Below are 72,089 nucleotides of genomic sequence, written 5' to 3' on the forward strand. Positions count from 1 at the left end.
TAATAAAACCATCAAGTAAGAAGACACCTGTGTTGCACCGGCAATTTTTTTTTTTGTTATTTCGTGCTGTTGTGTCCTGCCTTGGCTGCACCGGGTTGTTATGGTCTGCAGAAGCGCAGAGAACTTCCCCATTTTTCCTAACCCTAGTCTGTTTGTCTATCTACGAAGTTCCATTTCAAGAATTGCTCGAGTGCCGTCGAAAATTCCACTGGATTTCCCTCTTTTCGGCCGGATGTCCGTTACCTTTTGCTTTGTTCTTTGTGTTGCCGTTCTAAACTCCGGTGGATTTCTGAGGACTATGGTTAACTGCTCCCCAGATCTCTGCAGGGTAAATCCAGACAGCTAGCTAGACTATCTGTCCAATCTCAGTTTTGTCATGTTCCACCCAAACAAGTTCCTTCCCGAGGCTATTTTGCAGAGGAACTGTTGCTCCATCTGGCGCCTAGCGCACCCTCAAGGCGATTGTGATTGGTTTAAAGAAATGCCAATAAACCAGAGCATGTTTTTCTCCTATCCCGGAATGCTGTGTGGTCTAGCCTGACCCTCCTCCGTGTGGAGAGCAAAAGAGATGCAACACATTGGCCGAAATGCAATTTTGGAACCCATCAGCTATCGTCTGACGACAATTTAGCTGTTCATAGAGAAGTCTGACTCATTTTTGTCAGTATAAAAGTTGTATGTTTTGTTAAGCCAGATTAAGACCGATGTATCCCCAACTTTGAGAAGTTTATAGGAGGCTATGTGAACTGATCCGAACTAAGACTGTTGACTTGTGTTTACTTAGTGTTTGCTACAGTATTGCAAGCTTTACTGAATTTAGCAGAAATGGAACGAACGAAAAATGAGCATCAAGTCAATCATCAAGTGTGTGAATGTCTTCTTAGTCTAAGAGTCATAAGATGCACAGGTGCAACACATACCTGGTTAACATGGGAGTTCTAGGTGGCAGTATATAGATTATTAGATTATATATTTTGTGTAAAACATTTTGTTTAGCAGTGTTACTCTGAATTGGGGAGTCCCTTTGGAGCATAACGTACCAAAACTTAATATGCGAACATACATACAGACACTGGATATCTCAAGGAAACCAGTAACACGGCATTATGTTTCTGAGATTTCTGGGAGATCAATTTGGTTTATTTATGTTTGTGGTGTTCATCTATTTGACTTTCTAGATCATAAATCTCAAAATATGTTGGAATGTGTCTGTCTAGTTTAGTATTAGTGCACTTAGATGTATTTAACTCTGCCTGTGCATGTGTGTGTGTGTGTGTGTGTGTGTGTACAGTGTATATCATAAGACAGACTTTACGAGCCAATCAAGTTTAATGATTGTGTAGTCTCAACATCGCTGCAAGCTTAAAATCAAAATTACAAGAGAATTCTGAGAATGTGTGTCTGTCTGGATACAACCAACTTAACCCCCCTTTTATTTATTTTTTCATAAAAAACCCTCCCTTCAGTCAACATTTTGATTCTAAGTCAGCAGGATGTAAAACAAAATAGTTTTCAAGGTATCCAGACAAAATGTGTGAACAACAAACTCGACAGAGAGTACATCCACACATTACTACTGGCCTGTTAAAAAATGTAGTCAGTGACCTAATCCAGGTATTGCAGTATTAAAATAATGTAACTTGATTACTTTTCATTACTTTTGTATTACCTCAATAATAGTCTCGCTTTGCCAGCCCTTCCTCCACAGCGTTGCGGACGAGGGTCTAGCTACTCCACACAGCATTCTGGGATGGGAGAGAAACATGCTCTGGTTTATTGGCATTTCTTTAAACCAATCACAATCGTCTTGGACGGTGCTAATTGCTTACGGAGCAACGACGCCTCTGCAAAATAGCCTCTGGAAGGAACTTGTTTTGGTGGAACATGTGTACGTTCAAAAGTTGTTTTAGTCGTGCAACAGAGAACTCAGATTGGACAGATAGTCTAGCTAGCTGTCTGGATTTACCCTGCAGAGATCTGAGGAGCAGTTAACCATAGTTTAAAATTACAACACAAAGAAAGCAGAAGCTAATGGACATCCAACCTAAATGAGTGAAATCCGGCAGAATTTCCGTCGGCAACGGAGCAATCCTGGAAGTGGAATGTCATGGATATAGACTACCTCAATACCAAATAATGGAGACATTTCGCCCAGGGAAAGCATTTTTTGTCACTAACGTTAGAGGCCGTGATGAATGAAATGGCAACGGTTAGCTATGTTGTGTGAGACTTGTGAAGTGCTGTAATGTGTGCACATGTACATGGCAGTACATCATTCTTCATTTTCAAATGTATAGTGATGGTAATAATGTACCTTGCACGGAAAAATCATGAGATCACGCAAATCAATCTTGTCAGACTCCAACCTAACACGTTTGTGTCTGAACTACCAGGTTACCGAACCGATCAACCGGTCAGCTGAGGAGCTACTGGCAGCTATGAGCGGGGTTTAGGTGTGTGTGACGGGCGTGGCTCTTTGTTCAAATGATACGAGGAATGATGGTCCTGATAGGTATTTTTTGAAAATGCTTTCCCTTTCCCCAAACAGTTTCCAATGACGGCTTCTCAGACGGTTCTGTGTTAACAAACCATCTGGCACGTCAGATTAGCTAATAATGCCCAAATTTTATTCAAATGTACTTGTAACTTTAATGGAATACTTACCTTTTTTTCCATTTTAATTCTGTAATGCTACTCCATGTATCCCATTACTCCCCAAGCCAGATTATTACACAATAACAATCAAATTGGTCCTGTACAGTGTCGGATTCATGCACTGCTCTGCTCCAGTTGCCACCTGGAAGTTGCTCAACGTCCTCCCAGTTTCATACATTTGCATATGCTGCTGTTTGTGATCTATGTACATGATATTGCCGTCATGATTTTTCTATATTGTAATTTTACTTTTATTATTTTTGTCTGTTCTGTACACACGGCATCTAATGCGTGTCTGTCTGTTGAGGGTCCAAGGATAGAGGGTGTCGGAGGGGGTGATTTTAAAGCCTTCTGAGGCAAATTTGAGAATTGGGATTGGTTATATAAATAAAATTGACACACACACACACACACACTAAACATTTACAAAAATGTACTTACACTTCTTATAAAAACACAACATAGGCCGTGACATGTACACAGACAAATGAGTCTGGTGTCACAGACAAATTCTCAATTATCCACAGAAACCTCAGTCAGATGATTTTCTTCTGTCTGTGAGGAAGCTGAATCACTGTCATACCACCCGCCACTATATGCTGCAGTTTGTTTCCCAGAGCCTGTCACTACATGTCCTTAAATTAACTTTTGTGTGTGTGTGTGTGTGTGTGTGTGTGTGTGTGTGTGTGTGTGTGTGTGTGTGTGTGAAGGAAAGAGGCAAAAAAAGTACATTCACATGCTTCTGTCTGGGCTGTAAATGTCTGCATGTCTTTATCCATGTATTTGTCTTTGCATTGTGTGTGTGTGTGTGTGAGTGTGTTTGCCCCACACCACCACAGCACCAACCACAGGAAGAGTGGGAGAGAGAGGAGAGGTGGACCACGGAGCGGTTAAACTCATGACATCACAAGCTCCAGGCTGATTGGCTGCTGTCTGAGGCTGGAGGGTTTATAAGCCAACCAGGCGCCTCGGTTATAGCAGCAGCAGCATCACTGAGCAGTGAACAACATCCAGGAGATAAACTAAAGGCAAAGCACGTCTGTCTGTTTCTGCTCCACAATCTGCAGCCACTGAACTCCTGAAGCTTCCTCCGCCTGCAAACAAGGTCAGAATCAACATATGACGAAATATTTACGGTGTACAGTGTTTGCCAGAGTTTTTCGGCAACACCGGTAGTGTGATGAGAGGTGGGAGGGCAGGTTAATATTTGTATAAGCTGCAGGAAATAGACTTTATTTAGCCTAAGAATGAAAAATTCTTTCTTTAATGCATTTGAAATACACTATATTGTCTGTGGACATGTTTTTCATGGTTTGGCCCGGGCCTCTTAGTTCCAGTGAAGGGAACTTTTAATGCTACATCATGCAGTGGCATTTTAGACAATAGTGTGATTCAAACTCTGTGACAGTTTGGAGAAGGCCCTTTTGTACAAAGGCAGCTCTTCAAAGAAATGGTTTTCCCAGTTCGGGCAACTGGCCTGCACAGAGCTGTGAGCCAGACCTTATCACTCAACATCAGTGTTGGACTTCACTAATGCGCTTGAATGGGAGCAAATCCCTGCAGCCAGGTTCCAACATCTTGTAGAAAGCCAGCCCAGAAGAGGGCTGGCTGATACAGGAGCAGATTAACGCCTACGGTTTTTGGAATGACATGTTCAACTATCACCTATGGTGAACATGTCGGGCGTCCACATACCTTTGACCATGTAGTCTTTTTTTCGTTATGGATTTCTTCTTCCAACACTGTAAAAATAAGTACTCAAAATGTTCATTTTACAAACACTACAAAAAGACTTACTTTCTTAAGAAAACGAGAAAAAGTGGTTGTTTGACTATCGCAACCTGAATCCAATGCAAATCAACTACTTTTAAATGTTTTTAAAAAGCACTGTAATCTATACAATATGGTTTCCAGGTAATGACAATTTGTGTAACTAGCTCATCAAAGACCAATGGAGAACTCAATAACAGACGGCAATGGCAACATTGTTTTGCAGTTGACTTGGGGTAAAGGGTCATTGCTTTGGAGTCCAACTGCAGCACTGAGGGTTTTCACACACACAAAAAAACTTAATTTTGATTGAATCTGATTTTCATACACACTTGTACAACATTACCAGGAATTAAAAGTCAGTTTAGATCAAACTCACATTAAACTTGTGGAGCCGAATAAGGGTTTAGTTATCCACCATAAAAGCTCTGCAGTTTATTGCAGTTAATTATGAGTTCTTTTTTAAGACTTTACAAGTGGTGGAAGTCGGCCTATGATTGGTCGGAGGCGAAGCTGGGGGGCGGCTGTATTTGATTGGCTGATTAGTATCACAGTGTAGCCAGGAAGGCGAAGATGTGGGTAGCAGGGACGTCATTTCTGGATGTTACATGACCAGGTCCAGCCCCGAATAACCACGCTGAGTAAACACACTGACAACACACGCATCCTGATTAGCTGCCAGCTCACTCAACAGTGCTTTTAACTGAAGAGCTGAAGAGAGAGAGAGAGAGAGAGAGAGAGAGAGAGAGAGAGAGAGAGAGAGAGAGAGAGAGGCATTCTGGTAGCCGATTGGTTGAGTCTAAAAAGTCGCTGATTGACTCGCAACTTCACCACGACAAATAGACTCCACAAAGTCAAAATCAGAACTTGACGTTTTTACACTTTTTAATTTAAAGGCACACTATGCCAGATTTGTACCTTAATATAACAGCTTCATCATTTTGTTGATGGTAAACAAACTCTTAGTAAGGCAAATCATCCCGATAGCAAAGCAGGTTTGAGAGATGGCGCCCTGCCAAATCTCGTGAGAATCATGGCAGAGTCGACGAAGAAAACGCGGTCGGAAGAGTCAAGAAAATGAGAAACTGACCCGCGTGACGAACCGGATAACCGGAGTCCCACTCGGTCAGGCTTTCACTTGTTGGCGAGAGCTAAATAGCAGCAAAGGTGACGTTAAATACAAGTACTCCACAGCGACTCTAGTTCGCTGGTTGACAAAAATGGAAACCACATAGTATGAAAGTTATGACATGTTGATTAGTGAGCTTTGGAATGGCTGGTTGGCGGATTTCATTACTTTTGGACATTTTTCCCCGTGCTTACAGTCTTTATGCTAAGCTAAGCTAATTCCCACGCTAGCTTTAGCTTCATATTTATTGCACTGATATGAGACTTGCATCGATCTTATCATACAACTTTTGGAAAGAAAGTAAATAAGCACATTTCCGAAAATGTCAAACTATTCTCTAACCCTAACCCTACAGCTACGTGTCTAACCCCAACCCCATACCCTAGACCTAAATTCTTATCTCAACCCTGAAACAAAGACTGAACCTTCAAACAGCCCTTAGAAGAAGTGAGGACCAGACAAAAAGTCCATTCTCTCAAGGTCTGGAACGTAAATTGGCTGTCTCAAGGAAAGACGTAAGAAATACACACATACACATACACACACACACACACACACACATAAAAAGGCCTATGGGCGTCTGTCATGTCGCTGCTGCACTGTGGCTTTCCAGTTATAACTGGGTGAATTACACAGTATAGGAAGAGTCCATCATTAAAGATAGACACTCTGACTGCTCCCACAGCATACACAAAAAAAAAGCTTGTACTGTATAAGGGAGGGGAACAGAGAAACATAGACATATGTTTTTAAATCTGCTGTTAACAAGGTTTAATACTAAATGCTACATACTGACATTTTGCAGATATTTCACTCTAAATGTCTCCTTCAGACTGTGACCAAAACCAACAATGAACTCATCCCACTAGCGAAGTATTGTCTCTGTACATAAAAGCCTGACATATCTTATTCCTCTGTTCCATTGAGCTCCATTGTTGTCCGAAAACTATTAAAAACACATTATTGTTCTTTCATTACCATGAACACACAATCTAGTTTATTTTGACTCAATCCCACATACACCGTCCTGCTGCTGGATATACTTACATGTACTAGAGCTGTGGTTCTCAAACTTTTTTAAATAATCCCCCTCCTTTGAAATTTTTCATTTGTGGACCCTCTCAACAACAAAAACACAGGTACAGCCCTGCACCATCAGTGTCTCTGATTTACTAAACAACAACATTGACACTTAAAAAAACCCTAAATGCTATTTCAGATATTTAGAATCCATTACTCTTCTTTCACTAGTATAGTTAGCCTTGTGAGACCGTCCTGATCTGGCGAGCTCCAGTTTTCCAGTTGCATATCAGTCTGGCATCTTGAGAGAGAGAAAGTTTGGAGCCGTTTGCCAAACGACCGACCAATCAGTGTTGGTTCTGAGCCGGGTTTAGGTGTGACGCAACAAGAAGCGACTGTTCAGTCTAAACAACGTGGCGGCTTCCACGGATGAGATGAGCGTAGCTATCGCGCAAGTTTTATCCGAATTAGAAAGTATTCCTTCATTGAAAGAAGAGCAAAAAACGGCTCTGGAGGCTTTTCTCGAAGGAAAAGATGTTTTTGCTCTTCACCCGACTGGTTTCGACAAGAGTTTGATCTGATTGGTTGATTTGGCCTGTCTATCACCAAAATAGGTGGTGATAGATGGACAGATGGTTCATCCAATCAGCTAACCAGTATTTTTGCCCCTTCCCAAAAGTTATCCAACGGAAAGTTCCCAGATGGATATGCCGAGCAAATGCGAAGCGATCCACCTGGCGGAGTCAGGTTATAGTATAGTATAATTATTTTAGGAATTATGCATAAAAAAATCTTACGTACCCCCTGCAGTACTCCAAAGTATTCCTAGGGGTATTAGCACCCCATTTTGGGGGGTGGGGATTCCCAACAAATGCACTATTTCCTCCTGTTTCCTCTAGTGATGCTAGTTTAGCATTTTGCGTTATTTCACTCTGCTTATAGACAAATCTTAAACCATGGCACTGAGCTCATGCAGATTCCTGTCCTAAGGCCTAAAAAGAAGAAGCAATACGTTTGTAGTCTTTGTTTTTTTTGCACTGTACATTGGTGTGTTTATTTCAGGACATCTGCAGGACAATAGCTCATTTTAATCTATTAAAAGAAACCTCCTTAACGAGTGCTCTGCAAAGTGATGATGAAAATTTAAACTAGACTCACACGGAAGTAACTAAATGTTAACTGGATTACTCCCTTAAATCTTTCAAGGCCAAACGCCCCCGTTCATCTCCTTCATACCTGTTATTTTCTCACATCTTCTGGACCCAAATCAGCCAGAAACATCCTGTCTCATAGTTGAATCAACCCCGCACTGAAACGATGTGATTTTCTCTCTCTGATGACAGGATCGTTTTACTGTATTGAAACAGAGTTGTCAAGGACACGCAACCACTGGCTTAGGTCTGTAATTAAAGACTTAATGACTTCCTGTAAACTACCGAGGCCTCAGGAAGTGCCACTGCTAGTTAACGGGCACATGCCCGTGCAGCCTCCATTTTTAGGAAGGAATCTTGGCGAGAGGATTTACCGAGGAGACTAGCAGCTTTGTTTTCAGTTTGACATGTCATTGTGTTTCCTGTGAAGTTATGGCCTCCGGACGAGTATTTTTGGTGCCGTACGACCTCTGTGCATCGTGATTATGTTTTATTGTCGTATTGTGTTGTACGATGATGTTTTATTGTTTGACTTCAACCTGCGTCTTTCTGGTTTTCTCCCCCGTCCAGACACAAAACTGTGACACAATGAAAGTGGCCGTTATTTTCGTTCTGCTCTTCGCCACAGTCCTCTGCCGGCCGGTGAGTCATTTTTCTCTGTCGAGAAGTCAAAACCTCAACACAACTTTTGCAGAATTGAGATGCAGCAGCTTTGTCCTTTTGATGACAATACGTATTTGGCACTAAATTTGGTTTATTTGCTCATTTCGTTGTTTGCTTTTTAGGCAAGAAAAGTTTCTGTCAGCAGTTCAGAGAGCTCTGAGGAAGCGGTGAGTATCTGAAAAGAGACAGAGACAGAGAAAGAGAGAAAGAATTTCCACTTTGACTGATGTTGGTTTTGTCCACAGGTGAGACGACCAGCAGCTCCAGCCCTCAGGAAACAGGCGGCAGAACTTCCTCAGAACCGTGCAGCTCCTGTACAGGTAAAAATATTCAGTTTTTCATGCCGTTGTGTTCGGTTCAATATGTTCTCCTCTTCTCTTATCATTTTCACTGATGATGTCATCATATTGGACGAAATGCTTAACAGAAAATCTGTGTTACAAACTTAAGGTGTGGAGCTCGAAAAAGGTGGGCATTTAGGAGGCAGGGACTGTCGAAAGAGACTTGAGTTGCATGATGGGAAATGTAGGTGACCCAGTGATCCAGTGACCCTTACTAGAGAAGTCAGGATGTCTTGGCCTTTGCTTTTTTTTGTTTTATTTTTCAACCTGTGTCTGATACGGAAGCCCTGAAAGGCAAGGTAATAATAAAAAAAAATGCCAGCATTGTGGCCATAAGTTTATCTCTAGGAGATTTTAGCCTTACCTTCTTAATTAACTGCAAATGTCTACTGTAAACATAATGGAACTGTGCATAGACACCGACTTGGGTTATAAAATGTAGAAATAAGGTCTGATGAAATCATATCGTGAGGAGACTTCTGTTCCAATCTGGTTCGGGCTGTTATAGTTATCGCTTGTAGGTGATTGTAAACTCAGTCGCTTGCTGAGACTACCATCTCTTACGTACAAAATACGTTCTCCTATGTAGGATATATTATTTCCTAGGGGACAAACATATGTTTTCACCTTGCCTATCAGGGCTTCCGTACTCTTGTAAGTCCCCCAACTTTAGGGAAGTACAATCCTAAATCGCTGGAGTACCCCTTTAAGTCTTGCATTGATACGTCATACCGAGGCCCTGTCTGTCGGCGGAGGCCCAACAGCCTGTTTCTGAGACATGTGACATAAATGAAGAAGCACAAAAAGGTAAAAGAGGATTAATCAAATTATTGTGTCTCTCTTATGTTGCAGAACATTGTTGCGGAAGCAGCAGCAGCAGCTGCTAACTCAGACGAGAGCCCAGAAGGCTCAGACGAAGACGAGGTGAGAGATTCATTAGATCAGTGGTCTTCAACCTTTTTTAAGCCAAGGACCCTTTAGCTGAGAGAGAGACTGAGCAGGGACCCCCTACTACATACTGTATATTTTATAAAATGAAGTTGCATGATAAACTGGGCCTACAACAATGTGTAGGGCCCCCTAAAGCCTTTATACCTTTTTGCATAGAATACTAAGGTATTAAAATAGCCTGCTAATTGTTGGCATGATTTTATAAATCATGTTATAATGTTAAACATAAATGTAGCACAGTGAACCATAGGATGAACTGTGTATGTGGATGGCCTTAATGACTATCCTATAGGCTAGTAAATACTGGGGATTTATGTTTGCTAATAATACGTTGAATTAATGTTAACAATTTTAGATCAATCATTGTGTTTGAATGATTTCTACAGCAGGCGGCAGCAGAGGCTCCCATTGAGATCACGTCTGACAGCACAGACACAACTTCATCCCCAGACACAGCCACCGTCAACAGTGAAGACGATGATGATGATGATGACGATGACGCAGAGGAAAGTGTGAGTAAAATACCAATAACACATCTGGCAACATATGGAGCATGGAGATTATTTTGGACAGGGTTGGCTGCTGAAACTGTAAATAAGCCTCAGTTACTAAACATTAAACAGCAAAAAAAACTGAATAGTCTGACCTAAAAGATATATATGAGAGAATATGTTGAAGAAAGCAGTAGGCTACCCACTTTGAGATGACTTTGATGTAACTTAGACAGATGTTAGAGGTTTCTGATCTGTGATGGTTTGTGTTTTGTGTAAGTAATTTAATTTACCATAACCATAGATGCTTTCAAGCTCGCCGGCAGAAACATATTTGCGTGGAAATTTTAGAAAAATCTTCAATTTGGGTTAGGGGTAAGAGGACAACTGTTAACGATTATTACAACTCAACCAAATTAGATACAGTGCACAAAAAACTGTCATAACTGACAATAAAATACAGACATAATAGAATATTATGTGTGCAACCCCTCAAATATTGTAGACCTGCTATAATATTGGTCTCACGTTTTCATATTTTTCATGGTAACTTTCATTTTTGTAACACCTTTTTCAGTCAAATTTTGATTTGACTTTGGACAGAAACAGTAGCTAATGCTACTTAAGCTAACAAGCTCGTAGTTTTGTGCCAAACTAAATCTCGTCGAATATTTGTCAAAAAGCAAAGTCGGCAAATATGATAGGGACTACATGAGCAACACAGATGGTGAAATAAATAGGAAGGTTCAGGCAGGGCATTTCCGCCACCGGCTATCTGCCTGGATGCTCCGAACACCAAATCCGATTTTCACTCACACAGCTCACCTCCCACCCTCTGTGTCTCCAGGAAACCGACGAGGATGAATCTAGTGACAGCTCGGAGTCGGGCGAGGCCTCCACCCCCGCTCCCGCCACCGCCACCCCTGTGGTCGTGACAGAGGAACCCGTGGTTGCAACCACTCCTGAGCCCATCGTGCCTACCATCGTCACCGACACGGACGCAGGCCGCGGCGACAGCTTGGGAGGCTACCCCAGCGACTATAAGTCCATCGTCTACGTGGAGGACAAATCCTACCAAAAGGTTCCTTCTCCTTACAAGTCCTACGAGTTTATCGGCACAGGGAAGAAGATGACCTACGGCATGTCAGAGGGCAACGAGGTGGAGAAGATGGCCTACGACATGACAGAGGGCAATGAGGTGGAGAAGTCACTGACAGTGTACAAGGTAAAGGTATGTTGGAGTTTCCTAACAGTGTAAAGGCCTTTTCACACGGGGAGCAATTGCCGATTTTCCCTATGCGGTGCGCATTGCAAATCAATTAGACTGATTCTGCTGTTTGTAAGTTAAAATATAAAACAGGACATAGACGGCACAGCTTTTGCTTGTCACAGCATCGGCACAAGACTGGATTTATCGGGTAACGTCCGTAATTATGACGTCCGTAATTATGACTTTATATAACTTTAGCTATCAACAATAACAGTCTGTAGTTAGGAAAGACTAGCATCGCCACTATTTGATCGACCTGTGATTAGGGATATATGATACCACAGTCAGCTAATCTCATTCAGTTGTACGGCAGGGACACAGTAGAGCACCGAATCCCCGTGTGAAAAGCCCTTAATGCTACATCTTCACTACTACGTTTTTATTACTTTTTTAAGTTTTACTTTTGCTATGATTTATGCCTCACGTCCACAATACTAAAACAATACTAAAACGGAGACATTTGCATACATACCCGTTTTGGTTTGAAAATTCCAAGGCTGCTTTGTAGTCTGGATGGGCGCAAAGGAGACATTTTGAAACGATGACGCACGTCTTATCGGGGTGGTAGGCTTACATATCTTTCAGTAATGGCTCAACCTTCTCGTCGGTCCAAGAAAATAAATCCCTGGTCTTACTTTTCACCATTATTCTTGCTCCAAAGTATTTTCTGTATTTACAACTTATACATCCAGGATTTATAAACGGCTGAGTAATGTCAGACAATCTACTTCCTGTTTACACCTTCATGCGCATGCCTAGTGTATGTGATTGGTCATGAGATTAGTTCTGCTACTGGAGCGGACAGAGGTGTGTGTGGGCAGAGGTCATTTTTGTTTCAAAACGCTACTTGAAAATGAAAACCTGGTAGTGAGGACGTAGCCTATATTATTATGGATCTAACTGCAGTTCCAGGCAAGACCCGCACTTCAACAGCATTTGCGCGCCACGATTGGCCAGGTGTCCATGCTCACGCGAGAAATGGACCCCAAATGGTTCCTATCCCCTGACCAACAAGCTATCCTAACCTTAACTACTCAAGGACAATGCCTAACCCCAACCAATCGGGCTGCTTCGTAGGGCGGGTCTTGCCTAGAACTGCAGCCTAGAACTGCAGCTGGACCCATAATATCCCACCATTACCATATGTCACTGTTTACAATATACCAAACCAGCGCTAGTGCCTAAAAACGCCACAAAACCTTACGGTATTAATGGATTCTTCTGTTCTCCCGAGAAAAATCATAGACACTAATGCTCAAGTCCCTCCTTTACCTCACCCACAGGCTCTTCAGGTCCACTCCGACCTGATGGAGGAGGACACCAGCACCCCTGAGGTGGAGAGCCAGGGCCTCGACGCCTCCTCTGGCACCTCCCAGGACCAGGAACTCAGTCCCCGCCAGGCCTCCCTCGCAGAGGAGGAGGAGAGCGCTAGCGCCAGCGACGCCACCGCCAGCGAGAGCTCCAGCGCCCCAGAGCAAGAGGAGGAAGAGGAAAGCGCCAGCACCACCAGCGATAGCGCCAGCGCCAGCCAGGAGTCGGAGGACGAGGACAGCCAGAGCAGCGAGGAGGCCACGGCCACACCCGGAGCTGCTGACAGCGACTCCGACGAGAGCACTGAGAGCGATTCAGATGAGGAAGGGGCGGGACCTGACACCACCACTGACATGCCGGTGGTCATCACTGCCAAATAAGCACCGCCCATCCAGGAAATGGACTGGACGGTGGCGTCAGATAAGAGTCACAAGAAGAGCACACGTTGCATCCAGGTGCAACTATTCCACTGTAGGGCCAAACAGGGACAGCCAAGGCTTAATTCGTATTGATTTCAATGTGTTCAAACAATAGTTCTGTGATTATTTGTGCATCTTTTGGGAAGCAGAAATGCTTTTCCTTCTGGATTGTAATTTAAATAAACCAATAACTCCTGCACCCTGTGGTCTGGTTGCCCTGGTAAATCCCATGTTTGACCCCACAGGGGAAAAGTGGTCGTACGTTGAAACTGACGATCGCTACCTGCAACAGGAGGTGGACCTTTGGCCCCTCCCCTCTCCCCTCTGTTTACGGCAGGGTGAGAGTTCATAACTGGAAATGAACAAAGAAACAAAGTCGAGTCCTGATATCTACACTAGCACAACACCGCATTTAACGGCAATATGCAAACCTACATTGTTTTTGTGCTTATAAAATAAGAGAGAAAATTGCACAGTTTGTTTAAATACTTATAATCATTTCAAGCGTAATACAATTTAAACTTGACATTAAGCCATACATTTGCTGCCTGTGTGGCTTAGCTTTGTTGCTCGCTAGTATTAAATCTGCTGGTGTAGATAAAAGGTTGAGAGAAACTCTATTACAGGGTTCAGTCAGGTATAGATGCGATGCAGTACACACACACACACACACACACTTGCACAGTTCCTACCTACACTACATGTTGTTTGTCCCATGTTGTTTACTGTAATGTGTCATATTGTATCATTTCTAAAATATTAATAAAGTTCTTTTTCATAAAAAGAAGACGCTGGTGGTTTACATTTGTTTTAGATGTAAAGACAGGAAGGGTAGAGAGAGATGACAGGCTGAGAAGATAGATATAGAATAAGTAGGGCTGTCAATCAATTAAAATACTTAATCGCTATTAATCGCATGATTGTCCAGTTAACTTGCGATTAATCCCACATTTTTTAAATCTGTTTTACGTGTACTTTTAAAGGGATATTTTTCTTAAACAACAATACACAATTGTTCAAAAATAATTGAATAGCCTAAAGTAGAGACCGTATGGACTGACATTTGTTCAAGAACTTGACCCAGCCAATATTTTGAAGGAATAGTTTGACATTCTGGGAAATATCTCTGTTTGATTGAGATGATGAGATCAATACTACTCTCATGTTGGTGTGTTTCGTATGGAGCAGAAGCCAGGAGGCGCTAAGCTTAGCATAAAGACTGGAATCAGATGGAAACAGCTAGACTGGCTCCGTCCAAAGTTAATAAAAATAATGCTATGATTAGTTTAACAATGGCAGTTTAGGTTTTAGTAGTGGTGTTTATCCGTCCACCATGGCTGTGCAGCGTCTTCACATCCCTGCGACAGTAAGACCCTCAGCGATTGTACCCAAAGACATAGTTACAGCAAGTAACTCCCTGTTTCCCTCTGCTTCCAGTCGTTTTGCTAAGCTAGGCTATTCGCCTCCTGACTCCAGTTCCGTATATAACACACAGACAGTTTGATATCAGTCTTCTCATCTCACTCTCTGCAAGGAAGTAAATACGCTTATTTCCCAAAATGTTGATACATACATGCATAGCATCTAAATTCAGCATTGAAAGCTAAATTATTAATTTGGTGTGTTTTACAAATTGGCAACCAGGCCCAGATTGGCTTTTTCTTGCAGCCCACCGTCCTCTATATTCGTGCCGCCCACTCACTCGCAGACTGCAGCCTGGTTATTATGACGTAGTTATGTCTTAACTCCGATGGGGGCACTTCAGTCAGTGGTGCTGAAGGATATCATTGCGGCATGCTGTTCAAAACACAGCTGAATAGGCGACAGGTAAAAAAGGAAAGTTCTAGAAAGTAACGCGGCCCGAAGTGCTAAACTGAACAACTTTTTAAATAAAACCATCGAGAGTGAAACGCCAAATGAAGAAGATGAGAAGGGTAAGCTAAGCTAGTTACGAGCAGTGCAGGATGCTAGCGGTCGTGCAAAAACATAAGACAACGTTGCCTGCAAACCACGTTTAATGTTTATGAATCACAATTTTTCTTGTAACTCCTCAGCAGCAGCCACTATCCAGTTTGCTGCGAACAATGACAATGAAGAGCCAAGCAGCAGCCATAAAGCTCATTTATCATGTTTTATCGTGTTTTAAGCCCCCAACGTCTCCTTCCAGGCAGGGTCCTAGTGCCTGGAAGGTACTAGGATTAGGCAATGGTTAGGGTTAGGGGGTTAGGGTTAAGGTTAGGGTTAGGTGCCTTGAAAGTGACATTGTGTGCTTAAAACACCATTGAGCCACAAGCTCATATCTCCAGAGTGGACAGTATGGTGTTCATACTTTATATGAAAAATACCCTGAGATATTTAATAATGCCAGATGGTATGGTGCTACATTAATAAAACTGACGTGACTTGATCAGAAAGCTCTGTAAAAAGGGGAGATTTGTGCTGGAACTCCAGGGCTGAAAATAAGTCCCACTCGGCCCTGTTGGCAAAACAACATACTGTAGTGAATCATATGCTGTCCAACATATCGAAGGCTACCTCACACAGCTGAAAATGTTGTCATCCTTTTGGCTCATTTGTGTAGGACCTACATTAACTATGTCACTATGGCAGCTTTTCATTTTGATCCCAGTTTGAGTTTAGTAATGTGTGTCTTTTGCATTTGGTTTTATTGGTAAATGTGTTGCATGTTTTAACAGATATTATTTGCATGGTTTGGTGGATTTGCTGTGTTTTGTTAATTGTTTGTTGGACTGGGAATCATGGTGATGAGAAGCAGCTGTGATTGACTGGACTACACCCACTCCACAGCGCAGGATTGGCCACAGGATAGTATGATGTGCTTGTTAAAGATGTATGTGAGACAGGTGGGGAGGAGAAGGAGGACACACACATGCACTATGCATGTGTAAATGTCCTGAATTTGTCAGGTCAAAGCCTGGGCCTAGTGCAAACCTCTATAGGCAGAAATGTTCAGACAACCAATTGGAAATAAAATCTAAATGAAAGTGAGTTCTGCAGAAATCTCATATTAAAGCACCTCGTTTTTGTCTAGACATCATCTTCTCGGCTGTAAATGTCCTCCCTGCTGTCAAACGCTGTATAGACACATAAACACAGAGAGAGGTCTGACTGATTACAGGCTTCATATCGTCTGTGCCCCCAAACTGCAACAGTGAAGCCCCTGAGGTTGAAAGACGAGACAGGAAAAATATGTTAAGATTGATGTTCCTGTCACAACTCGGGCTGTTTTCATGAATGTTTTGTACATATAGCTACGGAAAGAATGCACTGCAATTTATATGTATTCCACATATTTAGTAGCCTGACAAGCCAGACCCAAATCAAGATGTTGGGTCTGGGAACTCACCATTGGCAGGGCTTAATCCGAGGGCCGGGATAAATGGTTGTCTTTCAAATTCCCTCTGCACTCATAGCCAACCAGAGTTGATAGATTCAACTTTTGCGGTCGGCAAAACTCCGAACACATCTTCCTTTTAAGAATGACTTCAGTGCCGTCCTTTGTTCTTTTCTCAAAGGAAAGCTTAACTCCGAGTCTTCCAGAGTCGCGGCCAAAGCCAATTCGAAAGACCACTGTTCGCCAGCAGTAGCAGCCATCTTCTTTGTTTTCAAGCAGCAGGGAATTCACGCGGAACTGTCGCAACGCCTTATGTTAAGCCCGTCCACCCACTCTATACACAATGTGATTGTTCTGACCAGAATTTGGTTTTTCCAGCTTGCAAGCCAACAGAGAGTTGCTAGACGACCCTGGCTGAAAATTACATTTGCTGCCGCTAGGGTGCGTCTAGATTTCTAGGCTGCATATTTAGAGCAGTATAGCTGCTTTTACCCATGAACGTGTGTTGTGTCCCAGGAGTACTATTTAATAGGACCAGTGTTTTAACCCAAACAACGATGTTTTTTTCGAATCTTAGTTGTTTTGGTGCCTAAATTTAACGGTTGTCGCCGCAACTGCAACGACTCCTGAAAGGACTGTCACTTTCCAGCGCTCTGTACTTTCCTCACAGCAAGTCATCTTGGATAAATTTAACTGTATAGGCTGCTAAACTTAACGGTCATGTGCCTGTGCTTGCCATAATCTCGTAGGATATAATACGAATTGGTGTGCATAGATTTTCCAACGATATAATACGAACTCGTTCATGAGAATGCGTTGAACAACTCAAACTGCATATCTAAGAGGGAATATGTTAATGAACTGAAACTGATGTCGATGTACAGGTACAACTATCCACAGTCTATTGTCCATTATTTCTCTGGTGAATGCAAAGTAAATGGCATTGGGGGCCATTCAGAGTTCAGTGTCTTGCCCAAGGACACTTCGACATGGGACTGCAGGGCCAGGGATAGAACCACCAATTTGTAGGCGACCGTTCTACCACCTGAGCCACAGCTGCCACCTGAAGTGAGTCTGCAGATTCCATGTGGCCCTGGTGATGACCATCTTTAAGGATTCAAATGGAAAAATATGATTTAGGAAATAAAAAAAATCCAAATAAACTTTGTTCAGCATAACAGCTTTGTAGCCCCTCTCGGACTTTTAAAATCTGGTGTTTTTTTTTTTTTAAAGGCGTTTGGTTATTGAATGACGTCCTAATCCTGCAGAGGTTGGCGTCGATCTGCCCTGCCCTCTTTATGCACCTCGGCATCATGCCACTCCTTCGTGGGAGGGCCACTGACAACTCATTCAGCATTGGAAATATGCCTAAGCATAGCTTTTATGTAAAGTACTAAAATAAAACTAACAGGATAATAGGCTAATTATGATTACTATATTTATCCATGAGTCATGAGTGAGAGCCGTGTAATCCTGCAGTGGGATTTGAGACATAAAGAACCAATCGACAAATCAAGTCTTTGGAAACCCAAGTCCCAACCCAGTCCCAATCCTCAAGAAATAGAAAAGAAAAACAACATTTAGGATTTTAATGGACCTACCGCAGTTTCCCTCACTGTATGTAGCGCTGCCCTCAGGGGTACAAAGTCTCTAATTTAAAGCTCTCTGGTTACTGAAACTGAGCTGTCGTCACTGACTTAATGTCAGGGTCTGTGCATGTTTTTAGGGAAAGTATTGTAATTATCGTATTAATCTGATTAATTAAATAAAAAAGAAAAACAGAGGTATTACATTCTGTATTTACACCCTTATGTGAGAAACCCTCGATTGAAGGTTGATATAAATTGTAACAAATGACTTTACCCACTAGATGGGGCCAATTAATTGAAAAAAACAAAAATAACTGACTGAGTGGTCAATATTACTTACAAATACATCAATGTGACTAGGCACAGTATGCTGTCTTTGCTAAGTAGTGTGGTCTGTGTGAATGTATGTATATAATAAGAGAATCTACAGAACTATGACTTCTGGAAAAACCAAAACAATATAGCAGGATAATATCTCTTAGGTGTGTTTTTCTACACTTAAATTGGTTCCTTCTGTTGACTTTGATTTGGGAAAAGTTTTAAGAATATGCTTCATGGAAGTTCAGTCAGGAGGACTCTCATTCATTCGCTGTCTCTCTCTCTATCTCTTACTTCTACTCAATCAGCTGACTATGGGCATTCACTCTTTCAGTTAAACCAATCAGTTTGCCACGATTTCCCTGAGCCAATCAGGGAGATTGTGGACACACCAATGCATGGACAAATAGGGCCCAAAAAAATTTGGTTTGAATAAAATACCGAAATTTAAGTCTCTTCTGATTAAACTGTTGAAGTTACCGAGCTCCAAGATGTTTAACATGTCATACTTTGAAACATTAGGAGCAGTTCAGCTGGAATTTTAAACCTTAAAATAAGGTCACATTTTAGCATATTATACTGTTTCTAGCATCCAATAAATATTGGGACATTTACTAAAACAAATGCTAGGCAGTGGCTGTCGCGAACATGGGGATATCATTCATGGAGCAGTTATTCTAATGAATTTTAAGTAGAACCCTCAATCCATTAAAGTGTCCAGTGTATAACGTGTTTAGTTGTTCATTATCTAAATCTGTGTTGCCCGTTCACAAACTTATCCTTTTTCATGAATATTTAGGTGGACCACCATCAATTCCAAGTATTCATTTTGGCTTGAAATTTTACATTTGCATTCGCATGAACTGGGGTAGACACTCCATATTCATGCGCCATCTTGAAATACGTTAGCCGGTAAGGGACATACAGGACATACTGCTCTGCATTTCGCATTTTCGCTGTCACATGATAAACTCACAGGTGCTGCTAATGCTGCTAATGGGTATCGTAGCTTCCCAGCCCAGGCAAGTTTGAAGAAGGAAAACATGGAGGACCACACGCATTCAAAATCCAAATTTCAGGAACAGGAGTCTTCTTCTTCGCCCAGAAAAAGGATATTGAAAAGAGCAAGAGACCGGCTTTTTGAAGCGCGACGGCTACCATAGCTGTAATACGTACTTTGAACTGCGTGGTGCGAGAGAGTTGATTGCGATATATGATCTCAACGCTAGATGGGAGAAATTCCCACACATTGGACCTTTAAGCAGGACATGAGCCTATATGAGTTGGCAACATAAGAGTTGGAGCGGGGGCATTTACAGTGCAGGACAATCTGTCTCTCACTTGCCCACTCACTGCTACAACGTATAGTATACATTTTGTTGGGACCTTAAAGGGTCAGATCACCCACATTTCATCAACACGTTTTCTCACTTTGAGAGTTTTGGTTGCACGTGCCTGTAGATCATCTATAGCAGGGGTCGGCAACCTTTTTGATATGAAGTGCCCTTTTCAAAATTTCTTGTTTATTAGTGTGCCATGTTAACATACATTTTTTTTATGACATCACATCAAAATGTAATATCCAGGGAATCTGTAATAATCAGGACCTTGTAATTATTATTATTGTATATTATTATTATGGAAACATGGTTTTAGTATGCAGTCCTGATTGGTGGAAAATGGGCTGACAAAAATATCACTGTCAAAAAGCCTGAAGCGAAAAGTTGTGAAAAAGCCCAGCTTTAATGATGAATGGACTGATAAGCAGGTCCTGTATGTCTCATTTTCAATGAAACGATGCTGTGGCAAAATAATAATAACACAACCAGCATCATTATCAAGAATGAAGAACACAACATAGATTGCGTCATTCACGTGCATATTAAGTAGCCACATGTATTTGTTTTGGTCTAATAATGCATCCATATTTACCGCTCCAGCGGAGAGGATGGTTTCTTCAGAAAGCTTAAGTTAAAAGAATTTGTCCAAATTTCACGATTCCCTGCAAACTAAGATAAACAGACTACAAACCGACAGCTTTTCTTTTAGCTTGTTTTGTAAAAATCAGCTATTTGCAGAGTAGAGCTGCGTAAAACAGTGCGGTGGACAAGAGTGCACTGAGCAGACAGAGCAGATTGAAATATGGCTTTCTACATGTTGATACCGGTCTACACAGATGAGTGCATTGATAAGTATTGGCTTTTAACTCACGAAGGTTTAGTTGTAGCCTCCTTACAGTAACAAGACTAGCGTTAGTTCATCTGCCCCAGCGGCCGTTGGTAATCCTCTTTGTATTGTTCCCAGTCAGAGATATGAGTCAATCAAACTACCGTAAATAACAGGTCGCGCACAGGCGCCGATTTATGTTTTCCTCCGTGGGAAAAAAAAGTAGTCAAAAATGTTTGCATTTCAGAACCTTAGGAAATGGACAGCGGCCTTCACGAACACACACGCCGTAAAGTAAGCTCTCTTTCAACTCAGGACAGCGCCACTTCTCACAGATAGGATTGGAGAAGTTTAATCAGCTTCGTGGGAAATTATAAATCAATGCCACCGACCATGACCAATCACACTATGACAGACGCTCCACTTAGCACCATCTGCAATGTTTAATATTAAATTAATATAAAAATGAACTGGCAGTCTGGCACACGTGGGTGCTGAGTATTTTTCGTGGGTGCTCGAGTTCCGGAGCACCCACGGTATCGGCACCTATGAGGTCGGCAACTGTGAACGTTGTAATTTGGCATGCGGATAAGAGAATGCTTCAGCATTTCAACCATGATTTCAACACATCAATAACTCTCTTGCACACATATTGCCAGCGTGCCATTGGTGGCACGCGTGCCTAAGGTTGCCGACCCCTGATCTATAGTAACGGAGGCATTGTTTCCGGGAGAATATGTTGCAGCTGTATGTTTCAATGCTGTGAGCACCACAAATTAATTTCCATTTGCCTTCACTACATTGGAGTTGTGGCAGAAATCACGGATATTGTCAAACCTGGTAAAACCCAAAATTACATGCATGGCTAGCAGTGTTGTAATGTAACAAAATACAAATACTTTGCTACTGTACTTAAGTAGAATTATCACCCATCTGTACTCCATACTCCACTACATTTCCAAAATTAAATGTATACCTTTACTCCACTACATTTACCCTAAGCATTTTACTTGTTACGAGAATATAAAATCAGAAGAAATTTGTTACACTTGAAAAAAGCAGGTTTGGCCAATCATTGCTCCTAAATTGCCAAGATAATGCACCCTCCATTCCAGTTGGTGACCTAATGTTTGTTGCATGGTGCGTGATCACCGAAGGCTTGTGTCATGTGGACGCGCTGACAGTTTTGTTGTCATTACTTAGAATTCCTCATGGGGGAGACAGAACCTACTCACTATAGCTTTAAAGTAAAGTAAAATAAATTGTCAAAATATGACAATTTCATTGTAATGTAGATACTTCCTTATCCTTGATCAGTACTGTTATACAATGTTAATGTTATACAACACGTACAATCATACACATTAGATCCAGTTTAACAAAATGAAGTACAACCCTTAAAACGCACAAAACAAACAACATCCATGTTTTGAGCCTTCAAAGTCATATTTTATTTGGGAAAATTTGAATTCACAACCCATAATTACACCAACACTTGTGGGCAATAACTCAGTTTGTCTTGTAAGGTTTGCTGAATGAGACAAACAAGACACACCCTCCACAGTCTATGAAACCACTGCTGTGGGATAAATACTCTGGATGCTTGACACAGACGGGTGACTTTTTATTCCACTGGAATATAAATATGGACCTGTTTTAACATGCTTGTACAGAAATCTTGCAGAGTATCTTGCCTGTACTTTCCTGATCAGTTAATACTTAGGTAAACATAACTGAGCCACAGATTTGTGTACATAATATTACCATATATTTAAGGCTCTGAACACCCACACATGGGTTTCCAGGTAATCTGGCTGATTAGACCTCTTCCCAGGACTGTCTGGGTGTGTTGACTGTTTCTTTGATTGAAATATTCTCCTGTTAGCTTTGTTGCACCTGTTAGGGCAGGGAAAATGTGTCACCAAATTCATTCCCATCAATGCTCTGGCCCACCTTCAAGCTGAGCAGAGTGTGTAATAAGCCAGGCTAAGTGAAATCACCTGTGTGTGTGTGTGTGTGTGTGTGTGTGTGTGTTCAGAGGCTGCAACGTATATGTGGTCTGGCCTGTGTGAAAGCTGCTCTGTAGCATCGCTATTTGATGGCTAAAACACTATGATAACTCTTCTGACTATGATAAATAATAATACAAAAAATATACATTTAAAACAAATTGCATTTAAAAAATACACTTATTTTTGTTCAAAAATTACCTTAATATAATATTTTTGGGTAAAGCATCTAAAGGTAATTAAAGGACGTGTATCTTGAGGCAGTTAGTGATACTGTTAGTTATTTAGAGGTATTAGTTTCGTTGATTATGAGGAGAGCTTGGATTTGCCGCTGTGCGCTGCACTTAAAGTTGAAATTATTTACCTAGTTGCCGCAGACCTTTCGAAAGCGCAACCAATGAGACAACAGCTGTCTTTACCTAGTAACGGGAAATCGCTTCCTTGCCATCCTCGATGACGAATACCTGCGCTGCGCCCTACCTAGCGGTGCGCAGAGAGCAAATTGCTTATCATGTGTAGACTCCTTAATAGTGAGGAGCACTCACTGTGTTTTTTTTCCAATATTAAATAAATGTCTAGTCAAATTGGCTATTTTGCTGTGTTGTCGGACTTCAGCAATGCAGCCGACCGTTTTGCGACACTGCCTCCAATTTACATCGCAAATGATCAGCGTGACATTTACAGGAAATACGGAGAGATAAAGTTCACGGTTATTGTCAACTGAAAAGATGGATTGATTTCTGTAATGTCTCAGCATACGCAGCATCATTCTTCCTCATTAAGATAGCAACAAAGGCAATCCGTTAGCAAAACTGACATTTCATCGGGCCTATTGTTTTTGGGGATACTTTGGCAGTTAGATGGTCCGGGAATTTTTTTGTATTGAGTAAGTGGTCCTTGGTCTGAAAAAGTTTAAGGAACACTAGTCTAGATGATCTTCTAATTTCAAACTGGCCTCATTAAGTACTCGCATGTTGCCCTTTTTGTTTATGAATTTATAAAGGTTTAACTTTTGCAACTACACACAGAAAACTACACATTTTAAATAGGCATGTGGTTAGCTGTTGTTTGCAGTCGGTTAATGGAATGACGGTTGTTTAGTTGTCTCCTCTGTTTTCTGTGACGGGAGCTGTTGTTGGAATATCCACGGTAACACAATCAGTCACATCGCCAGTTGACGTGGCAACAATGGGTGCGGTCGGTGTTGCTGGTGGGGGCGTTGTTGCTGGTGGGGGCGTTGTCCTTGTCACAGTTGGCTCGTCTGTACTCATCGTGTCTGGCCCAGGGGTGGGTGTACTCCCTGCTACTGTGGTAACGGTTCTCACGGCAGTGGTGGTCACGACTGTAGTGGTCAGATCCCTGACTTCCTCCGAGGACTCTGATGACGAGTCTTCATCGCTAGAAGATTCGCTAGACCCCTGAGACCGCCTGTTACCCCCTTCCCGCCGTCCCTGTATCAAGTCGTTGTCAGCGATGTCAGCGTCGTGATGCCGACGCGAACTAATCTGTAAAGGGAATATCAAATGAAAGAGACGTTCCACTCAGATACTTTCAAATAAAGGCCACAGTTTCCTCTCCAATATCCCAGTCCAGTAGCCCTAGACATCACCTCTACATCTGGTGATACTGCAGTACACGATTTATGTTCATTACCAACCATTGAAAAAAACTGCTTCTCAATTACATTTCAAGGGAAATGCATTTTCCTGCAACCGTTGTGAAACTTGCTGTTCTAAACAAGTGGTTGACATTGTAAATTTAAACAAAACTACTTGATTAGGTTTATTAAAAGATGATGGTTTGGGTTAAATTAAGTATGTTTGTTGTGTAATTTAAGTTACGTACAAAAGTTATGTATGTTACATAAACAAGTCAGTTGACTTTTGGTTTCACACGGGACATGAACAACGGTCTCCTGGGTGAAAGTCCAGTGTTTGTTTGACCCATCCGTTCATCGTGACCTCCTCCCTACGCAGACTTTTATTAGAAATGTATTTGTGATGCCGCAAAGACATTTCCCCACACAAAGATTTCCCTTGAAACATAATGTAAAATACAGTTTTTTTGTATGGGAACTTAAGTTTTAAGGAGACAGAGCTGATGAAGGATGTGCTGTGTCCTATGCAATATGTAGCTGGCCTGGAAATCCAGACCCAAATCCGAAAGATTAAAAGGTCTGGCATTGGGTAATGAAAATGGCCTAACTCGAGGGGCGGCACCAAGCATGCATTTGAAAATCTAACTGCGTGCAAATTGGATAACACTACGACCAATCACAACAATACAACGGGGTGACATATCCAGAGCCCCATATGTTTAGCTACCAGCAGAGCTAACTGGTAGATTAAACTGTCGTCATCTGTTTAGCTCGCCTCTGGCCCGCCTATATCAGATATGTGGGCAATCAGATAGGATACGATACGATGTGATTGGTGCAGCTCGGCTACAAGGGCATAGTTAATGAGCATCGTTACTCAGTGCCAGAGCAAATTCAAATTGTGCTCTCGCGAGAACTCTGGATTTCCAGGGTAATATGTAGAAAGGCAGAAAGTAAATGTTGGTTTAATAGAAAAACACCTTAAACCATACCATAAACCATACTTTACATTATTTTAACAATAGTGTCATTGAAATTTGAAAAACTTCATTGAAAGTAATGACAGTAAGCCAGTCAACTTCTGTTGTGCGCTGCTTAATTGAACACACCACAGTACTATAGTCTATTGAACATCGTTGTCCCCCTTTTTTAACAGGCACCCATATTGTGGTTATGTACCATCAACGATTTGAATAAGTGTCCTTTTTCACAACACTGAGTTACAGAACACAAGTCATGGAGTAACACAGGGAGTGCTCACGTTACACATCGGCTAACGCCATCGGCCCCTCGCTTTGTTAACTTCCTGTGTGGCCATTGGAATTGACGTGCAATCACAAACATTGTCTTTTTTTTGTGGCATGTACGCCCAGATACTTATTTCGACCAAATACGTCCACAAGTCAAAACCAACACCAAGGATATACTGATAAATTAAATTGAATTTTAATCAGTTGATCTCTGTATTATTTGTAAATTAATTGGGATTAAATAACCGGAGGTTTTAAACCATATGTGCAAGGAAATAAAAACTAGAATAAAATATCTAGAAATGAAGCAACTAAACCTAAAGCATAATGTGCCCTCCAAGAGGTTACAATGTTATGACAGGAATGTGTTGGTTGAAACCATAGGTTGAAACAAACAGATACTCATAGTGGAGCAATTTTAGAGGCTTATCACCTATCTATCTATTGGGATGAAAAAAACCTTGCCTTTAGTGTGGAACTAATGTAAAGGTCTTGTGATCGTTAACATCTAAAGGGTTAAGCAGGAAGAGCAGTTTACAGAAATAGGAATAGCAACATCAATAGGGAACATTCTCAATATGTATTGCACATAATAAATAGAGATTTTTTTTTAACCAGAATATCTAAAAAGGATCTGTAAATATTCCTACTAAAAATACTGCAGTTTGACTGTGCTACACAAGTTTGAAAACTTCAGTTGGAGAGCGACTGGAACAAAACACAGTAAGGAAACTGAGAAACATTCAGTGAGAGAGAGAGAGAGAGAGAAAGCACTTAGTGCAGCGCTGTGGTTAGTTTACCGGCTTAGCGGAGGCTGCTGTAGACAGAAGAACGATGACGAGGGCGGTTGTCAGAAGCTTCATCTCTGATTGGTTTTGGTCTGCGAAGGACACAAGCCACAAACAAAAACACATTCACTTACACACAACCAGAAACAAGGCAGTGTCAGAAAGGCCTAAGATAGTACAATGAAGATCTACACTTGAGAATTGCAGTTATCACCACAATAGATAATGCAATTGAAATAACATGTTTTCTGAAGAGATAGATATTCACATACTTGGTGAAAAGTTGCTCATAAACCCATAAAATATCATAAGATATACATTTGAACAAAGATGTAAATCAAAATGAAATTTGAAAAAATTATAAATTAAAAAAACTCACCAATTATCTCCAGCACCAGATCTGTTGTCTCGTTCTTTCTTACTTCTCTTAAATCCTAAATAACATCAATGGGATTCTGTACAGCTGTGATTACTCTCAGTTTCGGCGCAGAAAGACGGCTGACCTCCATGCAAGACTGGCTGCTGCTCATATATGCTGCCTGGACTGAGAGGCCGGGCTGGGCATGGCTGTGACGGGCAAGGGACCTGTGGGGGAGGATTGGGCAGGACTGGGTTGACAGGGGCTCCAATGGAGGGGATGGGTGGGGCAGGAAATTGTATTTACCACACACTTAGAGATTGCATAAATGCATGCATGAATCAGTGGAAAAAAAAAATTGTTTCACAAGTCATTTTATTTTTTATTTGGATAACTGCAGTCTGAATGAGCTGATGGAGAAATTATCCAACGTACAGACTGACTCCAGGAGCATTGAGCAATGAGTGGAATGTTACAGTAGAATCAGAGTGTAACCACACTTTGATCAGACCTGTGTGTGTGTGTGTGTGTGTGTGTGTGTGTGTGTGTGTGTGTGTGTGTGACACCACTGTGTTACTTTAGCACTCCGAAACTTTTCCTGTCCTCTCTACCTCTCTCTTGCGAAAACCCCTCAGGGTAAATCATGAACAAGATGAATCATGAAAAGGTTTCAAAGTAGAAGTTTAAAGACAGAGAAAAGTATTCTGAAAAATACAACAGCCCACCCAAAATTATATGTAAAACTGACAGAGGAACCATGGCAACCGGCGGAATAATCATCGGTAACTGACCCTAAAAATACTTTTCTTATAACTAATGATAGTTGATGAATCGTAAATCTTTTATTTTATTAAACATGAAACAGGTTTTGGGCTCTTGGTCTGACAAAACGAGCCTTTGCCAATGGGAAATTATGATGGCCATTTTCTCGGCCATGTTATGGGCTTGTTTCTAGAGATGGCAATGTCGGTCAGTCACTTTGGTCTAGACCAGTGGTTCACAAACTTTTTCTGCCGTTACCCCCTTGGGAGAATTTTTTTTTTTTATTTTGCCCCTACCTTTCAAATTGATGATTATGTGACAAAAAGGAACATAGCTCACAAAATAACAGACAATATACAAGGTAATGTGTCTAAGTGTCTTCTTAATCGATTGTATATTTTCACACACAATTACGGATCACTTAAATACCTGCATGTAAAAGCAATTTAATTTGTTTTATGAGTCATGAGTTTTTTTTTTTTTTTTTTTTTTGGCAAATGTTATGACGTTCCTGTCAGTCTTTCCATCCAAACACCGGGTAACAAGGTAACAGCTGCACACGTCATCTTATTTTTAAGGCTGGCCTGGAGCTTATTATTACATTATTACAACAGCCTACAAGTAGTCTATGTGTAGCTGTCATGAGCAGCATGATATGTGATCTGTCCCAAGTCCCAGACTATAACTTTTCTCTGAGGTAAACTCGTTACAGGATTCCACAACTGTGAAAGTTATGAATGTGATTCAGCCCGGTCTCATGGCAGTTCGTGTAAATGTGACGTTATTGTAATCTATTGATACGTGTTCACAGAGACGTTTTTACGTGGCGGACAACACGAAAATGTTAAGTAATGTATTTCAATGGGAAGCATATTTTGTGGCCACAGCACGAAAATGGTAGGGAGTAATAGAAAAAGCCGAAAATCCGCGTAGGGAGGTTGGTCGGGGTGGTGGATGGGTCAAACAACACAGGACTTTCATCCGGGCGAGCGGGGATCGCGTCCCGTGTGTGGTGCTTTGTTTGGCGTTTTGTCCCGTGTGTTACTGTGGCGCGTCTCCCGGCATTTAAGGCGCCCTTCCCGGCATTTAAAGTGCCCTTTCCCCGTAATGTTTTTCCTAAACCCAACCTCTACCATCCCGTTTTTGTGGCGCCTCCCCATCGGGCCGCCTCGCGGGTGCCTCCCGGTTTATGGAGCGTCTTTTTCGGCCGCCTCTCGGCGTCCTTTCCCCGTAAAAAAAGGGGAAAAACGTCTCCGTGAACACGTATCAATAGATTAATAATAACGTTGACATTTACACGAACTGCCGTGAGACTTGGTTGTGTGATTAGCCATGATTGCCACAAGCTCAAATGCACCCACCCTGTGCCCAAGTGTGCCACATGTGCGCCAAGGAAGCCTGGCCATGAAATTACCAAAGTGCGTTTGGCACACTCCTGATGCACTTGGCAGGGTGCACCTGATCTGGCTGCGCTGCTGGTTAATAAAGTTATCATATCATAACACCTAAAAGTGGGTGGACAAAAACTCTTGTTGTTCCCCCCTATTCCAGAACTACAATGCAATCGACAGATAGGGTTAGTTTACCGGCTTAGCGGAGGCTGCTGTAGACAGAAGAACGATGACGAGGGCGGTTGTCAGAAGCTTCATCTCTGATTGGGTTTGGTCTGCGAAGGACACAAGCCACAAACAAAAACACATTCACTTACACACAACCAGAAACAAGGCAGTGTCAGAAAGGCCTAAGATAGTACAATGAAGATCTACACTTGAGAATTGCAGTTATCACCACAATAGATAATGCAATTGAAATAACATGTTTTCTGAAGAGATAGATATTCACATACTTGGTGAAAAGTTGCTCATAAACCCATAAAATATCCTAAGATATACATTTGAACAAAGATGTAAATCAAAATGAAATTTCAAAAAATTATGAATTAAAAAAACTCACCAATTATCTCTAGCACCAGATCTGTTGTCTCGTTCTTTCTTACTTCTCTTAAATCCTAAATAACATCAATGGGATTCTGTACAGCTGTGATTACTCTCAGTTTCGGCGCAGAAAGACGGCTGACCTCCATGCAAGACTGGCTGCTGCTCATATATGCTGCCTGGACTGAGAGGCCGGGCTGGGCATGGCTGTGACGGACAATGGACCTGTGGGGGAGGATTGGGCAGGACTGGGTTGACAGGGGCTCCAATGGAGGGGATGGGTGGGGCAGGAAATGGAATTTACCACACACTTAGAGATTGCTTATTCCAGAACTACAATGCAATCGACAGATAGAGATATCGCTGGTTACATCTATCGGCAATTCATAAATTTTTTGTGGTACAGGAGGACATAATACTAAAACACGGCAAGCTGTGGTGGGATGAGGTTGATTCAACCTTGCAAAGTGAAGCCATGTGGTTTCCTGACAACAACAAAAAAACACTATTTCTCTGAGTTTATTTCTGGTAAGACGTGACAATAAGGTACACAAAAATGTAGGTCGTCACTGAGGAGAGATTGAGGAACAACTTGATAATTACAAAGAAGTTCCTGAGTGACTGGGATTCACTAATGCAAGCACTAATGATTAGTTACTGGTAAACAGACTGGGAGTTAACTGTATTAGTGAATCATTAGATAATGGAAAGTTAATTATAAATAAATCAGTTACTCTTTTTTCTGGGATTTCACAATTAGGGGTCAGCCCTATGTTCCCACAGCCCAATGATCCCACAGCCCTATGTTCCCACATTTTCAAAATTAGGGCTTGTGTTCCTACATTTCCCTTCAATTTAATCCCTATCCTCCCACAACATTTTTTAGGGTTAGGGGAATCAAATCTAATACAAATTTATGAAAAAGGAAATGTGGGAACATAGGGCCTAAATTTGGAAAAACACAATCTTAGAAATGTGGGAACTGTGGGAACATAGGGCCTAATTTTCACGCTCCCCCAGAGACGGGATGATTCTCATAATATATTTAAATAATGATATTCACAGTACATATACTTTCACATCATCCCAGGTTTATTCAGTAGCATTAGTAATGTTGAAGGCTTAAAAGCAATTGTCCGCTGCTTGCAGGGCACACTTTAGTTTGGTGGACTTGGTGGTGAAGTTGCAACATTGTTGCTTTTTTCATTTAATTCCTTTCGCTTTCACACTGTACTTAGTCAAACGCACCAAACATTGTAAACACGTCACACGGTCGAAATGCGAAATGCGAAATGTTGGACAGAATAACTTACGAAACTTGCCGACACTTCCTGGTCTCAGAAATAATGGAGCAACATGGTGAATGTGGGCGTGGTCTGCAATCAGCTGCAGTGGAGACAGGTGTGGAGATAGATCATGAGAGCAGTGCCAGGTGAGTTCATTGTCTCAGCTGATTGTTGTTGTATTAATTACACTCCCCCATTTATATGCAGTAGCGTGCTGGACCCTCAGATGACTGCCACACACCACAGAGTCAGGACACCAGACTGTGAGATAGTGCTTTGTTTGTTCTTTGTTTGAAAGTTGTGAGCAATTAATTTGTTTATTTGACAGGGACAATGCTCATGAATCGATGACAAAGTAACTGTAAATGAGCCAAAGTTTGCTCAGCAAGCTAACTTCCATTTTTTGTCCCTTGCCAATTTTAAAAATGGCAACTAACTAAGTAACTAAATAACAATAAATAAATAAATAAATAAATAAATAAATAAATAAATAAATAAATAAATAAATAAAGTCCACGCGTAAAACCAACATACACAGACCAACATTCAAAGAGGCACAATGCACAACAGGTAAAAAAAAAACACCTTATACAGCAAGCAACAAAACAAGAGAAATCTTAAGATTAACCTGCAACTCTTGGCAACCAAGTTAAATATCATCCACTGGGCTTATAGATAACATTTCAATCATAACTGTTTATGGAAACAATGCTGTTTTAAATCTTAAAAATGTATGATATTTTACAATCCATTTCAGAAAACTTGGAATGCAAATAACTGTCTTAATGTAAATTATCAACTGGTGAAATTTCAGAGTTATCTATTAGTTACATTTTTTTACCCTATTCACCTGACGTGTCTACCTTTTTAGCTCATTATGCAAATTACTTTAATTGCCAAAAATGGAAACTTTTGCAACAAAGCCTAATTGTATCCACTAGGCTTTTAGATGACATTTCAATCATAAAAAATTCATATGAAACATTTCTTGATCCAAGAAATTTCCAGTAGACTTCAGAATCAGAATGCGTTACTGCCGTTAATTAAGAAACGGGCAGCTAAATCAGTTTTAGAAGCTAACGTTAACTGTTGGTTGGCCAACAATGTAGAAACTGTCATTTCCATTGGATACTTAAATATAAATATTTAAAAGAAAGCCAAAACCAGCGTTAATTTTATTTCTTTAAAACCGAATTATTTTTAAAGCAAGATCATTTGTCTAAAGCGCTACATGCTAACTGTCGCTGAAGCTAACGTTAAGAAGCCGCCACCGCCGCCACCGCCACCGCCGCCTCCTCCCTTGGACTCAAGACGTTTTTCTCTTCCGCTGGTCTTGCCAAATATGGCTTTTGGTCTCGACCGAGACCAGGTGTTTTTATTAGGTTTATAATATTATTGGAGGGAAAGTGAAACACAGCGTGTTTCGGCTTTTCACAAGTTTAGACAAATAGCTAATGTTATGCCGACATTTTCTAATGTTAGTGCAACAGCGTTAGCCTAGCCTGCTAGGGAAATATTATGACTGTCTTCAGAGTTTCCTATATCTACACCCACGTTGTCAACATAAGATCTGTGGCGTTAGTGCTCCTTTTGTACCATCATTTTATTGAATGAAATATTAAGCTTCGCTCCTACGAGATGGGTGTTACACACAAAGCCAACTGGCCATAGTTAGTCTCTACGTATGCTAGCGGACGTTAACTAACGTTGCCGAGCCAGCCAGCAACTTCGGCAGTAGAGTTTCGGCGAGCTAACCACGACCGCATTTTCGCCCACAATCGACCTCTGCTGCTAAAAGCAGTCAACCTGCAGTGATATTTGAAATGGAGACACGCATATCGTGCCTATTCCCGGAGATTCTGGCCATTATTTCAAGGCATAAACCAACCATAGGGTTACACTCTGGAATACTGGTCAATTCTTTTCTACACTACATCTGGAGTGAAGCTATATTGCCATTTAGTTGCTCAAATGCTCCGTACTAGTACCAAGCAGTGGTAAAAGTAGTGGATTGGTGTTTGTATGAGCTCTAACACTGCTATTATGAGGTATCACCATATCTCATTCCGTTTTCTTTAGATTATATGATATCAATGGGAATGGCTATACTTACAAATCCTGGGTGTTGTGACACTGTTTTTGCTTTTAGATGAATAAATAACACAAAATGATTGTCGTCATACGGTCATGCATAAAACCATTTTATTTTTTTGTCCTGGACTCCGTCTCGACTCGGACTCAAACCGTTTTGAACTCTGTCTTGGACTCGAACCTCTTTAGACTCAGTCTTGACTTTGTCTCAACTAGTCCTGGTCTTGGACTCAACAAAGGTGGTCTTGACTACAGCCCTACCACCATAATGTGCATATAAAATATTGTGAAAGCAGTAGTACAGTTCAGGACACTAATACATTTTACATCTGCACACATGGTAGCTACTACACTGTCTAAACTGGTGGTAAAAAAACAGACCAAAGTATATTCATCATCATCATCATCACAACACAAACTGCAAGAGACATAAACCCACTTCCTACTGTAAACATACACTCATGTACACACATGTTAAAATCAAAGGCAAAAACTGCTCTGGAAATTTTCAACAACAATGATTCATTCCGAGCCATTGAGGGGAAAATCCTAACACTGGTCGATCATTACCGTCATCCAACCACAGTCTTGTCAGGTATGGTTATGCACAGGAAGTGCTCATTTTTTATTTATGGAGGTTGGTTAACTAATCAGTTTAGGCAAGTAAACAGTCTTACTAAAAGTTTTACTTTTTTTGAATAATAAAACTATTACAATAGACACCTTAATTTGATATTAGAACCAAGGTTGTGGATGTTGAAAGTAAGTCTTCCCCCTCTGCCTACTTCCCCCCTGTAAAGGTCAGACTACTTCCTCTCGGTTTTCTGTTTATGAATAGATCCTGTTTAATAATCTCTTTAATCTCTATAATGTATCTTGTATTGTTCTTTAGAGTATGTAAAGCAAAAATAAGTAGATGGGGCTGATTGCTCCTGAGCATCTGTCGTAAGGGCCTTGCTCAAGACAACCTTACATTTCCTGAAGGAGGTTACAGGTTACTCATTTTAAGCAACACGTCTGTCTCATACTGATGTTGATATTACAGGTACCATTTTACCTCATAGTAGGGATGGGGTATTTTATTTTTTTTCTGCCTTGAACCAATACTTTTGAAAAGAGTTTTAAAAAAATAATTTAAAATTGCTGTTAAACAACAAAAAGAACTATTAGATGGCAGAAGGGTACTTTACAACAACAGCTTGAGTTTCTCAAGATGCAATTGGTAGTATTGTTTCTCCTACAATTACGACTCCGGCAGTGTCCATGGTGTCTTGCTGTTATGGGATTCCGAGAATGTCCGACCCAAATGCAGAGACGGCAGGCAGTAGTGAGCATGAGGATTTAATACGATAAAATCCATAGAAACAAAAGGAGTCCTGAATACAGCAGGCAAAGTCATTCAAAACGTAGTGGAAGTCAAAAACAGGAATCGCAGGAAACCGGAACACCGAGAAACTAATACAGAAACAATGATCTGACGCTAGAAAAAGACAACACGCAGACTAAATACAAGAGGTATCAAGGTGAAACAAGGAACAGGTGACACACATCATTGTGCCAGTGTTGGAATCCTCTGGAGTGAAATACAGCAACATGTTTGACAAGTTCAACATTTTAACTGTGTTTAAGCCAGCTAATGTTACCTGCTGCCAAGTGTAATAACTATTGTTGCGTGCACTGATGCTTCTGTTGCCTGTAACGTCAGTTTCAGAGCCCCAGAGGGCAGCGCAGGCATTACAGTGGCACCAAAATTAGGCACCTGCATTGTCATTTGTTCGGTACGTACCAGTCATTTAGGAGCTAGTGCTATATTGGCAATGGGTTTCGGTACCCAACCCTACCTTATCGTGACAAATAGAGTTGCAAAGGGTTGGGACATTTCAGGTTAATTTCCAAGGAGAAGTAAACCTGGGAATTTGCACAATTTTTAAATTTTTAAAATTGTATCTTAAAGTAGCAAGATGTAATACTGACGGCATTTAAAAATGCTTTTTACCCAGGTCACAGTCACCGCTTGTCGGCTAAACTTAACCCTTGTGTTGACTTCGGGTCAAGTTGACCCGTTTTCAATTTTTGTTTCATATCATAAAATATGGGACGTAGAAATAAGCGCTGAAAATGTGTAGAAGAAAAAATTACAATTTTTAAAACGTTGGAAAGTTGGAAAACGTTTTTTTCAAGGTTGACGGGAAGACAACACAAGGGTTAACTGCAACGGCCGCTGAAGAGAAGAGATTTGCCTAAATATACCCATAAAAGTGTGATATTATAAAATGAGTCATGTTACACAGTTATACGTTTAGTAGATAGGCCTACATTTATTGTGAAGATTTTGCAACTTTGCATTACGGTTCAATAGAAATGTTTCCTCATTATGTTGATAGCAAACATAATCCAAAATGTATTTGCTATTGCCGATTGGCAGTAGAGACAATTTCAGGGACAGGGTTAACTTGAATTGTAAAAGTCTACTTTAAAGAATTAACAGATGTCTTGTAGCATAGTTACAAAACAGAGCGTCACAGTGGACTGACTCATTCAGTCAGTAAAATATTACTCACAGTCCATGACATGGACTTATTATTGTACAACACGCTACATTGTAAATTATCTTCAAAACCACAATTGGATTAAAACAGAAAAATGGGTGGGTTGCACAAGGTTACTAGACCCTTGTCATGGCAGGCATGTCACAGCAGGAAAATGATTAACAGCATTAATTCTGTCTATGATGTTTGCATTCCATTTAAATGAGCCTGACCAGTTTCAGGTCCCACGTAGCGATGGCCCGATACAATTTTTTTGCTTCCTGATACAGATTCCGATACCTGAACTTGTGGATAACGGACCCAAATGCAGGGAGAGGCAGGCAGGAGAAGGTTGAACATGACGATTTATTCCCAACAAAAAAAGGCATCCAAAAGGGCAGAGGGAAACACAAGGTGTCCAGAGGAGGCAGGCAAACAAAAGGCAGAGAAATGCTGAGCAGGATGCAAACAGACCGGACGAAGCACAAAACAGTGGGTGTTTCTCAATCTCAAGAATGCAAAGGACGGACTTGTGTTCCTGGGGAGAACGTTCTTGCAGGTTGTTCTTGGAAGAATGAACTCGCAAGTTCACAAGCAACAGTTTGAGACGATGCGTTCTTCCTGTTATTGCTCAACACCCCCAGCACAGAAGCTACCTGCAAGGCTCCAAAATACCAGCTAGATATAATAACCACAACAATATAACCACTTTGTATTAAAACAATCTCCGGACAAGAAAACATCATAATGCTATAACTATTGCAATAATATTGAAAAATAAAACTAATTGAGCTTTCATTTTATTGTTTATGGTTTAGCTCAAACACCCATTATTCAAAAGAGTGGAATGTGATCCCTATTATTATTATTATTATTATTATTATTATTATTAGTGTATAAGTTTAAGTCCGTTTAAATTAAAAAATAAATATGCACTGGTGTGTCCTATGTGTTCCTATTGTTATGTGGAATTATCATTTCTATATTATTGTCGTGCACTGTATATGCCCAGGGAGATAGAAATTAGCAATTCAAATTATAAAGGTTGGTGTCTCCCCTTTAGTCTACATTATGTCATAGCATATTACCACTTTATGTACAACTGTTAATTTATCATACAGACTGAAACTCAACTTCTAATAAATCAGAAAAAAATACACCAAAAATATGAACTAAATACTAAATCTAATGTAGGCTATAGCCTATGACATAATTTAAACAAGTCTCCGGAAAGAAACGGTATATCTCTCTCCTCCTGTGTGTGTGTGTGTGTCTGTCTGTCTGTCTGTCTGTCTGTCTGTCTGTCTGTCTGTCTGTCTGTCTGTCTGTGTGTGTGTGTGTGTGTGTGTGTGTGTGTGTGTGTGTGTGTGTGTGTGTGTGTGGAGTTTAACGCCGAAAAGACAGTTAACCACAGGTTCCCGTTAATCTTATGATGGACATGTGTTGTGATATTTAAACAAACGATCCGTCAACAGTGAAATAAAAGCCTCTTATTTACAGGACTGGTCTAAGAAAACTGACTATCACAATAAAACAGGAAACAGAAATACCCAGCACAGAGAACACAGTCAAAACAGGGTAAACAGAAACCTACACAATGAACCGGGAGATAAATAAACAAAAATATACATAACAGGATACATATAGAAATCTACAAACAAGACAACAGAAATAGAACAAAATACAAGGCAACACACCGAAACCATAACAGTATCGGCCGATAGTACCGATCCGATACCAGTGTGTCAAACATGTTTTAAAAATTGTATACTACTATACTAGTATGGATGTGATATTATTTCTCTCTTTGTTGTCTGTCTGGCTCAGGTTAAACTCTTTGTGAAACATGAACAAATACAAACAATGAATGCCGTAGAACTTTTTTCTTATCCAGTTTGACAGTCAGTTATAAAGGAAAAAGAACAAACTACTTTAACGTAGATTTTCTTTAGGGCTTTATTACGTGGTATCGGATCGGTGCATAAACTCCAGTACTTCCCGATACCAGCGTTTTAGGCAGTATCGGAGCCGATACTGGTATCGGAACATGTTACGTCCATCCATGCTCTGCTGGGCCACGCTACATCCTGTAACGCCCTGCAGCGCCCTGATATGACATGAACTACTACGACTACCATTTGAAGTCACCGTTCCATTATTAATGTGACTATTATCGCCACTGTTCATCATATCCCCAACCGGCCCGTCAGACACCGCCTACCAAGAGCCTGGGTCTGTCCGAGGTTTCTTCCCAAGAGGGAGTTTTTCCTCGCCACTGTCGCACTGCTTGCTCTTGAGGGAATTACTGTAATTACTGTAATTGTTGGAAAAGTTGGGGCTTTGTAAAATCTAGACCTACTCTATCTGTAAAGTGTCTCGAGATAACTATTGTTATGAAATTGAATTGAATTGGAACATCTCTAGTCCCATGTATGGCGCATGCTGGTTTACTTTCATGGTTTACTGGGACAATAGTTGTGTGTTTTTGTGTGTGAAGCATGGAGGGGGCTATAACTGCATTTCAACGTGCAATTGTATTGTACAATGACGTGACATTTTGACCAAAGCCTCTCATATGTTTTAATTGGTATCATGAATTTGTATAATCAATAGTTATACTGTCTTCTTTCCTGAAGATGTACTGATGCATGAACCTCTAACTAATCCTCCTTTCCTTTTGGTGCTTCATTCCTATGGATCGTCTCAAGTCATCAAAGTGAATGGAGCGATTGTTAGAAGATGCATACATGTCATTGTGTGTCTCAAACCTTTTGAACATTGTGAACTGAACTTGTCACTATGTTCTCTGAGCCTGCCACTGCTTTCAGAATCAACTCACAGAGGTAAAGCCAGTAGATAATAGGATACAAACCTGAAACTATCGTGATTGGATTGTTTCAATCATAACACAAGGTGAACGTTGAAATTCTCTAACTAAGATTCAAACCCAAGATTTTGGGGAAATGAGTACTGCTTGGATTTACGTTTGCTCCTGCAATAATTTCTACAGCTACTAGAGGTTGCCGCCTAAAAGGGTGAACATAAATATTGGTCATTGTAAGCTGCTTACGCAATCAACCTATACGGTTGTTTTTTGGGTGAGGGTGGGCTGTTCAAATGTCAAAGTGAGCTTGTAAGATGAGAGAAGACCCCAAACCTCTAAGTCACACATCCATCCATGTTTCAGAGGTGGAAAAAAGTTTAAGTAATACTTTCGAACGAAACCAAATAACCCATAATGTCTTTGGTTTGGAATCAAACCAAAGACAAGTCAGGAACTGCAGATCTATTAGTTGCACCAGAGACGAGAGCTCGGTGTGATGATAAAACAAATGTTTTAACTCTTAAGTGCATGGATTACATGACGACTCCTGGTGTGTTTTTATGATTCCCGTGTGTCACTGCTGACTCTTCAGGTGCTCGTTAGTGTATTCTGGAACACTCCGCTCTCTATCTGCTTGCCTGAGGGTTGTTGTTGTTCCAGTTCTACCATCTTTTCTATTGATTTGGTTACGTTGCTTTAGTTTGTCTTCATGCTTTGTCTGCACTTTACACACACACACACACACACAATCACTCACTATCAGCACACTTAAAGTCGGATTTATGGTTCTACTCAGAGCTTTCGCCGTAGACTACAAAAGTGGCCTGAGGTTTATAGTATGTTCCATTTACCTTTGGAGTTGAATGCGTTCCAGCATAAAAATCAGCATAATACGTTGTCAATTGGGTCAGTTTTTTATTTATTTTTTTTTTCTTTTTTTAATTCTGGGGTTAGCCCTAGCCAGGTTAGCCATTATTAGCAATCCCAATTGACAACGTATTATGCTGATTTTTGTGCAGACAAACGTAATAACATTTCCACAGATAGAAGTTGGACAGGACTGTGCGTATGACTGATTAATACCCCTTTCACCATTCTCACCAGGGATGTCCGATCAGGGTTCAACCCTCCTTTGGAAATTCAAACCAAGCCAGTCTACACGAGGGAGAACGGGAGCAATGCATAACAATTACCTTAAGTGCTAGAAATGGGCGGGCCTTTCACGTCATATTCAGTAAACCGCTAACCTCACATACTTCCGTCCAGCTGTGTGAGAGAGAGAGAGAGAGAGAGAGAGAGAGAGACTCTTTTACAGTAACTATGTTACTACAGGTTTCATTACTGTTGATGCAAGAGGCAGCCTGTTTTTGGAAAATCTGACGTCCAAGTACAATAGGAACGCAATATTGTTTTTGCACTGGTTCGGCGTTGTAAGAGCGTATCTCTTTAAAAGAATAGCAGGGCCGGTGTGGGTTTGTGTGTCTGTCTGTGGGGAGTGTGTGGTTGAGCGAGTGAGAGAGAAGGCCGGGAATAGCTTAGGAGCGATTACCGACTGTAGAGGCTTAGTGGGAGAAAAAAAGAAGTGTCTCTCCTGTGCTTTCTGACTACGGTGGGAAGGCAGTAGCAGGAAAAGTTAACCCTCTCCTTGATTTCATGTTGTTTATGGAGAAGGAGAACCAAGAAATGAGTCTGGTGGGGGTGAAGAATGTGATGCTACATAGTCACCCTTTGCTTTTTTATTAATAAGGGAACAAATTCCACTAATTAACCCTGACTAAGCACACCTGTGAAGTGAAAACCATTTCAGGTGACTACCTCATGAAGCTCATTGAGAGAACACCAAGGGTTTGCAGAGTTATCAAAAAAGCAAAGGGTGGCTACTTTGAAGAATCTAAAATATAAGACATGTTTTCAGTTATTTTACACTTTTTTGTTAAGTACACAATTCCACATGTGTTCATTCATAGTTTTGATGCCTTCAGTGAGAATCTAAGATGTAAATAGTCATGAAAATAAAGAAACACATTGAATGAGAAGGTGTGTCCAAACTTTTGGCCTGTACTGAATGTACCCCAGTGTTGACTCTACTGAAGAGTCCATGTTTTTCAATCCTCCGTGTTTTCTTGATTTGATGCGATAAACACTACTAGTCACTGTGTGGAGGAGGGGTGGGGGGTGGTGCACGATAACTGTAGGCTTGGGTCAGGTGAATGCACTGACAGTGTTGTTGTCATTACTTAGAACTCCTCATGGGGGCGACAGAAACTACGCACTGTAGCTTTAATAAAGTATATTTTTGTTAAACTTTATCATGGTGTGTCAACTATTTGTTGTGGTGTAAAGCCGGGGCATAACAATTATGTTTTAATCCAGAATCTACATTTGCAGAGGCATGTTTTAGGTCTCTTGTTAAGAGTTTTCCCTTAGCAATAGTCAGCATGCTGGCCAAAATTTCCAAATTGAATCACGTCTCTCCCAAATTATGCATTACGCAAATTATGCAAACCCTGGTTACTTTTTTTTTAACACTTTTGTTTTCATTCTTTCATTCATCATTTTCATTCAAATTTTAATTGAGAGAAAATCCCGCACACTGGCCATTACACAAGTAATATTGCTTGTGTAATGGCCAGTGTGTGGGATTTTCTTTCAACTATTTTTGATCTATCACCTTTGGTCATATCCTACGCACCTGCCCGACCAAAGAGGTGTGCAAAAAAGTTTTCCCACATTCATATTTTAATAAAAGCAGTTTTCGTTATACTTTCAACTTAAGTACTAATTTCTTTTTTTAATTCTAATACACACTTCTTGACTTGACAAACAAAGTTTACATTGTTTCTGACTGAAGTCTTATAATAAATCAAAGTCAGAAAAATGATTATTTAGAAACAGGATGTTTTTTGAATCTTTGTGTATATGTGCTATTCAATGTATGAGGACCTGACAAAATGTCCTCACTTTGAAGACACACACACACACACACACACACACACACACACACACACACACACACACACACACACACACACACACACACAGGACTTTATATTCCTCTTAGCTGTGTCCTCTGTATGTTACAAACCCTGGTGATTAGTGACATCTACTGGTAGTTAAACAAATCATGTGCAACCTACAGTAACTACAACTTCAGAGGGTTGACACATTAACAGAAACGCCTCACATTGCCGTAATTAAAATGTAAAGAGGACCTGTGTGCTCCAAATACTGATTTCTAGATCCAAACATAACACTTTTGGAATGAGTAGCAATAATAAAATTGAACTCTTCTAATAAGAACTACATGGTAAATACTGGATTCCGATGTGCTCATAGTGCACTTGCAACACCATAGATGACCATTTCTACCTCATTTGGTCATATGTCACTTTTGGCAGGAAAGTTCCAATTAATTATCTTCTAGATAGCACACTATATGTTAATAAAAAACCACTGCAACATTATAAATGTGCCAAGATAAATAGGTCTCAAATACAGGTTTTGCAAGTGTTACTAAAGAGGAACAATGTTCAGGCATTTCTATGTTTCTCTTTATGGTCCACCATATAGGCTTAGGTGAAGTTTTAGTTCATTAAAAAGAATCCCCAAAAGTAGTTTGCAGTTGTGCCTTTGCATCCCATCACTGCTGATATCATCAATGAGGTTAAAAGCTAAAATTAGTTTACATTACAGTTGTTCTCACTGTATCTCCAAAAGCTCAGGTCATCAGGTCAAGAAATGTCTTCAGACACTACAACAGCTTGTAATTCTAAAGTTCAAAATGAGAAGAGGACAAAAGCAGTGAAGCTTCAGTCTTCAGCTTCAGAAAGTGAAACCATCAACTGTTTTTCCAAGTAAATGAAACTGCAATGGTTTCCGTTCTGTTAGTAGACCTGTGTGTGTGTGTGTGTGTGTGTGTGTGTGTGTGTGTGTGTGTGTGTGTGTGTGTGAGAGATAAGATTTACAGCCCTTTGCACATTATGCCTGTATGGTTCAGGGTACACAAGTTTGTATTACTCTCTAGCTGCTAGCATGGCTGTAGACTCTTGGTATTGTTCAAATCTACATTAAATAAATTAAATGTATCAGAACTATATACAGTACGAGTTAAAAGTTTGTACACATTTTCTCATGGACTTGAATGGGAAAGCGTGTCCAAACTTTTGACTGTTACTGGGGTCAGCGTAACGCTATATCAGTTACATTTTCTAAACACAACTCCACTCCACACACATCCGCAACCTGTTATTTTTACCAGCATCTTCTCAAACTCAACGGCAATCAAATCTTGAGGGGTCTCATTTATAAAACTGTGCGTAGGATCCTTATTAAAACTGTACATACGCCCAAAAAGCCAAAAATGGCGTACGCCAAAGAAAATTCAGATTTATAATCTATACATCTGTAAGCAATGTTCCCTTTATAAATCACAGATTACCCACAAGCGTGTGTTCGTGAATCCGCCTCTTACCCGCCCTGTGCACGCCCATTTTTAACCATAAATAGTCAATGCAAAGCACCTCGTGAATGCTGATCAATATGTTAATGACCCTGGCAGTTGTTCTTTCGTTACGTTATTCCCACATTTACTTTCTGCAGTCTGACTTCAGTTCACCACCTCACCATTTGCGTCGACAATTCCCATTGTCTCCAAAATGTGCGTACGCATGGGTCAGAGTTTCATTCTCCCGTCAAGTTTGTTTTGCCTTTTGCGTGGGAAGTGGCGTACGCACATTTTCAGCCTCGTTTTGTGTGTTTTATAAATGGACTACTTCAACAGCATTCTTTACGGCACGTCATCCAAAGTCCTTAATAAACTCCAGTAGATCCTGAACTCTGCTGCTTGTCTGCCCTATTCCCCACTCCCGGGGTCACATCACCCCTGTCCTCAAGAACTTCCACTTTTTCCCTGTCCCACAAAGGTTACAATTTAAAATCCTTCTTCACTCACAAAGCCCCCCATAACCAGGCCCCCTCCTATCTCACAGACCGGCTCCACCACCACACTCCTTCCCGCAGCCTCCACTCCTCTGATGCCAAACTCCTGTCTCCAGCACTCAGCACCAAGCACCGGACCTTGGGCGACTGAACTTTCTCCATAGATTGCCCCCTCCCTCTGGAACTCTCTCCACAAACACATTTGAGACTGCACCAATCTGTCCACATTCGAATCACTAATCAAAACTCACCTCTTCAGAGCTGCTTTTAATGTGCAATTAATGTTGTGTTGTGAATGTTTTATTTTTTAGGGTTATGTTGAGTATTAGGGTTAGGGGTTATTATTATGCAAAGCACTATACAAACTATAAATGTATTATTATTAATTATTATTACTATATCAGTTTTTTTCCATTTAAATGGTCTATTCTTGATCTTGTCAAAGCAATTTGTTTAAGTACTAGTGTTACAATAACAAATGGTGAATATCTGCAGCATGTAAACCACCTCTCGGTTATTCTGTTTAGACTGCACGTTGCCAGACTGTGGTTTCAAACAATTGCTCAGTTGTAAGCGAGTGAAGACTGCGAGAGGAAAAGGCTTCTTCCTGTTTCACAAAATCTGACACCGTCTCTGTGTAACGAGCACAGTGAATGAACACGAGAAAAACCATCGGGTTATTCACCAGACTTCACACATTCTGCAGTTTTTTCTCTCAGAGATCTTACTCCACTAGTTATCTTTTTTTCCTGCTGCTACTGCTCCTGTGTCCAATCCAGATGAAAATACAGAGAATGTACAGTGGGACTGAATTGACTCTTTATAAAGTACACTGACACATAAGAGCACTGATCAAAGGTCCTGTCTGTTAATAATATTATATAAATATAACAGTGATAGACTGTGACTCATTTATTGGACTTGTGCAACATATCATTTTGATTTCTGCTGTCCAAATGTCTGTAATGTAAAAACAAAAAAAGGTCACAGCCTTCCCTCAGTGTAATTATAAAGACACACACACACACACACACACACACACACACACACACACACACTGGAGTATTTAAGGCCTGATAATAACAGTGCATCACAGAAATCTGCTCCCTCTATTATTACTGCTGCTGCCTACAGAGCAAGAACAGAAAATTCTAACACAGTGAATGAAACAAGGAACATGAAACAGAGAATCGGCTGGAGACTATTGCCAAATGGTGTTATACGCAGTATATTACCAACGCCTCTGGCCACAGAACAGAACCGTAACTTCACACTCACTTCCTTATCTTCCTACTTTTGCCTAAACAGGAAGCAAACCTGACAATAAAAAAAGCAGAAAGATCGTTAAGACTGTAACGCAGGTTAGGGAAGAGCCAAACATAACTGGTTATGCTCTTGTTCTTCCTGCTCACTGCTGAGGTTAAGCGGTCTATGATTCAGTACAGTATTTCAGTAACACAAAGGCATGGATGTGGTGGCCAAAACATAACAATAAATAGATGTTCCGCTTTAGTAGTCGTAGTAGCTTTTAATACATCAACGCTGGAGTTAACAATTTTAGAATCTTGATGGAGATGAAGACAGAAGATGGGAGGTTAGAAAAAATAACACAAGACTGTGTGTGTGTGTGTGTGTGTGTGTGTGTGTGTGTGTGTGAGAGAGGGAGAAGAGCGTGGGCGGGAGAGGAGGATTTCATGGGAAAAGGGTGTGAAGAATGGTAGCAGTTACGAAGGGAGGGCAGTGGTGACAGGACGGTTATTAAAGCTTCTACTAAGAAATGCTCTGCAGCGCAGTGAGGAGCAGAGACGAAGACCTCTGGCTGAACCTTGGCATCCATGTGTGTTTTCACACGCTGTGTTGTCATATCACTTTCTTTTTTTTTTTCATGCTATCATGCTTTTGTGTTAAGATAGCTACAGATGTCTATTCTGAGCTGAAAGATCGGAACCTTTTCTGTCCTCTGGCTGCAGTTTTCCATCCCAAGATTATTTTTCATGACTCGACAATTTGTAGTTTGACAGATGAATTCATAGACTAATTGTTTCAGCGTCACTTTGGTCCAAAGCAACCTTTGGCAACCTTTTAAGCAACCCTGAGCATAGTCTCCCTTTGCCAGACCATCATCCACAGCGCTGCAGAGGAGGGTCTGGCTAGTCCGCACAGCATTCCGGGATGGGAGAAAAACGTGCTCTGGTTCATTGGCATTTCTTTAAGCCAATCACAATTGTCGTGGGCGGCGCTAAGCTCCATACTTGTTTTGTTCAGTAGTTATTAAGATATAGGTTATTAGTTAGTTATTAGAAGTCTGGACCAAAGTGGTGGACCAACAGACAGATGGTGCCATCCCGAGAACCACGCCGCTAGCATGGCTAAGAAACTCATACCAATGCTTGTGGGTGCTTGTATTTGTCACGCCACTCATAATCATTGAGTTTCCTCTAAACAACCATCACAGGGACTCCCGTTATTTCTTCATCACTTTTATTGCACCGACAATATAATACAATCATATCGCACAATGAAATGTCACATTATTCTTCACCTAAATGCAAACAAACCTTACCAAATGAAATACTGAAGGAGCGAAAATTACAATCACAAATGCAATTTGGGTGCCCGGATAGCTCCGTTGGTAGAGCAGGTGCCCATATACAGAATAGAGGCTTACACCTTGACGCAGCGGGCCGCGGGTTCGACTCTGACCTGCGGCCCTTTGTTGCATGTCATTACCCCCCATTCTCTCTCTCTCCCCTTTCATGTCTTCAGCTGTCCTGTCAAATAAAGGCCTAAAAATGCCCAAAGAAAAAGAATTCAGTCTGGCGGAATTGGTCAGCAAAGCAAAATCACACAGACACATGAAAACATGTCGCACTAATAACATTCAATAATAATATAAAAAAAAACACTCACTCAGAAATAAATGTTGAAGTTTCTAGGTATAGGAGAGACACAATCCCCTGCCCCACACTGCATTAAGGCCACATGTAATGTGACTTCAATTATCTCCCGTCCTCCATTCTAAAATGATTGCTGTACTATTTGGTTCTTCTACAGAGAGGTCAAAGGTCAGCGGCACATGGAGCAGGAAGGGGATTCAGTCTTGAATTGCTCAAGGACACTTCTGAAGGATGAATACCAGGGGCCAATCTCCCTCTCTGCCTCTGCACCATTTAGTTTATTTAAAAATAAATACAAATATTAAAAAAACCCTTTAAAATACTTCATTTGAAAATGAATGAATGAAACCCCAGATAATTTCCTCAAATTAGTCTCCGGTCTGGGTTGTCATAGCTGCTGACGCTAACGATGCCCCTTTTGTGTTGCATAAAACCGTTTCTACTCTCCAGATTATAGGAGAAATTCTGAAATGCTTGCAAGGACATGAAAGCCAGCATTAGCTTTTACCGTTTTGCTCAAAATTGCTCATATTGCTCATATTCTTTTCAGGATTCTGCATCACACACGGTCTTGTTTTTTTTTTTTTGTAAATGTATTTCTATTCTCCTCAATCTTACTTCCAAACTCGATAAAAGTGTCGTTAAGTGTCGTCGCCCTCCTTTTCGGCACTTTCTCAGAATCTCCATTTTCCATTGCTATTTTCCTCTCAATACAAATGGCTCTCAATACAAACTTGCTTCACCTCCCCCCTATAAGCTACAGAATCATAAAGTACATTCAAAAGCAGGACATTTGTAGATGAGCGCTGTCTAAGCTTTGAGATTTGTGTAGCTGGCTGCATTCAGGTTGATATTTAACATTTATCTTCTGTTGGGACTGAAATCTTATCATTTCACAATTTAAATCCGAAGAAAGCAAGGCCGAAAGCACGAAGTGAACCTGGGGGCGGGAACCAAATCTGCATAGTTGCCTGTTCTAGAATAGCAATATGTATTAGCCTATCAATATATTGGGAGGGGGATTTTGAGCATATATATTATATTATGATGTTACAATATTTATATAATACAATAATATACATATTATATATTATGATTACTGCCTTGGAAAAAAGTATCTCAGTATAGGTGCCTGACAGAACAATCCATCATTAAACAAGAAACATGTCTTCTGCGGATTATTTGAACTGTATGTTCTTGTCTAAATTCAAGCCTTATTTAATTTTTTTTTTTTTACTTCATTTATCACACACTTTATTTTTTTTCCATTGCAGCTCTCAGACAGTGAAACATTGTCACTTGTCAGATCTTCCTCATCCATTACCAATCCTAAATACTGCCTTTCAATACACCATCCATTTTACAAAAAGTTTTTTTTTTTACTTTACTTTTTTTTTTTTTTTTTTTAATCCACAGCTTTTTTCTTTTTTACAAATATCCTGTGAGATACATGATAACCCTGATGAACACGCTTGTTTTCACTGTGATTTAACCTTTCACTTTTGGTACTATAATTCCGTGCTGTATCTATGCAGCCAGAGCTGTTTAAAAAGCTACCGGAGTAAAAACTGCAACTCTGTGTCCTTCCATGTTAACTATTAAAAAAAAAAAAAAAAAAAAAAATGAGGCTTCTTGACAAAGTTCAATAGAAACGTCACATTTGTTTTGCATTTTGCAATCATGCAATCAGGCCGCAAGTCACAGTCATAAAATGTGACCGCCCTGAAGTCATTATTTTATTATTTATTGTTTTATTAACCTTTTATTTTACCAGGAAATAATCCCATTGAGAATCTCATTTTCAAGGGAGTCCTGGCCAAGAGAGCAGTATAATAGTTCCATATTAAAATATACAGTGACAAACCGACAATATAAAACAGAAAAGGACAGTTGGCAATTTAACATCATCTCAACATAATCACCAGCAGTGCTCAGTAATAGCACATGTGCATTTAGTACTCAAATAGTCCTTTATTCTAATTTTAAATTGTGTCATTCTTGGTAGGTTGTCTAATATAAGATGATTCTGCAATTTATAACAGGATGAACTAGCTTTAAAGGCTAAACTAAGAATTAGTTACAAATCTTATTCTTCTTAGTGCATGGTATACTGAGTCCAGCATTTTCAGAGAAGATTGATTTGCATTGCATGTATAAAATATCACCATAATCCAGCATTGACTGAAACGCACAAACTATTAACACACTATGTTTAGAACTCTGATTGGAGGACCTCCCCCCACCCCAAAAAACTTTGGTTTTGGGGGGTCCCTTCCTGAGCCGGAGGTGTAAAGTTAAGATTTAAGGGTCATACATTGGGTTGCCGAAGTTTCCAAAACTGGTGCGTTCAGTGTTGTCCAGAAGAGGGCCGTAGGATCGGTGTCTGGAATGGAGAGGAAGTAGAGAAAATAAGAGTGAGAAAAAAAAGTTGAGTGGAGAAAAAGGAAAGAAATGTGACAGGGAATCATTCCGGTATATTCACTAATACAGGCGGACAGATTAGATGACAGTAGTCTTGCAATGGATAATGGGAAATAAAGATACCTAAATAACTGCTCTTTTGGTTCTATAAACATTTTAAAGGTTGAAATGATCCCATTGGTTGAATTAAATTTGGTCTGTGAACCGTTTTCAGTGTTCTACTTTGATAAGGATAGTCCCCATGAAAGCTGTTCACAGCGAGTTCGGTTTGTGGAAAAAACATGCTGCTTTTGATTCTTTTAAATGTAATGCTATGAGCTTAGCTAATCAAATTCCTTTCATGTTCATTGTGGAGGCAGAAATCTCAGAGACAGAAAAACAACCTTTTGGTTATGTGATTTGGGTGAACTCTGTTTTTAAAGATCCCATGATATGGTGCTCTTTGGATGCTTTTATATAAAGAAGTGGTCCCCTAATACTGTATCTGAAGTATCTTTTATATAGGCCTTAGTGGTCCCCTAATACTGTATCTGAAGTATCTTTTATATAGACCTTAGTGGTCCCCTAATACTGTATCTGAAGTATCTTTTATATAGACCTTAGTGGTCCCCTAATACTGTATCTGAAGTCTCTTTTATATAGACCTTAGTGGTCCCCTAATACTGTATCTGAAGTCTCTTTTATATAGACCTTAGTGGTCCCCTAATACTGTATCTGAAGTCTCTTTTATATAGACCTTAGTGGTCCCCTAATACTTTATCTGAAGTCTCTTTTATATAGACCTTAGTGGTCCCATAATACTGTATCTGAAGTCTCTTTTATATAGGCCTTAGTGGTCCCTAATACTGTATCTGAAGTATCTTTTATATAGACCTTAGTGGTCCCCTAATACTGTATCTGAAGTCTCTTTTATATAGACCTTAGTGGTCCCATAATACTGTATCTGAAGTCTCTTTTATATAGGCCTTAGTGGTCCCCTAATACTGTATCTGAAGTCTCTTTTATATAGACCTTAGTGGTCCCCTAATACTGTATCTGAAGTCTCTTTTATATAGACCTTAGTGGTCCCCTAATACTGTATCTGAAGTCTCTTTCCCAAAATTCAGACTTGGTGCAGAATTACAGCCACTAGAGCCAGTCCCACAATGAGCTTTCCTCAGTATGTGCCATTTCTTTGTCTGTAGCTATTGAGGAGGAGAGGGGGGCAAGGTGGAGGGTGGGGGTGTGGCCTTGACCAACAGCCACTTTGCTCATTTGAAAGCCATGATGTCTCTCTCTCTCTCTCATGGGTGGGCCAAATTCTCTGGGCGGGCAAAGCAGAGAAAGGGGAGGTAACCTTTCCCCTTATGACGTCAGAAGGAGAAGATTCCTGATCGGCCCATCTGAGCTTTCATACCCAGGGCTTGGTTTACACCTATCACCATTTCTAGCCACTGGGGGACCATAGACAGGCTGGGGGAACTCATATTAATGTTAAAAAACCTCTTACAGTGAAATTGTCATGCCATGGGACCTTTAAAGGATTGGGCCAATAGGTCACTGACTGTCCTCTGCGAGGCTAAGAGCAGGGACACGTTTGGAATTGCTGTTTTACATTATGAATATAATCTACCTTTCCCACACAATGTAATGACTTGAGTTTGAGTACATTAACAGTAGCGTGTGAGTGCTTTGCAGGAGATTTCTTTGAGTTTTTGGACTCACCGGATCCTGTAGTAGTACAGCCCGACAAACACTAGGAGGACGATTACGATGAACGCGCAGAGAATGACTGCAATACTTCCTGGGGAGAGAGGGGGAGAAAGAGAGAGACAATAAGTCTGACATATCCTTTATTTTTATTTTTTTTAAACAAAAAAGTTTTATTCCCGCAATAAAGTAAAGATCCATTCAAAGTTTTTAAAAGCAGTTCCATGCTACATGTCTTCCTAAATTTTTCCCTTTCCACCTTTTACACAACACTTCATAACTTAAACTTCAGCTTGCTTATCAAGCTGCGCAACTTAACTATAAATTACTTATTCATTACACATTACTCACTGAAAGAGTAATTACGTTACTTTACTAATTGCTCATCAGTAAAAGTAGTACATTACTTTTGTTACTCTGCACAGCTCCGTCAAAGCTGCCTATTTTTCTATATATTTTTTTTCCTGGCCTTTAATCGACCGTAGAGCTAGAGTTCGGCCCCAAAAGTGCCTTTTACTTCCAACTGGAATCACACCCTCTCTGTGATCGTCTTTGCAGTCTAAAAGTATTGCTATTTGTTTTTCTTGTTAAAAAAAATAAAAAAGGTATCAGAAATGTCGTCTGGAGGGGCGTGTCCCTTTCTGTGTTTGATTAACAGAGGTTGGCAGGCTGCCAGAGTACTGGTGTTGAAAGACAAACAACAGTAAAACTAACTTGCGCTTTAGCTACATGTCACGGCCACACCAGTATCAAACTGCAACGTGAATGTAGACCAATGCATCACATTTTCTAGACATTCCACTCCGAACCACATCTATCAACTTCATGGTCACGCTAGATGAGAAGTCAGGGCATCGCCAAAGTCATTAGGATTGATCGTCTGGGAACCATGACTATCTGAATAACGGCCACACTAGGCAGTCCCTCCAGAAAAACGCGATTATGCGATCCCATAATTCAATGCATAATCAGCCAAAGTCCGCATAAATGCGGGGGCTTGCATGATTTCATTTTCGTTGCAAAAAAGTCACATAAATCTTAACAGAAAGTTGAAAAATGTTGCGTTTACTTCACACAAGAGCAGCCATTTTCCGCCATTGCCATGGAAACGTTATGAAGTGACGTAATTACGCGACGTGAACATCATCGAAAAGCAGGGTGTTGGGGAAATCACTTTTTTTTCTCTTTTTCATCCAGCCAGCAACAATCACAAAAAAAATCTGCATTTTTCTGGAAGGACTGACTAGGACAGCACTCCAATCTGACGGTTTTTTTTGCCACACAACGGACGTTTCCGGCAGCACCCTTCCTCAGCATGTGCACGTGTGAGCATAAATACAAGCTCCACAATTGCCCTATTAACTTACATTGTAGCTTGTTTCGCCGCTGCCGACTGCAGCGATCTTACTCAATATGGGACCAATTGTTGTTCCCATCAGTCACTTAGACACAGAAACATAGGGAAATAAGGTCCAGGTTTAAAAAAAAAAAAAAAAAAAGTTACCCTTTTACACAGAATAATCTGAGAGGCTGTCATTGGAAACTATTTGGCCAAGGGCAGGCACGTTCAAAATATACGTGGCAGGTGATTGGATGAACCATCCGTCTATCACGTCCGCCATTGTTGTTTTGAATGAACAGTCGCAGCCGTAAACCATGCCCGTAGCAGCCAGGAGCTCTTCACCAATTCTGTAATTGCCTGTGCACACGTGGAGGATGGGTGCTGCCCGAAACGTCCGTTGCGTGGCAATAAACTTTCAAATTGGAGTGCTGTCCTAGTAGCTTTATTTACATGTATGTCTATTCACTTTTCTGATCCAGCACCCAGCCTTCAAATTTTTCTAGATATCTACGTGAGTTGAAAGCATCCAGTCCTAATGGTTTTTTATGAACCACGAATATCTAGCAATTTCATGACCTTGCATGGCAGCTAGATTCTTGCGATATCAAGGGATCACATATCACACAAAATCTATCTTGCCAGGGTTCAAGTAATGCATTTGTGTCGGGACAGCAGTGAACCGAACCTACTGGCAGCTACGGCCGTGGTTTACGGCTGTGACTGTTTGACAAAGGAGGACGTGATAGACGGATGGTTCATCCAATCAGCTGCCAGGTATATTTTAACAGTGCATGCCCTTTCCCAAAAGGTTTCCTATGACGGCCTCTCAGATGGATCTGTGTTAACAAACCATCTGGCGCGTCAGGCAATTCATGGCAATCCATCTAATAAGTCTGAATGGTGGACTTATGGACTGACCATTAGCCGTTGCTATCCATAGAGCCGTGACACTAGCGAAACACAAACAAATGAGGTGTGACTTTGCAGGAGTTTTGAGGTTTTAAGTGTTGTCACCATCTAAACACGCCTTGGTCCGACCCATACAGTTTGTGGCTGGCCTGTGTGATACTTTATGTGGCTGAGTTTAATCTCTAACTATGTATCCAGTCAAACGTGATGGCCACTTTGCCCACAATGTACCATGGCCTTAAGATTCCTTTTCCAACAGATCATGCTGACCTTTGAGCTTATGTATTAATTAGTAATCTCCTTGTAGGAAACTGGACCAAGTACATGGCTGACGGTTTATTTGTACATGTTAGATTTTAGCGTTAATGTTTAGATCACTTTCACACAAATTCACTCCCCTTATCTGGAATCAGAATTCAAGCAATAAACACTGTCTGTTCCCAACATCTCCCTCTAAAGTCAAAGGTTGAGCCTTGGCTGGAAAAAACCACCAAGTAATAGATTAGATGGAAACAGGGGTCCACACGCACCCCCTGGCTTTTTTTTTAGGCCACCTGATTTTTTAAAAATCCTTAAAGTGTTTATTTTCAGAATCTGCCAGGTACCAAGCTGAAATAATGTCCCAAAGGCTTCATTTTTAACTCTTTGCTGCAGCCGACCGGAACCCGAAAAATAAAAAAATGATATAAAAAGTGGCATAACATTAGAAGTAAACAACATACAGAGACAAATGAACACATTTTGCCATACAATTCTGACCCCAGGAATTTAATGGAATGGTTATTTTTGACATTTGACAACATATCGACCCTATTTCTATTTATTATCTTCTTTTTTTTAAGGTTATTTCTTTATCATTCAAGTGTTTATTTTAAGATTAAATTGGGTACCAAGCTGAAATAATGTCCAAAATGCTTTATTATAACCCTGTTTCCATCTAGACTATAACGATTAACTGTTGAGGCTCAATAGGGGTCTGGGAGGGCATTTGAAAGATTTGGGGACTCTGTTGAATGCTCTGACAAAATGTCATTTTGTCTGTTTACTGTAGATTATCAATCTTCAAATTGTCATGGAACAAAGCTGGCTGATCTTTGAACTCATTTGGCATTAGGTGGGTGGAGTGTAAGATAAAGGTTTCTGCTAGGTGGAGATAAAAAAACTAAATTCAACAGTCAAGTTCATAAAACGGCCGCCCTGGAGAGACGCTAGAGAAGTTCAGAGTCGGCTGCATTATCAAATTCAATGGTTACTGATGACGAGAAGAAAGTTATTTTTAGCACACAAGGAACACCGTTAAAACTCAGTAACAGGACAACACCTAAAACGTGAAGGTGTTGGGGCTTTAGTGCATGGCACTTAAACAGGGCAAATACATTCACTAAGAAGTAGTAAATGGATAGATAGAACTGTAAGACTTGCGTAACATGTCTTTGCAAAGATTAAGTTATTATGATAAAACCAGGGGTGGGTAGTAACAAGTTACAAGTAAGGCAAATACGTAAAAAAAGTATTCCTTTTTTGGGACCAGTAACGGTTTTCACATTTCACATTCCTTTTTTAAAACTGTACTTTTACTTTTTCTGGGCCCTTAATCTACTTTTATCTTCACCACCACAATTGCAATAATTGAGAAAATCAGGCAAATATATATTTGGTTGTTGTACATATGTTTTAAAGATTATGTAGGTAAATGCTTTTCGACTGATCATATTGTATTGGGTACCTGTGCTAGTGGAGAAGGCAAATCATATACAAATTGGTTTGTTTGGCTACATGTCCTTATCAAGGTAACAACAGATAGATAGTAGTAGGCAAAGCAACAAGGAAGTATGGTATTTCAATGTGGTATTATTGATACCATGTAGATAAAAATATTAGATGTTCAAGTGCAATCCCTATAAAAAAAACTATGTTGCACAGTGGATTTGTGTAATCTGATTCACAGCGGATGTAACAAATGCAAAAAGAAACCTAACTAGAGACCAAATAAAATGGCTTAGAGTTGTGCCCCAAAAACTTGACTTGGACTTGCATAAAAGGACTTCTAGCTTTCACACACTAAAAAATATAATTTAAAAACACAAAGTAACTTGTACTTTTGAGTGGTTTATTTTTATTTGTATACTTTTACTTGGTATGTCCGATGGTCATTTTTACTTTTTCTTGAGCAATTTCTTACCAGAGTAGTCAGTGGTTAAACAGTGTTGTGAATGATAGAATGAGAGAACTGGCAGACAGCCTTTTCTCTTCACACAGCTGCCGTTTGCTTTCACTCATTCAACTAGTAAAGACTCTGCTGCAAAGTAAACAAGGAAGTGTGAGAGTAAAGAGTTCGGATATTAACCACTGATCGACACAGTGCGACAAAGGAGGTCAAAGAGAAGGTGGAACTAATAATTTGAATCATGGACAATGCATGTGTGCATATGACCTCTTAAATCGGAGAGGTGTGATCGCCCTAACCCCTTACCCTATTGCAACTTTTGTCCGAATATTCATATTGATTCATAGTTTAGAAAGCTTCTCTTTGCTGCAGTTATAGCACCACCATGTATGTGGCCTATAAAAAACTCCTGGACCATGTAGGGTCGAAGCAATTCTTCTTTTATTTCTATTCCTTTTATTCCGACCATACGACAAGCAGGTTAATTTGTTCCGACCCTCTAATGCGACCCGAATGAGCGTTATATGTGCTGATATCTAAACCACAGAACGACGGCCGTGGTTTTAAACAAGTCTTTAATGTTGTGAAATTGTCGCAGTTTGGTTATGTGACCCCTCAGCTGAAAAAAAGATACACTGCTGTGGACGTTGTCTACTTCATGACTGTCTTTACTGTGTTAATGGACTGAGGATGGAGATAGGATTCAGTATTCGGATTCGGCAGAAGAGATCTGGGTTCGGTCCATCCCTAATATTAAAATTGAGTTGCATATTAAACTCTGTCTCAAATAACGTGTGGGTGGCCTAGAGCCTTTTAGATATACCCTTTTATGGTGCATACAATACTAACCTACTACAATAATTGTTGACGTATTCATATATACATCATGTTTTAATGTTAAAATGTGGCACAGTGAATCCTTAAGCTTAACTGTATCTGTGGATGTATCCCGGACCCCCTGTTGAAGATCTCTGAACTAGAGTGTAAAATAAAGATTGAATGAGGATATACATTGATGAACTTTGTTTGGCTGGGTACCTGAGCTCAGAGCCTTGGACTCGTGTCCTTCCTGTAGTGTGGTGTTAGTGGTGCCGGGGCTGGTGACGCTGGGGCTAGAGGTCTTGGTGCCCGTTGTTATAGATGGGGATGATGCGAATGAGGAAGATGACGAAGTGATGTTTTTCACAGTGGTGGCTGAAGTTGGGGTGGCAGCTGTATTGTTGATAGACGGAGCTGCACTGGTGGAATTTATTATGGTGACATAAGTAGTTGCCACTGTACTTGTATTGGTGGGCAGAGTCGCGTTGGTGGAATGTACAGTGGGAACATAAGCAGTTGTCACTGCAGTTGTATGGTTGATGGACGGAGCTGCACTGCTGGAATTTATATTGGTGACATAAGTAGTTGCCACTGTACTTGTATTGGTGGGCAGAGTCGCGTTGGTGGAATGTACAGTGGGAACATAAGCAGTTGTCACTGCAGTTGTATGGTTGATGGACGGAGCTGCACTGCTGGAATTTATATAAGTGGCTGAAGCAGTTGTCACGGAAACTGTATTTTTGGTAGAGTGAGTTGCATTGGTGACAAGACTAGTTGACATGGCAGGTCGAGTAGTTGATTTCACAGCTGTAGCCTGGGAGGTGACGTTTGTTGTTGTCGTAGTCGTCGTCAGTGCACTGCACCAGAGTAGACCTGCAATTCAAAGATGTATCCTTAAAGCACATTCCTGCAGCAATGTGTTACAACACATATTGGAGCATACAACAGTGATTCTTTTTGTTTATGGTCCCCATAGTCCGGACCAACCGAAGTACACTTCCAGTGTAATTGACCCTCACCTTCCGCTGCTATTCTCAAACTCCGTTCACATCGGTGAACAACAAACTTAGCTAGCCAGCTACATGCTAAAAATGGCAATGAAGAAAAAATTTGGGTCGTGCATTACGGCTGCTTGGTTCTTTCGGGGAATGATTGTATAGATTTACAAGGAATAAGCTTACGGCATTTATAATCTAACTAGGACTGACTGGTGGGGATTGCTATCGACGAAGTACAGACAGTGATCCACTGGTAAGAGCAAATTACGTTTAACCATGTATCCAGCTAATTTAAATAGCTCATGTTACTGTATTGTGTGAACAGGTCACTTAATTTTTTATTTTACGTGACGTTTTCTTTAGCGGGGTGCAAATGTTCCACCAAGACAAGTTCCTTCCTGAGACCACGGATGGCAAGGTGGAGAAATAAATCAATAAAACAGGTGGGCGGATGTAAAGCTAGCTAGCTTCAAGGCAAGAACAAACCAGGCTAGGATAGCAACCGGTTGTCGGGATGTAAAACCTGCAGCCTTTCCAAAGGAGCAGAGGCTGTTATTAATATTAATGCCTATTGTTTTTGGAATAAAATCTTAAGCAATTACATATACGTTTAATGTTCGAACACATTCTCACTCCCAACTCGTCAAATACTGACGATTGGTCTTGAAATTTTAAACCCCACCCACAATCTTTCCCTTACCCTGACTAAGTGGTTTTACCCTGCACGTTGAAAGATTATGCCAAATCAGTCTCGACCCAGAGCATCAAAAAGTGACGCAAAGGGTCCCATGCACAACAAAAAATAATGCCAAAGGGGTACCCAGAGTGTCAAATATTGCAGCAGATGGGATTAGACTGGAATTAGTTGAAAGCCCCCTGTGTCTGAGTTCTTTTAAAAAGAAGTTGAAGACTTTGCTATTCAAACAGGCTTGGGTTTTTATGACTGTCTGATATTATGTACCTATGTTTTCCTCTGTATTGTTATCTTTTATTTATTTCTTTTTCACATTGTGATTTGCATCTGTGAAAAGTACTATATAAATCAACTTTACTTACTTGCTTACTTAAAGGAGACTTTTTGCGTCAGTAACTAACGCCAAAGGCACCTGACCTAGTGTCGGATTTTGACGCGCTGGGAGTGAGACTGTGTTGAATGTTCCGGTTTCCACATACTTTTGAACATGTAGTATACATACAGTATAATCTAGGGCTGTCAAAATTAACGCGTTAATTTTTGCGTTAATTTTTTAATATTTAACTCGTTAAAAAAAATTAACGAAATTAACGCAGCTGTGTTTGTTTACTTCATGTGGCGGCTGAGAAACGTAATACGTCTCCATAACACCAGGCGGGGCTACTCTGTATTGGTGCCAAAGTAATGAAAACTGGCAGCTGATTGGACGAACGCGTCACATGGGTTTGTTTTCTCCGGATATTGAGAGCCAGACTGTCATGGCGGCCGTTCAGAATACGATCTCATATTGTACTGAAAACATTTTAAGAGAGAAATAGGCCGTGCAGTTGCTGAATCTGTCTTCATTTCAGCTCAACAAAGGTCAATTTAGAAGATTTTTGTCAGATTTTGAGAGACTAGTCACGTCACCTCACTGTGCTCGCCATTTCCGGGTGAGTCCTGACTGCCCTGCCGCCGACTGAACTCTCGGCTCGTTGGAGATGAACTGCGCCTCGCCTGTAAAGTAGACGAGAGCAGGCGACAGCAGCCGAGGACGGTGACAAAAATCTGCTCTCAAGTCAGACGGTTTCTAGCGGTTTCAGCAGCCTTCAGCAGGACTAAGCCAAATTGTTGCTGCTGTTGTTCTGAAAGATATTAAACATTCTGAACTTAGCAGAACCTTTCCTTGTTTGTTTTTTCTTCATATTTGCAAAGTTAAATGATTTAGCATTTAAATATCCATTATTATAAGCTTCAGTCTCAATTTAAAAAAGCGATTAATCGCGATTAATTACAGCAAATTGTGCAATTAATTAGTTAATTTTTTTTAATCGATTGACAGCCCTAGTATAATCATGTATACAGTACATGGCATAAAACCAAACATACCATCATTTTTTTTATTTCAATTTTTTTTTATTGTAAATAAATCCTATGAAAAGACAAAAAAACATGCTGCCATTAATACTCACTAGAACACTACATGTGTATTAATCCACTACTGAAAATAGTTCCCAACAAATGCACTATTTCCCCGTTTGAGTACTGTATGTACAAAACTACAGTGACCAGCTGTTGTAGGTTATTACTGAGCCTTTAAAAAAACAATCTAATTATATATTTCTAAGCTGTAGAGATGTATTTAATAGGTCTTGAATAGATTCCAATGGGCTTGAGGCTGGTTGCAACGGACAAGGTGGGAAGTCAGAAAGTACAAAGAGATCAGATTAACTAATTTAAGGTTTTCCAGTCTTCTGGTACTCTGGTTAGTCACTGGTATATTAACTAGTCATTTAGAGAGATCAGAGAGAAGGACACAAAACAATTCTACTGGAAATTATTAATAAAGTGGTGTTTTTTTCATTGTCCTGTGACGGAAAGTCGGAAATAAATTGAAGTGATTATACATTATCCTGTGTACAGGTTTCGAAACAGCACAGTGTTTTTTAGTGTGCCATCTACACCAATCTGTTTAATGATCAAACAGTTAGTAAGGGTGGAAAAATCCAATGTACTTTTTCACTTGTTTAAAGAAAAAGAGGACATTTTGGAGCTTAGCACCAAACGTTACACAACAAAGAAGCATTCGGTTGTGTAATGTTAACCCCCATGAGATTTTAACATTTTTCTCTTGAAAATTATCCTGTGACACTGGTAATTCACAACCAGTGAAAAAAAAGACTTCTTCTTAAAGGATGCTGTAACCTGAAATGTTACAGCACTTAGGTTGTAAACAGGAAACTGTCTCACCCAACCAGCAACTAACATGGAATTTGGAGACATTTTCAACAATTCCAAGAGTTTAGAGCTACACCATATAGTAAGAGGTACAATTTTTTTTACAATGGAGCCTGAATATTAATCAGAATTCATAAGGTACTCAAGGTGGCTTGTCAACTTCCAACATCTGCATTCCCTCCACCTCGCTCAGCCAAACTTTTCTTCAATTTAGTGAATTATATTGACAGTGATCTGAATAGGTTTAGTAACTAGTTACTTTACAGATTAGGATTTTTGCACACAAAACATATACGAAATACGATGTTTTATTATAAATTTAACTATCCAACAATATAAGGGCCTACATGTACAGCTGAAATGATTAGACCATTAAACACTTAGTTTATTGACAGCAGGCTTGTGCAAAATTCAGAATTTCAGAATTGGCCTCCATTCAATTCATGAATTTGAATTAAATTGACTCCGGCCCACAGGAATTTGAATTTGAATGACAGGAAGTGGAAATTCCACACAGTCACACAACAGAAAGAATGTGTTGAATCTCACATCCATTCAGTATTAGGAAGGTTACTTTGGAAATGTAACTGCTTACTGCTATAATTTACCCATTATAAATGTGGTTTGGATTACTTTATCAATGCAAAGCAATTTCCTTTCAATTTGATTAGTAACTAATTGAATTACACATTTTACCTCAGTAATACAACTAAATACTATAAAATTTTTTAATTTAAAAACATAATTTCATTACACGTAGTCACTCCTCAACCCTGCATACATTTTGTTCCAAAATATAGATAATGATCAAATATTTGAAATAAATTACCACCTCAATGTTGTTTAATTAGTTTTGTTCCAATGTTCTTTTCATTTCAAAGTAATCAAATAACACAAAGTCTTTGTAAAGGCATTTATTCCAATGCAAAACTCACTGAGCAACACTGTTGCTCACTCATCTAATTCTCAATAGCTCCTCAAATGTTTTCTCATTGAGTCTGCACCGTGATAAGGTAATGCATTGTTTTTTTTAAGTGAATAATGTGTATTACACATTCTTGAGTAGTGACCCCAGCACTGATGAGATCAAATATCAGTAGTATAATACCATCAAGAGATGGTTTTCAAAATAAAAGACTTTGAAATGTGAAGTAGCCTTGATGGAGCATTGCAGTGCTTGCATATGGCTTTGTGGTCCAAGTGTTCTTGTTGGAATTGGTTCTTCAAAATGAACTAGTACAGATGACCTTTTAGGCCTGCTATTATTTTCCATGCTGCTGTTATTACAGGTGTAAAATCTATAAATGTTTGTAATCTGAAGTTGTAAGGGACTTCTGAAATTTAAAAAGTCCAGTGTTGACCATCAAATTGTGTAGAAAAGAAGCTTTCAAATAAATGTCCACCTCAAATTGTTTGGCAACCATTTTAAATACTTGGTTAAAGTAAAGCATTCTGGGAAATGGAGTCATGTTCCATCATGTTCCACAAAATTACACAATTACAATTTAATCAAACTTAATCATTTGTTCTGTGACTAGAGCTTTTAACATTCATTGCTGCAACATTTCCTGTTAATGTAATCTGTATAAGTAGTTCAAACTAATATCATTTATATAATATGTTATGCAATCATATTTGACATATACTGTAAATCTTTGGTAAACACTTCACTTAAATTATGTATATGAATTTCTTAGAATTTTTATTGAATTGCAATTCAGCTTCCTTTAGTTCAAATTTGAATTGTAATTCTGGATCCTGTTTTTGACATAAATTCAAGAATTGAATTGGAATTTACGAGTTATTCTCAATTAAATTCTGAATTGTGGACAAGCCTGATTGACAGAACTGTTTTGATCGTTTCTAGTTTTATAATGTTTTTTTCTGCATACTTTTACTACTTTAAGTACATTGTCCTCATGATACTTACATACTGTTACTTACTTAAACTTTTCAATGCAGGACCTTTATTTTTAACAGAGTATTTTTACAGTGTGGTATTAGGATCTGAGTACTTCTTCCACCACTGCTCCCCATATTCTGACTTGCTCAAGACATTGACAAATCTTCCACATAAAAATACAAAGAGACAATTTAGACTTTTCACCACATCAAATAGCATGCATTGCTGTCAGAGTCCACTTACATGTTATCAGAGTTTGCAGGCTGACCCTCATCATTGGGTTCTGTTGACTGTGTATACCTCCCGACCCTTGTGTGGCTGCAGCTCTGTGCTCTGTGCTCCCTGGGGACAGCTGTAGTGTGTGTGGCTACGGAAGTGACTGATTATAAGAGCCTGGGGGCGAGGCTACATGATGACAGAGTCACTTTTAAAAGCTCACGGGGCGGCCTGACCATGGTATCACGCTGTTTTAATAAGCTGTAGACTACAGGAAGTTGAATCATAGGTAACAACCTAGACTGGTTCTATATTTTTAGAAGAGCTTGATGTAAATGCTGTGATGTAACTTAAAGTACCAGTGAGCCTATTGTTTGTGATAGTATACAATATGGTATCACTAATATTCCTGTATGTGCTTATAATGTGCTATACTACTAGTGAGAGATTGCTTTATTGTACTCCCTCCCAACTGTAATATTTCCAAAACATCCCTGTTGTTTTTTTTAAGTATTATCTCCAAAATGATGTCCCCAAAAGAAAACTTTGTTTAATCTAAAAAGATACATTTATCTTTTTGTTCATCTAAAAAAACAAACAATTGCACCATCTAGTGATCTGAAAAGCAATTGATTTTATTATTCAGGTAAAAAAAAAAGTTCAATTCTGATGTGCCGTTCATATAATAAAAGATCGATACTTGGCATCTGTATCGTATTTCCACGAACAATATCGCGATATTATGCAGTATCGATATTTTTTCCCCCACCAGTAACTCCCATCAACCTCAGCTGTACTTGTGCTATTTCACCAGTGCTAACATGCTAAACTAAGATGATAAACATATGCGCCAAATACTATCAGCATGTTAACATTGCTGGCATTTAGCTCAAATAATCACTGTGACTTTACAGCCTCACAACAGGGGCGGAGTCCAAACCTAGTGGGGTCCGGTGGCATGGTCCCCCCCTTAGAGATTATTTTCCCATTTTTCGCAGTTATATAGACACTTTTTCAAGCCAATTGCTATAATAAAATTTCTAAAAATCTGTACATCATTTGGGAAAAACATGATAGTTGCCAAGGAAGAAAGTCATCTTGTAGAACCTACATCCTGTCTAACTGTTCTCACTACTGCCACCTTCAAAAGAATCAAAGAATTGTCTGTTGTTGCTATCTTTGAGTCACATAACATGGCAAGGGTAGGGATTTGGCGTAAACAGCATTACTGATCTTGAAACCCATTTTTGTTCTACTATGCTGCAGTAGAGTTCACAGAATGAATGTTTAGCTGAAAAATCTGCTACATTTGAATACGTCCCATAATTATTAAGTGCAAATCAAGGGTTCCCAACAACGCCAAGTAAGTGTGGTCTTCAATACTCTGAATTTAATGCTAGGCCAAGAGAAGAACATTTACTTAATTATTTTAGACTTATTTAGGGAATAGCATAGTTCTAGCATAGAACAGTTGAATTATTTAAAAAAAAAAAAAAACCCATGCTTCACAGAGATGCTAGCATGGCTGTAGAATCTTAGACTTGTTGGAATAAAATCTTTTGGCTTTGGCCCAACTTACCTGAAGAATTCTGGCAGACAGAGTCCATTTCTTTATTTAAAGAGCTGTTGTCGATGCTGCTGCTAGTTGTGGTGGTTGTGATGGGGGCTAGTGTAGTCTGGGTCACAGATGATCAATCACACACTGTACCAAAGAGGATTGACATAAACCTTTCCTACAAGAGTCTGATCGATAGAATTGCTGATATTACTTAATTGGAGATTTTTATTGGTATTGATGTACAGTATACATCGTCCACCAAGTAAAAATAACTTGCAGGACAAAAATGCCACAGATATCTCTGAAAAAATTGAGAAACAGAGAAAGAAAACAAATGCAAGGTATCCTTGACAAACACAATATTTTTGCACGTGTTTATGCAAAAGCATAATAAGACTGGCCAACGTAGTCTTATGACATTTTCTGAGCTCAACAATAATATATTTATCGGCCAGACAGATCTTGGAGAGATGATTCTGGATGATGTTTGAAAGGAGATTTTACGGAGAGTACAGAAGTCTTCAATCTGTGCTGGGCACAGCGTTATGCAATGTCGAATTCTCCATCAAGCTCACTACACTAAAGCTCGGCTTGCAAAAATATTTGATACAGTGTCTCCCCTATGAGAACGATGTCAACAAGCCGCAGCAAATTATTCACACATTGGAAGCATTTGGATGTCTGGGATCTTTAATACTTTATCCAAGGTAATTGGAAGGGATGTGACTCCTAATGCCTTAACTGCTCTGTTTGGTGTATGGCCTTTCACACTTACTCTTTCCCCAGCTAACAAGGACTTGATAGCATTCACAACTCTGCTGGCGAGCAGGTTGATACCGCTAAAATGGAAATCCCCAGTCCCACCCAACTTTACAAACTGGGTTAGGGAGGTGCTTTATTTCCTTAAATTAGAAAAAAATAAGACTGACTTTGATTGGTAAGGCTGTCTCATTTGAGAAGTCCTGGAATCCCTTCCTGTCTTGCATTAAGTACTGCAATGAGTTGAGCCTGTGAGTGGGTTTTCTTTATTTTTCTTTATTATTATTATTATTATTACGGATTTATTTTTAATTGGTGTGTATGTATACGTGTATGTGTGTGTATGCATGTATATATATTTATGATCAACCAACTTAGATGTTAGTTTTCTTTTTTTTTATCCTGGATCCTATTTCTCTATTTATTTGTTGCCTGTTTGTTTTATAACTATGTAAAATCCAATAAACAGATTGTTAAAAACAAAAAGATATTCACAAATGTATCTGGTAGATATCTGTCTGGTATGTATCTGTTTATAGACCCAATGTTTAAATAAATATTGAGCTGTGACACACTGATTTATGAACAAACACTTTCAAAATAACATTGGCGGATGGATGGCTGTAGAATCTTAGACTTGATAGACTGAAGTATTTTAGCTTTGGACCAACTTACCTGTGGAATTCTGGCAGACAGAGTCCGTTTCTCTATTTAAAGACATTCTGTCGATGCTAACGCTAGCTGTGGGGGTTGTGATGGGGGCCGGTGTAGTCGGGGTCACAGATGTTGGGTCAGGCCCTTAAGTAGAGTTAGATGGGGATATAGAAGAAGAATAACGTGGTGAAGTGTGCGGACACTTCATCACGTTATTCGGATGATGAAGCTGGATGGATGACAATACTGGTTTCTCCCATCCTGTCTGTGACTGCGTCGGTGGATTGAGTAGAAACCGTTGAGGTGGCCTCAGCATCACTGGAGGACTGATCTGCACTACAACTCGATAAAGTGATGCTTATGACTCACCTGCTTTCAACACAGTTTAACATGGTTTTGTGTAGGGCTGCAGCTAACAATTATTTTTATTATCTACTAATTGCTTACTCTGTAAATGCCTGCAAATTGGCACAAGTGGACATACGTTTCCCCATGGTGACACCTTTTTTTACGATTTTTTGAGCTTTTATTACCTTTTTTTTATTATAAAGGTGAATGTCAGGAAAGGGGGGGGAGGGAGATAGAGGGTGAATGACACAGAAAAAGTGCCGCTGGTCGTATTTAAGCCCTGGCCGCTGTCAAGGACTTCCCCTGAGCTGAAGGTTGTCCGCCAAAGTTTTCTTTTTACACAAAAAAGATAACCTTCTTTTTTGACACACTGGATTCAATGTCTTATAATAATATCCATTAGTGTAAATACCTAAATCTTGTATTTTTTCCTGAAAGTAGTCCCTTTTAAAGCAGATTTCAGGGCCTAGCCCCAACTTTAACAACATAAAAAGATGAACATTTGAGTGTGAGTGCGTGACAGAGTTTGCTTACATGCTAGCAGAGTTTGCTGACCCTCATCACTCTGTTTTTCACTAAATTGTAGCCTGGTTGTGCTGCACGCGGCGCTGGCTTCTGTGCTTCCTGTGGATTAGAGCAGTAGTGTGTCTGGTGATTCTGATTGATAATAAGAGCCTGGGTTGGGGGGGGGCAAATGATGGAAGAGAACTGACTGTGTCATGGTGAGCTGGAATTAAAAATGCATACTCTTGTCAGGGAGAAAGTTTGTCAGAAAGTTTAACTGAAAAGTGTAAAAACATACGTAGCCTATATACAATTCTGAGAGAACTTAAAGGCGCTTTAATCTGGCCATCACCCAGACGAAAAGATGACAAAGGATCCCTGAAGTTGTCTATGGCTCGCAGCTAGAACATTTTTATTGACACACAACGTTGTTGTCTAACATTGATCTTTCTCTTGATGCTTTTTTTTTCTTCCAATGCACCTGTTCCTCAATAGGAGATAAAAGATGCTTTTTTTGGTCTGTTCCTTTCCTGCCAGCATTGGCACCACAGAGAGTATTTCTGCCTCCCTACAATTGATCTTAAAAATGTGCCCAATAATCACATACACTGCTAATGACATAGTTTTGTCTCACTGCCTTGTCAATCAATACAAATACGGACACTATTTGCGGTTTGACTTGAAATGACAGGCACGTCATTCTACAGTGTGGAGGCCCTGTTTTTAACTGCCCTGTCTCTATATTCTAAACTGGAGGAAGAATTATAAGCATAATGTAATGCTGTAATCCTTTGGTTGTTCTTATTATTATACTGATTCAATTATCTAGCTGTGGCTTTTAAAAGAATAACCTGTAGTTCATAATGTAAGCCAGAAGAGAGCAGTGTAATCGTTGTGATGTGGCCTGAGATTAAAAACACCACTGTATTGGTCTCTATAGTATTAGCCCCTAATGAAGGAGGATATAAGGTCTATATGTTAGGAATTTTATAGAAATACCACATATTAAAAACATGATTAAGAATTGTAATTACATTTTTTCATGAACGTTTTGTCCCAGTACCTATTTATTACAGTGGAAATACATGCATGACCACAGAAAATACAACACTTATAGAAACGGAGTGTGTTGAATGTTTGTGGATGCGGCCTGCCAGCATCATAGAAGCATTGCATAACTAATCTGAAACAACAAATATGGTTTGGAAGAAAATTAATATTCCCACTTGTATTTTATATCAACATAATGATGAAACATTTTTACTGAATGTATACGAAGTCTCAAAATATGAATGCTAACAGTTTTATGAATGTTCACTGAAACGTGATTCATGTAATTACCAAACTCCCAATCTTCATCTTATCTGTTTCCCTAATACATTTTTTTTTGTTACCTAGTGTTTTTTAAGGCTGGCAGTGTGGGCCCTCTCACAGACAAAATCTAGACCACTTTAGCTTATATATTTCTTTACTTTTTGGCAAAATGGCACCATTAAAAGTAGGACTGGGCAATATACATCATCAAAACAATATAAGAAAGTCTATTGTATATGTTTGTCTGTGCCATTTCTATCGCAATGTTGAATAAGCAGCGGCTAAACTGCGTTTACGGCAACATTAAAGGTCCCATGACATGGTGCTCTTTGGATGCTTTTATATAGACCTTAGTGGTCCCCTAATACTGTATCTGAAGTCTCTTTTATATAGACCTCAGTGGTCCCCTAATACTGTATCTGAAGTCTCTTTTATATAGACCTCAGTGGTCCCCTAATACTGTATCTGAAGTCTCTTTTATATAGACCTTAGTGGTCCCCTAATACTGTATCTGAAGTCTCTTTTATATAGACCTTAGTGGTCCCCTAATACTGTATCTAAAGTCTCTTTTATATAGACCTTAGTGGTCCCCTAATACTGTATCTGAAGTCTCTTTTATATAGACCTTAGTGGTCCCCTAATACTGTATCTGAAGTCTCTTTTATATAGACCTTAGTGGTCCCCTAATACTGTATCTGAAGTCTCTTTCCCGAAATTCAGCCTTGGTGCAGAATTACAGCCACTTGAGCCAGTCCCACAAGGAGCTTTCCCTAGGATGTGCCATTTCTGTGTCTGTAGCTATTGAGGAGGAGAGGGGGGGGCAAGGTGGAGGGTGGGGTTGTGACCTTGACCAACTGCCACTTTGCTCGTTTGAAAGCCATGATGTCTCTCTCTCTCATGGGTGGGCCAAATTCTCTGGGCAGGCAAAGCAGAGAAAGGGGAGGTAACCTTGCTCCTTATGACATCATGAGGAGAAGATTCCAGATTGGCCCATCTGAGCTTTCATTTTCTCAAAGGCAGAGCAGGATACCCAGGGCTCGGTTTACACCTATCACCATTTCTAGCCACTGGGGGACCATAGGCAGGCTGGGGGAACGCATATTAATGTTAAAAAAAATGTCATGCCATGGGACCTTTAACGTCATTTGGAAAACACTTTATGCTCTGATCCTTGCACGTTATTGTGATAAACTCTGGTGGATTTCTGAGGACTATGGTTAACTGCTCCTCAGATCTCTGCAGGGTAAATCCAGACAGCTAGCTAGACTATCTGTCCAATCTGAGTTTTCTGTTGTACAACTAAAACAACCTTTGAACATACACATGTTCCACCAAAACTAGTTCCTTCCAGAGAATATTTTGCAGAGGCACCGTGGCTCCGTCTGGCACTTGGCACCGCCCAAAACGATTGTGATTGGTCCATCCATCCATCCATCCATATATGCTTATCCGAGGTCAGGTCTCGGGGCAGCAGTTGCAGCAGGGGAGCCTAAACTTCCCTTTCCAGAGCCACAATAGCCAAACTCTGGCATGGTGGGCGCATGGATAGCTCACCTGATAGAGCGTGCGCCACATGTACAAAGGCTCAGTCTTTGTCCCAGCGGCCACAGGTTTAACTCCGACCTGCGGCCCTTTGCCGCATGTCATTTCCCCTCTTCCCCGCCTTTCAAATCTTCAATTGTCCTGTATAATAGAGTCCTAAAATTCCCAAAGAAATCTTCCAAAAAAAAGTCTGTGGGGCTGGTGCGTATGGTAAGATAAAGGAGCGAGTGAAATGAGGATGTTTTCTATGCTTGATGCAAGTAACGTATGATGCTGTAATTCTTTAACTTATCCTGACATCAGGGGGTCGCCACCTCATAGGCTTTGCGGGGAGAGTGAAGCAAAGATGTTCTCGAATATTGTACATCTTCTTTACTACTTGTATACTTGAACTGTGTGTTTTTCTTGCTTACTTTAAGAAAATAAAAAAAACATTTTAGTCACAAATGGTTTTGCTATAGGTTTTTTTTTTTTGTGTTTGGTTCTCTCTCCCCTTCTTTTTTTCTTCTGCAAGGCATGTGTGTGGCAGGGAGCATGGCTGCTTTCTCCAGACAGCTTCCACTCACCTCGTCAACCTGCTCCATAAAAGCCCGATCCTCACCCCACCGCTCTGCCACGTAACTCGGTAGTGCTGTGTTTCTTCCCCCGCATGTTCCAGAAATCCAGCGTATGTACTTTAGCTTCTGACCTCCAGCTCTTTTTGTAGACTCTGACTTTGTAGGGGTGACCCCGAAGAGTCAAATATTCAGTGTTTTGATGGAAAGGGCCTGATTCCACTGCCAGTCTCGCAGCCGAATCCTCGCGGCTCCGTTAAAAACCAGTTCAGACCACAGATTCTGGATGACAGGAGTTGAAACTTGCACCTACGTGCAACGCGCCGCTCTGCAAACGTTGCGACGAGATGAGACGACGTATCGACTTTTTGTACTTCCGTCCTAACTTCCGACTTTCAGGCTTTTTTTTGTGTGTAGCTGGATATCATCTGTTGCGTCTAAATGTGAATGTGGATAACGTTAGCGATAGTGAGATGCTTTTCTAGGAATGAAATCAACAATTTTATTTCCCTGATTCAGTGCTTTGCTCTCTCCGGTCGCTGTCTATGTCGGTCGACCGTATACCGTGCTTGCGGGCGCTTGTCGTCATTGAGCCTCCGGGCCCGTTCAGACCGCTGCAGCTTTTCCCTGCAATGTTCTAAAATGGGGTTGTCTCGAATCTTTGAAGCTTTTAATTAGTCTTTTTAAAGTGGGTAAATAAATCCAACTGCCGATTTGTATGGTTTACTGCTATGGTTAACTGCTCCTCAGATGCAGGGTAAATTGAGACAGCTAGCTAGACTATCTGTCCAATCTGAGTTTGCTCTCGCACAACTATTTTACAGCGGCTCCGTGCGGAGCTAAGCGCTACCCATGACGACTATGATTGGTTTAAAGTAGAGATGCACCAATAGACCGGCATTGGCCGGTTTTCACGTGCTCGGCCGTGACCGGCGACCGGCAGGTCAGTTTGACATATGCCGATTTCATGCTGGTCAACGCTACAATTAACTGACAACAGAAGTTCTACGAGTTACAGTTCTCAAGGACGCACGCACACACGGACGCCACACCACAGTCTCTTATTCCGTTCTCTCAACTTTTCCACCGTGTGTCGCACGTATCCGCTCACGGTGTGAAGCGTGCGTCCGCGCTAGTCTTGCGCATGTAGGGAACCTCAGGAATTAACCTGCAACATTCAATTCAATTCAATTTTATTTATAGTATCAAATCATAACAAGAGTTATCTCGAGACACTTTACAGATAGAGTAGGTCTAGACCACACACTATAATTTACAAAGCCCCAACAATTCCAACAATTACAGTAATTCCCTCAAGAGCAAGCAGTGCGACAGTGGCGAGGAAAAACTCCCTCTTGGGAAGAAACCTCGTACAGACCCAGGCTCTTGGTAGGCGGTGTCTGACGGGCCAGTTGGTGATATGATGAACAGTGGCGATAATAGTCCCATTAATAATGAAACAGTGACTTCGAAGCAGCAGGGTTCAGCAGGACGCAGCATTACATTGCAGGGCACCGCTGAGCTCAGCAGGGAGTGCAGCAGGACCACGGCAACAGCTGGAACCAGGATCTTGGTGCCAACGTTCTCCAAGGAAATATGCTGGGGGAAATAACATAAGGACTCCAGGGAGTAAACTCCCCAGAAGCTAGGATTAGTAACAAGCATTTCTGGGATGGGATGCACACAAATGGTAATAGAAAGGGAGAGGAGAGAGCAGCTCAGTGTGTCAAAGGAAGTAACGAAGTCCCCCGGCAGTCTAAAACTATAACAGCGTAACTAAGAGGAGCCTGATAACTGAAGGCTCTTGCTCCCATTCTACTTTTAGAGACTCTAGGTACCACCAGTAACTCTGCATTCTGGGAGCGCAGTGCTGTAGTGGGACAAAAAGGTATTAGGAGCTCTTCTAGATATGATGGTGCTTGACCATTTAGAGCTTTGTAGGTCAGGAGAAGGATTTTAAAATCAATCCTGTATTTTACAGGATGCCAATGCAGAGAAGCTAATACAGGAGTTCTTGTGAGAACACGCGCTGCAGCATTCTGGATCAGCTGGAGAGTCTTAAGGGACTTATTTGAGCAACCTGATAATAAGGAATTGCAGTAGTCTAGTCTAGAAGAAACGAATGCATGGACTAGTTTTTCAGCATCGTTTTGAGAGAGGATATTCCTAATTTTGGCAATGTTACGAAGATGGAAAAAGGCTGTTCTTGAGGTTTGTTTTAAGTGGGCATTAAAGGATATATCCTGATCAAAAATAACTCCTACATTTCTGACAGTAGTGCTGGAGGCCAGGGCAATACCATCCAGAGTAGCTATATCTTTAGATAATGAAGTTCGGAGGTGCGTTGGTCCCATCACAATAACTTCGGTTTTGTCTGAGTTTAACATCAGGAAATTGTGGGTCATCCAGGATTTTATATCTTTAATACACGCTTGAAGTTTAGCTAACTGACCACTTTCGTCTGGCTTACTTGACAGATAATTGAGTATCATCTGCGTAACAGTGAAAGTTAATTGAGTGTTTCCTAATAATATTACCTAAAGGAAGCATATATAAGGAAAATAGAATTGGTCCAAGCACTGAGCCTTGAGGAGGGTTTATCGTTAATGTTAACAAATTGGGATCGCTCAGCGAAGTAGGACTTAAACCAGCTTAGTGCGATTCCTTTAATGCCAACTAAGTGTTCCAGTCTCTGTAACAGGATGGTATGGTCAATAGTGTCAAATGCAGCACTAAGATCTAGTAAAACAAGGATGGAGACAAGTCCTTTGTCTGCAGCAGTTAGAAGGTCGTTAGTAATTTTCACCAGTGCCGTCTCTGTGCTATGATGCTTTCTAAATCCTGATTGAAAATCATCAAATAAACTATTGCTATGTAGAAAATCACATAACTGATTAGCAACCACCTTCTCAAGGATCTTGGATAGAAAGGGAAGGTTAGATATAGGTCTATAGTTTGCTAAGACCTCAGGATCGAGGGAGGGTTTTTTCAGAAGAGGTTTTATCACAGCTATTTTAAATGACTGCGGTACATAACCTGTTAATAAGGACATATTGATCATATCTAGTAATGAAGTGATTACCACGGGTAACGCTTCTTTGAGTAGTCTCGTTGGGATGGGGTCTAAGAGACAGGTAGATGGCTTAGCTGAGGATATCTTTAACATTAATTGTTGAAGGTCTATAGGATAAAAGCAGTCAAGTATATGTCAGGTCTAGTCGTTCTTTCTAGCGGTCCTGCATTTAAAGGTGAACTTTTAGAAGTTGAGGGCAAAAGGTGATGAATTTTATCTCTAATTGTTATAATTTTATCATTAAAGAAGCTCATGAAGTCATCACTACTCAATGCTAGAGGAATAGATGGCTCAGTAGAGCTGTGGCTATCTCTCAGCCTGGCTACAGTGCTGAAAAGAAACCTTGGGTTGTTCTTATTTTCTTCTATTAGTGATGAGTAATAGTCTGATCTGGCTTTTCTTAGGGCCTTCCTATAGGTTTTTACACTTTCTTGCCAATCCAAACGGGATTCTTCCACTTTGGTGCAACGCCACTTACTTTCGAGGTTTCGCGAGATTTGTTTTAATTTGCGAGTTTGGGAGTTGTACCAAGGTGCTAGTTTCCTTT

General features: G+C 40.4%; 3 protein-coding genes across 5 annotated transcripts; 1 reads left to right on the top strand and 2 right to left on the bottom strand.

Annotated features, from left to right (window-relative positions):
- The first annotated feature begins 3,651 nt into the window (after positions 1-3,651).
- On the top strand, positions 3,652-13,958 carry spp1 (secreted phosphoprotein 1). Of its 3 annotated transcripts, none has more exons than XM_028602176.1 (8): positions 3,652-3,760; positions 8,296-8,367; positions 8,511-8,555; positions 8,634-8,708; positions 9,582-9,653; positions 10,067-10,192; positions 11,019-11,402; positions 12,725-13,958. In XM_028602176.1, exons 2-8 carry the CDS (start codon positions 8,314-8,316, stop codon positions 13,130-13,132), a joined length of 1,164 nt encoding a protein of 387 aa, XP_028457977.1. In that variant the 5' UTR covers positions 3,652-3,760; positions 8,296-8,313; the 3' UTR covers positions 13,133-13,958. The 3 variants fall into 3 exon arrangements, with proteins under 3 accessions (XP_028457977.1, XP_028457979.1, XP_028457978.1); XM_028602178.1 differs by having other exon boundaries at positions 11,019-11,396; XM_028602177.1 differs by having other exon boundaries at positions 10,070-10,192.
- An 8,085-nt stretch (positions 13,959-22,043) lies between these two features.
- scpp8 (secretory calcium-binding phosphoprotein 8) lies at positions 22,044-30,688 on the bottom strand. The gene is made up of 3 exons (XM_028602137.1): positions 30,611-30,688; positions 26,256-26,335; positions 22,044-24,113 (listed from the first exon to the last, which is right to left on the bottom strand). Exons 2-3 carry the CDS (start codon positions 26,316-26,318, stop codon positions 23,706-23,708), a joined length of 471 nt encoding a protein of 156 aa, XP_028457938.1. The 5' UTR covers positions 26,319-26,335; positions 30,611-30,688; the 3' UTR covers positions 22,044-23,705.
- Positions 30,689-47,063: 16,375 nt separating this feature from the next.
- parm1 (prostate androgen-regulated mucin-like protein 1) lies at positions 47,064-61,373 on the bottom strand. Its single transcript, XM_028602018.1, has 4 exons — positions 61,264-61,373; positions 55,428-56,081; positions 49,987-50,065; positions 47,064-48,244 (listed from the first exon to the last, which is right to left on the bottom strand). The coding sequence occupies exons 1-4, from the start codon at positions 61,295-61,297 to the stop codon at positions 48,163-48,165; spliced, it is 849 nt and encodes a 282-aa protein (XP_028457819.1). The 5' UTR covers positions 61,298-61,373; the 3' UTR covers positions 47,064-48,162.
- Between the last annotated feature and the right edge of the window lie 10,716 nt (positions 61,374-72,089).

Source organism: Perca flavescens, chromosome 16, assembly GCF_004354835.1.
Source record: "Perca flavescens isolate YP-PL-M2 chromosome 16, PFLA_1.0, whole genome shotgun sequence".
NCBI classification, from domain to species: Eukaryota; Metazoa; Chordata; class Actinopteri; order Perciformes; family Percidae; genus Perca; species Perca flavescens.

Excerpts from the sequence above, each read along its gene's own strand:
- parm1 (XM_028602018.1), bottom strand. The coding sequence starts at position 61,297 with ATGATGAGGGTCAGCCTGCAAACTCTGATAACAT. Across the intron at positions 50,066-55,427 it reads GTCCAAGGCTCTGAGCTCAG|GAAGTATTGCAGTCATTCTC; the intron begins GTACCCAGCCAA and ends CTCTCTCCCCAG. Across the intron at positions 48,245-49,986 it reads CTGTACTACTACAGGATCCG|ACACCGATCCTACGGCCCTC; the intron begins GTGAGTCCAAAA and ends TCTCCATTCCAG.
- spp1 (XM_028602176.1), top strand. The coding sequence starts at position 8,314 with ATGAAAGTGGCCGTTATTTTCGTTCTGCTCTTCGCCACAGTCCTCTGC. Across the intron at positions 8,709-9,581 it reads ACCGTGCAGCTCCTGTACAG|AACATTGTTGCGGAAGCAGC; the intron begins GTAAAAATATTC and ends CTTATGTTGCAG. Across the intron at positions 10,193-11,018 it reads ACGATGACGCAGAGGAAAGT|GAAACCGACGAGGATGAATC; the intron begins GTGAGTAAAATA and ends CTGTGTCTCCAG.
- scpp8 (XM_028602137.1), bottom strand. The coding sequence starts at position 26,318 with ATGAAGCTTCTGACAACCGCCCTCGTCATCGTTCTTCTGTCTACAGCA. Across the intron at positions 24,114-26,255 it reads CAGCAGCCTCCGCTAAGCCG|ATTAGTTCGCGTCGGCATCA; the intron begins GTAAACTAACCA and ends TTCCCTTTACAG.